General features: G+C 42.9%; 1 protein-coding gene across 1 annotated transcript; it reads left to right on the forward strand.

The window, feature by feature from the left end:
- Nucleotides 1–131: 131 nt before the first annotated feature.
- Nucleotides 132–51,133, forward strand: tenm3 (teneurin transmembrane protein 3; the record flags this gene model as incomplete). The annotated part of the gene is made up of 28 exons (XM_034224475.1): nt 132–309; nt 949–969; nt 8,137–8,261; nt 8,386–8,493; nt 10,323–10,477; nt 11,528–11,629; nt 12,279–12,452; nt 12,628–12,687; nt 12,834–12,996; nt 15,710–15,848; nt 16,095–16,200; nt 16,540–16,682; nt 17,240–17,418; nt 22,636–22,740; nt 25,438–25,568; nt 29,019–29,188; nt 31,061–31,187; nt 36,949–37,146; nt 37,310–37,369; nt 37,779–38,123; nt 39,029–39,273; nt 39,355–39,536; nt 45,478–45,680; nt 45,979–46,089; nt 46,216–46,358; nt 46,459–46,583; nt 47,314–47,444; nt 48,888–51,133. Coding segments are annotated over 28 exons (4,685 nt in total), but the record flags the coding sequence as incomplete, so codon positions are not given.
- Nucleotides 51,134–72,089: the final 20,956 nt, after the last annotated feature.

Raw genomic sequence — 72,089 nt, forward strand, 5'->3', positions numbered from 1 at the left:
GGACGTAATGGCTTTCAAAAAGTTCTAGCTAACTTCTCTACAGATTAATATGTAATTTGCTCCCAACTGGTAATTGTATTTTTAATGAGCAGAAACTGAAAGTCCCTGTGAGTAAAAATGATCCTTTCCAGGAAACGGCCGCCGCCGCAGCATCTCCTGCCCCAGCTGTAACGGGCAGGCGGAGGGCAACAAGCTGCTGGCCCCCCTGGCTCTGGCCTGCGGAGCCGATGGCAGCATCTTTGTGGGAGACTTCAACTACATCAGGAGGATCTTCCCCTCTGGGAATGTTACCAGTGTCATGGAGCTGAGGTAAGGGGGGGGTGGCTGCCTGCTCTTGCCAGATCAGGGATCTAAGCCATAACCAGGGAATACATTCTCGAGTGACCCAGAGATATAGGTCTCAACTCAGGATCCATTTAAAGTAAAGCTTTGACAAAATCATTTCTCAGGGTCATTCCAAATATGTGAATGTTGTTCAAAAAACATGAGCTAAATCATTTGTGAAAATGAATTGATGGACTTGAACGTTTTTAAGTATAACCGAGCATCTGACTTCATCTCCTGCCTCGTCTTCTCTGTGATCTTTCCTTTCTGTACTGACTGCTGAACATCTGTAATGTTGGACGCCTTTCAACAGTACTTGACAACATAAAGGAAGAGAGGAATAGATGCATGGCCTGACTCTTTGCCACTAATGAACATCTGAGTACTTTCTCTTTAGTGCTAAAAGCTAAAAGATCACAGTTTAGTGCTCTGAATTTTAAAACATGCCTATTACAAAACTAATTCAAATATATGTTCATATCGACCTCTGTGTTGCAAATTCTTGGTGTTGTTTTATTGTTTTCGAGTAGACTTTCTTCTTGTGATGTTTGTCATAATACCTGTCAGAGACCTTTCTACTAACTCTTGTTCCTTCTTTCCTCCTTTGCGTGCACTCTATTAAAGAAACAAAGATTTCAGACATAGGTAAGAGTGACTAATCCTTTTTTAACCCCTAACCATATTTACATTGCACTGTCCAATTATGCTGATTATACACCAGACTCTAGTGCACACTTCCTCCGTTTGTCTCTCCTCCTTTTAAATAAGAACAGCCATTGATGCTCATTCCTGTCAGCGTCATGCTAACGTCCTTAGCCCAAGGACTCAGAGTGTCAAGGACACATTGAGCTGGATCAAGCAGTGAGCAAGCTCATTTTGCATTTGTATATTCTTCCTGAAGTTCAGTAATGCTTTCAGGATGCAGTGATATCGTGTAGGGAAGAAGGACTGTCAAACAGGTCAGATCTACTGACAGTGGGCTAAAAACAGTCTACTACCTCAGACTGCCTTGGTCCATTTCATTGAAAGGGTAATTCAGCTTAAACACAACTTTGGTCTTATTTGTTGTAGTTTTGGCTTTAGTTTCTATTTGCCATGATCACATTTTACTCACCGATGTGAATGAAAGAAGTTGAAAAGATATAATAACTGAGCAGTAATGTTGCACTGTCACCTAACGTGGCAGAATGGGGCAAAGGCAAGGAATTACAAAACACAGCCCTGATGATGCTACCATCAGATAAGCCCTCACCTTTTTGCACATTTCTTCTCTAATTCTCTTTCCCTCTCTGTTCACACAAAACCCAGCCTATTCTCCTGGTGTCAGCTCAGATGAAGTCATCTCTTGAGCAGGCGCCCCCAGCAAGGAGAGATGTGCTGGAGCTGAAATGTTGGCCGTGGCTGCTGGCCGTTATTCCTCTCTGTTTTTATATCTTCCTAGTCGAAGAAGAACAAAAATCATCAAATCAACACATTTGAAAAGTGAGGCAGACAAAACACTCAGGACTTTTTTGGAAAGTTCCGGGTGTGAAATTACAACGTGCGAGAGGCCAAACAAAAGCATTTTGCTTTCGTCTCTCTCTCTTTCTCACACTCTAAATCATGTTGTGAAGTAGACTCTTGAAGTCAAATGTAACGGGGGCTGTGATTCCTGGCCCCTCCTCTTGCTGCTCAGTCTCATTATAAATGATCCAGCTGCACTGAGGGTCTGTTGACAGCTGACAGCACAAGGGATTCATTACAGTGTTGACGTGTGAAAAGGTCTATTCACACATGTAGATATGTACAAGTAAACTTGTGTGGGTTTTTGTTTTGTTTTTTGTTTTGTTGTTTGTTTTTGCCTGTCCTTGTTTGTCTACCCTCCCTCATAATGTAAAGCGTCTTTGGGTTCAAGAAAAGCGCTATAGAAATATAATGTATTATTATTATTATTATGATATGCTCTTTGGTCCCTGGCAGAAATGTTTTACAGTGCTCTGGGAATTATGGAGATAAGTGGTTATAAGGGTTGACCCAAAAAATAAACAACATTGGCCCGTTCTGCTTAAAATCTTGGTGGAGAGTTCTCTCCCATTACATTAGGGTTTGCTGCTCTGTATCATCCCCTGCTCTTCCTTTCTCCCTGCTGAATATTAAGCTTTACCCAGTTAGTGTTCCACTGTATCGCCACATAGCAACTACCTGGGGATTCTTCATTAATAGTTTATATATTTTAAAGGATATTGTTTGGGCCACAGAGTGCCTTTATTTTTGCCCCTTTCCCACCAAAGTAGTTCCAGGTCCAGTTTGAAGCTAGTCCCCGATTAAGCACCTGTTCTTCCTGTTTCCACCGCAGCTAGGCCAGCTCTTGAAAACCGGTTCTTATCTCGCCGCACTCGACTGCCCGTCCAGGAATCAAGAACCACATATGGCACGCTTACATCGTAGGGGGCAGGGGCGCTGAGCAAAGTGATTAGAACACGGCCACAAACCTTTGAAAAACACTTTTACAAAAGTTTACATACACTTGTAAAGAACATGTATTTCATGACAGTCTTGACTTTTCAATCATTTCTACAACTTGGAGCACATACTACTTTGTCACAAAACAAAAATCATGAAGTTTGGTTATTTTATGAATTTATAATGGTTTTTCTGAAAATGTGATCAAATCTGCTGGGTCAAAAATATACATACAGCAACGAAAACAATTGGTAACATGTCCCTTGGCCATTTTCACCTCAATTAGGCGCTTTTGGTAGCCATCCACAAGCTTCTGGCAAGCTTCTGGTTGAACATTTGACCAATCCTCTTGACAGAATTGGTGCATTTCAGCTAAATTAGTTGGCTTTCTGACATGGACTTGTTTCTTCAGCACTGTCCACATGTTCTCGGTCAGGTTTAAGTCGGGACTTTGGGAAGCCATTCTAAATCCTTAATTATAGCCTGATTTAGCCACTCCTTAACCAATGGCTAAATCCCATTCCTTTGTATGTGTGTCTGTGGTCATTGTCCTGTTGGAACATCCAACTGTGCCCAAGACCCAACCTGCTGGCTTCATTATTCCATTATTCCATTGGCAGCAAAACATGCTCAGCGCATGATAGTAGCACCACCATGCTTGACGGTAGGCATGGTGATGTTGAGGTTAAAGGCCTCACCTTCTCTCCTCCAAACATACAGTGCATCCGGAAAGTATTCATACCCCTTCACTTTTTTCACATTTTGTTACAGCCTTATTTCAAAATGGATTAATTCATTTTGTTTCTCAATATTCCACACACAATACCCCATACTGACAAAGTGAAAACGTTTTTAAAGAATTGTTTGCAAACGTGTTAAAAATAATCAAATGAAATATCACATGCACATAAGTATTCACACCCTTTGCTTTGACACTGAACATTGAGCTCAGGTGCATCCCGTTTCCACTGATCATCCTTGAGATGTTTCTATAACTTGACTGGAGTCCACATGTGGTCAATTAAATTGATTGGACATGACTTGGAAAGGAACACACCTTTCCGTATGAGGTCCCACAGTTGGCGGTGCATATCAGAGCACACACCAAACCATGAGGTCCAAGGAATTGTCTGAAGACCTCAGAGACGAGATTGTATCAAGGCACAGATCTGGGGAAGGGTACAGAAAAATGTCTGCAGCATTGAAGGTCCCAACGAGCACAGTGGTCTCCATCATTTGAATTTATAATGGTTTTTCTGAAAATGTGATCAAATCTGCTGGATCAAAAATATACATACAGCAACATGAATGATCAATTTTGGTGATGTAGAAAGTTGTTTCAATCAAATGAACTTTGTGACATTGCCTCTTAACTTCTTGTGAGTGATTATAATTGACTATAGCTGGTAACCCATTTAACCTGTTAAGCCCTGAGCCTGTTTTTCAGGTCTTGTGGAGGCTATTTTTATATAACATTAGAAAGACTGATTCTTATTATTACATTATAAGCTTATTGTGCTCATTTATGTTGCTGTGACTTTGGGATAAATAGACGTCTTTAGCCTGCAATACAGAGTAGCAAGGTCAGGTGCAGACACTGGAAGAATACAAAGAGTTATTCATAAACAGGTCATCACTCCGACCTTGAGCACATAGCTCGGAAGCAGCATTATGAAGATTCCACTTTTTCTGTAGAAACTTTGGCAAAAACAAATGACGTATGATGGCGACAGAGTAGGGAGGGACTTCCACAGGCCGGCCGAATGCTGATTGAAAGGTTGTGTTGCCAAGAGACTCTGTCTGAGTCTGCGCACCAACGAGAGAGAGCCAAATTCTAAACCAAGGTTACTCTCCATCTAGTCTCAACCAATCATAAATGTATGGGCAAAGCCCTGTGTAATACAAATGTATTGTTGGACGAGGGTCGGGGCTCTTTCCGGAAATAGTGGTTACAGATTACAGCTTTGCTGCCTGTGATTTCTATGACGTGGCGGAGTCCTTGGCCAATTGAATATATATCTTTTGCTCTTTTATAATAAATAGTTACACTATTTTTTGTATTTATCTTTTGTTTGAATGAATCGTCTAATTTAAGCTTTCTTAATTATGAGGCTGTGATCCTATGAAGGTAGATATGGTGCAAAATGCGAGAGCGTGTAAAACTTGATGTGAGCACTTGCAGAAAATAATAAATAATAAAATAATCTGAGCTTGTGTGCATACATTTACACTTGTATAAAATATCCACGTATCTCTGAACAAAATCTGAAGTCACAGAAGAAGAAAAAAAGGTTTTGTAGCTTGCAGAAAAAAAATGAACTCAAATATTTGTTTTAAATATATTTTGTAACTTGGTTATTACAACCTCTCAAATCAGTCATTACAACTTCACGAATCTGCTCTGTGGCAGTATAAATCCACGAATCTGCGGCCTTGACTGTTGCTACACTTCTTGCGATGAATGTGTCTCTAAAGTAATTTTCACCTGTAGATGTGGGGGGAGGGAGGGGGGTTGGAGCGAAGGGGCGGAGCTATCAGAAGCTCGGGTCAGTCACACAGCCATTTCAGGTCGAACCGGATGACTGCGGGGCCCTGCATGTTGCCCCTTTCACACCAACGCGTTTCCAGGGCCGGTTCGGAGCTTGTGCCTGATAAGCAGCGGTTTATCCTGTTCACGCCACAGCGGAGCCGGCTGTTTTCCCCGAAAACCGGTTCTTATCAAGCTCAAAAAAAGTGTCGGCCTAGGCAAGAACCGCATACGTCAGACTTACGTCGGAGGGGGGCGAGATTAACCTGAACTAACAGTTTATGGGAGAGTAGCCTACGGCAAATACAAATTGAAAAAAGCAGTAGGGCTGAGCAAAGGGACTAGAACGCAACCACACACTTGTAAAAAAAACACACTTTATAAAGTCAGGCAACATTAACCAGTAACCAGGCTTCGTGTGATTCTGTTTATTTTACCATCCGTTCACTGTTATTGATCATTGTGGAGGGGGCAGACGTTTTGTTTTGTATTATAGCAGCTATCGGATGGAATCAATACATGGGCTGCACAGGTTGTCATGTCCGACTATCAGTGGCGGCGCCAGAGTATTTTTGTTGGGTAATCTATGGTAGGGCTAACCCATTCAGTGGTGGGGCTCAAGTCAGTATTTGCAATGTAATTACATACACGCTATATCGCCCTCCGTGACAGTGAAACGCCACACTTGAGGTTTAGATTATTTCCCTGTCTCAATCAAAATTGAACTGTATGAAATAAAACGGCACATTTGTCTTGTAGTAAATAAAAAGGGATCCCTGTGAACGTGACGTATGATAGTCATAAGGCATGACGCAGACCCAACGTTTCGTTGCTCTGATTGGCTGTAGGTCTATTCAAATTGCATTCGGAGGCATTTTGATCTGACCGCGCTGATATTATAATGCCAGAGAATTCCACACCTTTAGTGTATAAAACTCCCCCACTACTTAGACTATTCCTTGTACCCCTCTTCTAGCATAAGCCTGAATGGTCTCAACCATATTGCATCAGTAACGTGCACTTGTGGTTACAGCAGGATCAGTTTATGTGTTGTGGACACGATCCGTATATTTTCGCAATCCGTGTTCTGAACATGCTTACTTTAACATCATTTTTCATGGTGGGGCTAAGCCATTTCTTGGTATGGCTGTAGCCTACCCCAGCCATACCCTGGCGCCGCTACTGCCGATTATCACAAGTAGAATCATAATGAAAAATACGCCGGTAAAATGTGCCTGTAGAAAAGGGCTTATGCCACAAGTTATAGCAACAAGCTACAAGCAACCTAGTCAATATAGTCAGTTTAGCTTCGGTTGCTATGCTAACATGTAACATCACCCATTGTATACCAGAGAAACTTTCATAACAGCGTTGTGATGCAAAGGGGCGTCAATTCATACTGAAACACATTCACTTAAGGGAATTGGGGATATTTATCAGCTGCTTGTGTGACAGTCGGACAGTGGATAGGCCTACTTTAAAGCGGCCGCTGCTGTGAGTTAACGGGAGAATAAACTCCGGTGGAAGAGCAGCACTGCAGAGGTCGGTAAATACCGCTGTAACACATTAATAAACAATTAACCACGGCACTCTGGAGAAAAGTACAAGGTTGGAGAAGTAGTTATTTAATTTAATCTGGCTTTGTATGATTAAAAGTAACACGATCATCGACCCGACGCAGTCCCCCGTTGTTGTTGTTGTTGTTGTTGTTGTTGTTGTTGTTGTGGTGAGTGCAGCACAGAGCTAGAACCAGCTGCGTTGGAGTGAAAGGGGAAACAGTAGTCACTGACCCGAGCTTGCGCCTCCTCATTCTGATAGCTCCGCCCCTTCGCTCCAACCCCCCTCCCTCCCCCCACATCTACAGGTGAAAATTACTTTAGCGACACATTCATTGCAAGAAGTGTAGCAAGAGTCAAGGCCGCAGATTCGTGGATTTATACTGCCACAGAGCAGATTTGTGAAGTTGTAATGACTGATTTGAGAGGTTGTAATAACCAAGTTGCAGTTGTAATGGAAAATATTTTAAAAAGATATATTTTTCTGCAAGTGAACATTTCATCACTAAGTTCATTTTTTTCTACAAGCTACAAAACTTGTTTTTTTCTTCTGTGACTTCAAATTTGGTTTACAGTTACGTGGATATTTTATAAAAGTGTAAATGTATGCACACAAGCTCAGATTTTTGAGTGCTCACATCAGGTTGTACACGCTCTCGCATTTTGTACCATATCTACCTTCATAGGATCCTCTGCACTGAGAATTATGGCTACAGGCAAGTATATCAATGTGTGTGTGTGTGTGTGTGTGTGTGTGTGTGTGTGTGTGTGTGTGTGTGTGTGTGTGTGTGTGTGTGTGTGTGTGTGTGTGTGTGTGTGTGTGTGTGTGTGTGTGTGTGTGTCGTGTGTGTGTGTGTGTGTGTGTGTGTGTGTGCTGTGTGTGTGTTGTGTGTGTGTGTGTCAGAGAGAGCTCTAGAACATGTCCTTTCCAACAATGGAAGCAGGGTGTAAATCATATGCTTTAAACTAATTTGTTATATTGTTAAAACCAAAACTACCTTTAGGTTTAAATGCTTCTTTGTGCATTCATATCATGCAGTGAATTGTCAGCATGGTGTGATCTGAGCAAGTAAATCATGAAGGATGTTATTATCTTAATGTTTTAAATGTTTGAAATACTGGTGTCATAGATAGTGACTTATAAAGTCGCTGGCTGTGGCGCAGTGTGTAGTGAACCGGTTCAATCCCACCTTGACCCCCACTGCAGTGCACTACTCCCAGGGTGTTGTCCACAGTATTGAATGTGTTACATGTCTAATAAGTAACATGGTCTGTCCCTCTCCACAGCAACAACCCTGCTCACCGGTACTACCTGGCCACGGACCCGGTCACAGGACAGCTGTACGTGTCGGACACTAACTCCCGCCGCATCTACAGACCCAAGATGCTCAGCGGCGCCCGTGACCTCATCAGTAAGTGTGCACTGAATTTCCCCAGTTGCATTTATTTTTGTATTGTGGATTCATCTTCCTGTTATGGTAATGGAAAAGTTCAAGCATAGGGAATGTTGTAATTATGGATGCTATGTGTTTTCAGGTAATGGAGAAGTAGTGGCTGGTACAGGTGAACAATGTCCTCCATTTGATGAAGCACGATGTGGAGATGGAAGAAAAGCTACAGAGGCACAACTGCTGGGACCTAAAGGTACACACACACACACACACACACACACACACACACACACACACACACACACACACACACACACACACACCCACACACCCACACAGACAACACTGACTTCACAACTTCATCTGTTTGCATATCACATATGTATCCTACATTTAGAAACAGAAGCATATCTTTCTCATCTTTAGAATTGCATCCCATATCAGAACCCAGTAGAGCTTCAGAGCTGTACTGACTTGTTAGAAGTCCCCACACTGGGCCATGAATGATACATGTGCACTGCATGGGTTTATGGGATGTACAGTAGGAGCTATTCAAAGACATTTATTGCATTAAACTTATTATGACCAATTGTATCTGTGGTGTAATTGCTCCATCCACCAACTCCACTCACACCATTTATTTCATTTCCTGTTTAATTGGCATCCTGGGAATGCTTCCAGAGATGACTGGCTTCCTCACAACTGGGACTGTGTTTATTGTGCCTCAAAGCTCAACACAGATTACCAATGTCCTGGTGGAATAAAGATGTTATGCAAATTAAAATCATTAATGCTTGGCATAACACATTTCCACTTGTCTGGATATTTAAAGTGCATCAAAAACACTGAATACATGGTTATACAAGCAGAGTACATTTGATGATGATGTCATGGTGTTGTTGTACATGTTGTATAGTTTAGGATGTAGCAGTGAGTTTGGTTCACATATCATCCTTAGGCCTCCTAGCTTGAATACATTATAACATGCAGCACATGTTACTCCACTTCTGAAAAGCATATATGGAATTTAAAAGCCTGTATGCATTTGTTGTATTGTATTTGTTGTAGAGTCACAATCGTTGCTATTTTGCGCCATCGTATTATCAGTATGTCAATGTCCTGAATGTGTTGGGTCTGATGTAACTAACAAAGGACATATGCTTACATTTACATTATTTAATCATTCTATTATAGTGTTTGTTTCACAAAACAACCGTATCAATGACATGTCTTGCTTTTTTCATGGACAGTTTGAGTGAATCTCATTACGGTCTCTGAGGTGTCTGTTAAAACACTCTTTTGTGATTCTCACAAATTGTGTATTTAGCCGTACCGTGGTGTAAACTCAGGTTATTAGTTTAGTGGCAATGATAAGATTGTGTATTTTATTGCCATATCAACACGCTTAATTGTAATTAGCCTTAGTTAGTTTATTTAAATAAAGAGAGGGGAATAGAGCAGCATCAAACGCCCTTCAGGTGCATGCAAAACGTCTGCCCTGTCGTCGCCATTCAGAACAACTGTTCCCTATAACATGCAACACAACATGTGCACGGGGTGCGGAACCTCCGTATACCAGAATATAGCAACATAGCATCCTGAATAAAATAACCTCGGGAGTCCCTGTGGGATGGCTGCTGTCCTCTGAAGGTAACAGGGAGGACAGACTTCTGCAGCCACATGTGTCCTTACATTAGAATGATGAATGTGTTTGAGGTGATCTTTGAACCAACAGGAACAGCGTATGGTGGACACTGAAAACATTTGATGGCCAACGTATCAATTGTATATAGTATATTTAAACATTTACAGATTTGTTTTTGTTATTTCTTTATACTATATTCTGTTTTGCTCATCTACTGTATAGATATCTTTTATCACTGCTGACAGTTTTCATCTTGGCTGGCTTTGCTTGAATACACTCTCTTTATATTATCTGCATTATGCTGCAGCTGCATCCTGCCTCCCCACAGGAGAATACCTCACCTTCCTTTCCTCCTTTGGATCCTGGAGCTGATGTATTGATAATCACCTGGACAGCCATGCGTTGAGTTGTGTGTGTTCCTTGTTTCTGTTCCCCAGGGATTGCAGTAGACAGGAACGGATTGATCTACTTTGTGGACGGGACTATGATCAGGAAAGTTGATCGTAATGGAATCATTTCCACGATGCTGGGCAGCAACGACCTGACCTCTGCACGACCCCTGACCTGCGACACCAGCATGCACATAAGACAGGTAATAGTCTAACAGTCTACCTAATTATACTTCATGCACACTGACTGCTTTCCTGTCACTACTCCACTTTAGATTAACAATGTCACATTTGCATTGGAACAACTTGTTTCCATGATGTAAACTGCTCTGCAAATAAGTTGCATTTGTATGTGATTAATGGGAGACAGGGTTTGTAAAATAGAAGGCTAGTTTAAAGGAGGTTGTGATTCAACCCAGTTCATACAGTATGTGGCTCTGATGTGCCCTCAGAACATTTTTGTTTTTAAATCTTAACGATTGGATTTGGTGACCTTTACAGACTTTTTCTAAATGTATATAAAATAAACGTCAGACAGAGGAGAAACTGAGAGGGAGTCAAATGGAGGAATGCAGGGTACTTTAGATTTGTTTCAGAGAGAGAATGTATAATCTTACAGACACAAGATGGACTTCAGGATGGACACCACCTACACACGTGCACAAACACACACACACACTCATTGTTGTTGGGTCTTGTTTCATCTAATCGTTGACACTCTGTGGGGTCTGTTTGAGCATTTCTTGCAGAGTTGTGTGAACTGTGATTGTGTCCTCCTCAGAGCTTAGCTCAGTTTGACTTGCTGTTGTCTGGTTGACCTCCTGAGTTCACTTAGTCAACAAATAAACGGCGGCCCACACACTTTTTAGGTTTTCAGCTCTGACTGCAGATTCATGTTTGCCAATTTAAGTCTGTAGGTAGGTGTATAAATGCATATGTGTGGAGATTTAGTAAAAACTGCATGACATATGCCCCTCAGTCCTCTTTATTTTCAGTCAAGAAGATCTGGCCTTAAGAACCTGTTCTCTCTCTTTCTGAAGCAGCAGTAATCTGTTTTTATATATCATTTGTAATCCATCTGTCATTCTCAAGCAGTACCATAAGGCCATGTGTTGTGATTCATTTAACTCAGATAAACTGGCAGAATTCCACCAGGAAACACCCTGTATATCATCAGTAGTACCAGATGGCAAGTCAATGTATAATTAAAGAGTAGCATGTGAAGTGAACGTCTCTCTCTTCTTTGTATCCAGGTTCGTTTGGAATGGCCCACAGATCTAGCCATCAATCCAATGGATAACTCCATCTACGTCCTGGACAACAACGTTGTGCTGCAGATCACTGAAAACAGACAGGTAATGTCCGTACGCACTGCATGAAGTATACGCAATACATCTTAAAATGTTAGTTCAATAAATGAAGTTGATAGAGTAACATAAGAAAACTGTATCTATATATATGAAATACCCTCATGCAATCATGCCAATAAAACCAGCATCCATATATTTGTATTTTATATTTGTTTGTAATGATTAAAGAAGGGACAACATGAGCACTTGAGTCCACCATGTGAACGTGCCAGATTTAGTCATAGAGGCTTATTTTGATCTGCAGGTTGAAAGGAAACATACGAGAGCACATGAGCACAATGCAGCACATACGCACAGGCTGAAGCACCTGAGCACAATTGAACACATAAGGACAATACTCAAGATTGCTGCAATAAAAGCATAAGATACAATTAGGTCTACTTATTTGATTCTGGAAATGTTTTTGTTACAGCAACATTTGAACACCCTAATAAAAAAAAACATGAACACACAACTGACAAAAAAGCACATACATAAGCAAGGATAAAGGCTTAAAAGCACAGGCAGTACGTTTGATTGTCCAGTAACCGCTGGTTTACAGATAAAAAGGTTTGGTCCTTAGTTGTGTGGGTCCAGTGTTCTGGGTATGTGCTGCCCAATAGGAAAAGGCTAACGAGTGGATGTGTGTGTACAGGTTCGTATAGTGGCGGGGCGTCCCATGCACTGCCAGGTCCCTGGGATAGAATACACCATGGGGAAGAGGGCAGTGCAGACCATGCTGGAGGGGGCCACAGCCGTCGCCCTGTCCTACAGCGGGGTCCTCTACATCGCAGAGACGGACGAGAAGAAAATCCACCGCATCAGACAGGTAACCTTGACGACATGTACTCCTGAAGTCAGAGTAACAATTGTGTTCACTTTAAATGTCATTGTAAGTTAACAGAGATCTCAGGATGAGCCGCACGTGTCAGATGAAGATGAGGAAGATTAGCTGGATGCTCTCAGTGGCTCCTGAATGTATCATTCTGTCTTTCCCCTGCTAGGTGTCGACTGATGGGGAAATAACCCAGCTAGCTGGAGAGCCTTCTGACTGTGACTGCAAGGTACTGTACAACAGCAACCTCATTTACGACAGCCCTCCATTGTCTTCTTTTTGATATCCTATTGTTAACCTGTTTATTATAGAAGAGCTGATTTCCTCCCTCCCTCCCTCCCTGCCTCCCCCCCCCCCTCCCTCTTCATCCTGCAGAACGATGCCAACTGTGACTGCTATCAAACAGGAGACGGCTACGCTAAAGACGCGAGGCTGAACTGTCCTGCGTCTTTAGTGGTGTCTCCGGATGGGACGCTGTATGTGGCTGATCTGGGAAACATCCGGATTCGAGCCATACGCTGCAACCAACCCCCCACTGGTGTGTATATAGCACACACACGCACAGTGGACATACTGCTGTTGCTACATATCTGTATGTGTGGAAAGAAGGGCCTCACTTTTGAAAATAATTGTTTTTATATATATCAAGTCAAGACCACTTTCCCAGCTTCTGTCTCACAAACATTGGCCATGATGGATTCAAATGGTTACATGCATGTGGAACACGTGGACACATGTCTTCAGAAGGGACTGCACACCACCCACTAATGCTGGGCCTTAGCTACAGTGTGATGTGGGTTTGAACAGTGGCTCTGCAGGCCTGGCATGGTGGACTCATGAAGAGTCTGAGCTTTGAAGAGATCAGCAGCTTCAGCAGTGTGCTCCGTCACAGGCTAAACCACACGGTGTACAACAACATGCTTTAGACTCTGATGGCTGGTCAGCACAACTGTCCAACACATTCCCCTTACCCATAGACAGTGATTATAACATTACATTTAATTTAGCTGAAGCTTTTATCCAAAGCAATTTACAATACATTTTAAAGTGCAATCAACCATGAGGATACAAACTCAGGACAGTAAGAATCCCTTAGGGACATTAGCTAGCTATAAGTGAAACTCTTGTTAATGTGACATACAGAGGTGAGATGTATTTATATATATATATATATATATTGCCTAAGTCTAGCAGAAGTAAGAGTGTTTTCAGTCTGTGACGGCAGACATGTAGACATTGTGGAGCCAGGACAGCAAACAGGCGTGTTTCTGTTTAGTGGTAGCTGGGTCTCATTCACAGTGAGGGAGTCATGTGATCAAACTAAATCCTGAATAGAATTGTTCTGTATAAACTTTCCTCTATCGCAGGGGTGGGGAACCTTTTTTCTATCAAGGCCAGGGCCATTTCAATTTGTACAACATCCTCCGAGGGCTGTATACAAATTACTGAACTCAACCTCTGCTAAAAAAAATAAAAATATCACAGCAACTTCTTAATCCAGATATTTTATTTTCAATGTTTTTATGTTATGCTTTGGAGAGAGTGTGTATGCATGCACAATATGTGTGCAAATGTATTTAGTATCCTATCCATGTGAACATGATTTAAGTGGGGGGGTAGACCTAACATCCTCTAGGGCAGTGGTTCCCAACCTGGGGGGCACGCCCCCCTAGGGGGGGCGCCAAAGATCGCAGGGGCGGCGCCAGGCCTCAGATGATTTGAGGCCAAATATCATCTTTAGACTTTACATTTTTTTTTTACATTTTTTTTTTTACATATAATTGTAAGGCAATACATGATTGTCACTAAAAGCTTTGTCTCTACATTACAATAACATATACACAATAATTGATTAATTAATTTGAATAACAATTCAAGTTAGTATTAAAGGCATAAAAAGACAGAAATGTATAATTCTTTCTATAGAAATGTTTCTTCTGCCCGTAAAGTGTCCAAACCAGGCTTTTCTGGATAAGCGTATTTTTAAAACATAGTCATTGTCCATGCCGGTTTCAGTTGGATTATTTGTCACAGTTGCTCCGATCAGATCGGTCTCCATTTTGTAGATTATTTACGAATTTTGAATCCACATAAACACATCGGCAAAATCCGGCTTACTTTGAGCATATGTGTTTTAAACAGTCTAACCCTAACCCTAGTGACAGTAGTTGTAGCATTTTTGAGACTTTTAAACTTTAATTACCGCTGTTGTTGTTGTGTACCCACACACACACACACACACGGTGTGGGGGGGGGCTCAACTTCCAACAGGACTCATTTGGAGGGGCTCTTGGGAAAAAAGGTTGGGAACCACTGCTCTAGGGGGGTGCGGGGGCATGCTCCCCTGGGAAGAAATATTTTTTAATATTGAAGTTAAAAGCATCAATCTGGTGCACTTTGAGAGCAATATTAAGAGGCTTTTTCTTTATGGATATTTTACAAATCACTCCCCCTTTAAACTGTATTTGTGTTTATTAATAACAACTTTGTTTTACTGTCATATAGTATTTTATACCTGTTTTTCATTTATTCTCTTGTTTTTTTACAACTATAATGATCATATAAAGGTGTGCCTTTACCTCAGTGAGCTAAGGTTATCAGCCTCTCAGTCTGAAAGGAGAGCTCTCTTCCACCGTTAGCATAGCTAGCTAACCAGATGCTAATAACAACAATCTCCAGTACCGCTGTCTCTCGCTCGCTCACACAAAATGCGCTCTTGCCACACACACAGAGCCGAGCTTGAGTGACACACAAAGACCCAGAAGTAGTTGTACTGTAATGTAGCATATTATTTTCGATGGAGTTATTGACTGTATGATCAGTGTGTCAGATGAACAGATCGCCACTGGGCTTTCAACTAAAGAGTAAAGACACGCAAAAACTGCTGCATGTGTACAGCTCCTTATGGGTACTGCAGTGCCGGAGCGGCGTTCCGGGCCTGGCAGCACTACACCATGTGATCACACGTTACGCTCGTGTTGTGTTCAAGGAACACACATTTTTCCTTGCCCAGGAAAAACAGGCAGTCGCTCGTTTAATTCTATTGCGGTCTAGATTCATTTTTCTCGTGTGTTTATAAATTACCTCGAGGGCCTTATCAAATGATCTCGTGGACCGTATACGGCCCGGAGGCCTGAGGTTCCCCACCCTTGCTCTATGGCATTGTTGCTAATCGGTGGGAAGATCTTGTACGAGTGTATTAAAGACATGAAAGTGATAATATGAAATGTATAAAGCGGTTGTGTGTGCAGGCTCCCTGGCTTCAGGACCCAGCTCCTATGAAGTGGCCTCCCCCGCCTCCCAGGAGCTCTACGTGTTTGATGGGAACGGGACTCACCAGTTCACCATGTCTCTGGTCACTGGAGACTATAAATACAACTTCAGCTACAGGTTGGTTTGTGTGGACATTAACTTGTAAACTTGTAAAACATTCATAGAGAGTTTTGTTTACGGAGTGGATACGGCACATGCCATATAACCACGACGTAACAGGTTTGATTCCATCTTTTGGTCCTGTTGTATGTCATAACTTCTCTCTGATTGCATTTCTACACTGCCAAAAAAGGGAATCTCAAAAACAAATACATAAATGTGTAATTTTCTTACTTTTATTTAAAAAAATGTGTACCCTGTCAGCAATGAGGAGGATGTGACGGCAGTGACGGACAGCAGTGGGAACACCCTGCGTATCCGCAGAGACACCAACCGGCTGCCTGTACGCGTGGTCTCCCCTGACAACCAGGTGAGATTAACCGACGTTTAACGATTGTGCACAACTTTTACTTTTCTTATCAAAATATATATTACCAAAAAACATAATTCAAGAAGATTCCCTGCAGTTTCATGAAAGAGCTTAAAAATCAGTTTTGATAACAACAAAATATTTATCACAGTAAAGAAAACTCATCGTGGCGTTTACTGACTGCTGCAACAGGCCTAATCTGTGTGTGTGTGTGTGTGTGTGTGTGTGTGTGTGTGTGTGTGTGTGTGTGTGTGTGTGTGTGTGTGTGTGTGTGTGTGTGTGTGTGTGTGTGTGTGTGTGTGTGTGTGTGTGTGTGTGTGTGTGTGTGTGTGTTTGCAGGTCATCTGGCTGACCATCGGGACTAACGGGGGTCTGAAGACTCTCACGGCTCAGGGTCAGGAGCTGGTGTTGTTTAGTTACCATGGAAACAGCGGCTTGCTGGCTACCAAGAGCATCCAGATAGGCTGGACCACCTTCTATGAGTGAGAGCTCCACTGTCTTTGTAATGGGGGACATGTTTGCACCGCTGAGGGGTGTATGGATAGTTGGATCTTCACATTTCAAAAGTTTAAAAACCAACTGAGAAGGAGAGAAGCCTTTGAGGGTTTTATAGAGAAAAACTCTTCTGACAGATTAGCATTCCATTATGTGATCTACACCTGCTCAAACTAGCTCAAAGTGGTTTATATTTGTCAGGATCACAGATTTGTAACATCCAGTCCTTAATTTGCCTACAAGTTAATGTCTGGACATAATTCTGTGTTGGAAATAAAATAACAGAAAACCTATTTAATGGGTAGAAACTCACTGAATATAATATCCAACTCCTAAAAGTATATTATTTATCTACCTTCCGCTGAGTAGAAATAACAAAATAAATGTATAAAATGGCTGTAAGAAACTGGCAAAGGCTGTGTGTGTGTGCCCGAGTGCAGGTTTGTGTGTTTTTTTAATGTCCATTCACAAGGTTCCGTAAAGCACATTACAGTAATGGCAACTAATCCCTGTATCCCCCCCCCCCTCCTCACCGTCCTTGTAGCTATGACAGCGAGGGCCGTCTGACTAATGTGACATTCCCCACCGGCGTTGTGACCAATCTCCACGGCGACATGTCGTCGGGGGCTGTTGCTGTGGACATTGAGACGTCAGGGAGGGATGAGGACGTTTCCATCACAACCAATCTGTCGTCAATAGACTCCTTCTACACTCTGGTGCAGGGTAAGCTACTGTGTGTGTGTGTGTGTGTGTGTGTGTGTGTGTGTGTGTGTGTGTGTGTGTGTGTGTGTGTGTGTGTGTGTGTGTGTGTGTGTGTGTGTGTGTGTGTTTGGGTGTGGGTGTGGGTGTGTGTGTGTGTGGGTGTGTGTGTGTATCAAGGGTTAGGCGGTGGTGGCCAATCTGTTAAAGAAAGCCCTCCGGGGTCTTCCCTCTACACCGTCATAAATATAGCTCCACCTTAGCTTTATTATGATCTCCAGCCACCACCACCTTCCTGGCACTAACCTGAGGCAAACACCTCAAACTATTAAATCTATATTTCTCCGACAAATCATGAAATGTGTTATTCAGATTGCTTTCCACATATGAGTGCAATTACAATTTGTAATTGCGATAAGAACGTGTTAACTTACCCAACACAAATATATATACAGTCTATAAAGACACTTGGTTAGGGTCTAAGTGATTTATATCCACAACATTATCTTTTTTTATAATCCATAATCATAAACTCAGTTGTTTTAAATGTACTGATCGATCATCAACCAAACTATCTTTTTAAAATGTGTAATGTTTTCTTGACATTTGTCCATCACAGCAGTACCTTAGATTTCAGATGATGAAACACTGTTAAGAACATGAAACATTATACATCTCGATGTAAACCTTTGAAGAATACACCTGAGTGAGGAAGTGAGGTACAGCACAATGCCTCCCCAGTGAGAATTCTAGATTTGAGTGGAACTGCCAGAGGAAAAATAAAGTTAGCTCCACCATCGTCATCATCCTTCATATCAGACAGTCAGGCTAAACGGCAGGGGGAAACAATAATTTAGCACTGATGCCCTTGTTAAATCTGAACTAATGAGCCAGTTGAAGTGGCCGGCAGCGATTTGTTCCAGAGCGAAACAAGTGTCCTGAGGGTGAGGGAAACAGACGCTCCCCTCACAGCAGTATTGATCAGAATGTAATGAGTTATTCAAAGCCATCGACAAGTGTAGCATTCCTCTCCATCAATACGTGTACATTATTCATGATCTGGCCTCCCCGCTATCATCTCTGCCGCACAGTGAGCCGGTGCTCCAGGTGATGTGGATCACAGGTGGTGAGGTGCAGCACAGGAAGAGAAAACAAGCTGCTGTCTGGTCAGCTGGAGGCTGCTCACTGCTGTGTGAAAGCAGGGGAACATGTTGGTAATGCAGAGGTTCTATTGTATCCGTCCTCAAACATAGGCGAAGTCATAAAAATTGTGCTCAAATTATTTATTTACTAAAAAATGCAGAATTAAAAATATGTTCCTATTGAAAAATAATGAATTAAATAAATAAAAGATGAGTGCTCCAATTACTCAAATTAGGTTTTCCTTTGGTCCAACAAAAATATTAGCATAGAAATACCACGACTGTTGCCTGCTCTGCATCAAGACTGGCAGTATGGTGCCAAAACAGTCCCTTAAATACACAGAGCCCCTCCCAGAAGGCTTATCATTATATTAGCATGTTCTGCTTCTTAACCTTCTTCAAAATATATACACTATTTGATAAACAATTTAATGAATAAACAGGTTATTCATCATCAAACTTCATCATCATCTATAATAATAAACAGAACACATAATAAATATGCTCTCACGTGACCTAGAGACTGCATCAGTGAAGCCCATTTCAATCAAGGAAAACTGCGTATTCTGGCCCCTGGGCACGTAGCAATGATGTACACATCGCCAGATAGTTCAACATTTTATTGTAGTAATCTTGTGAAACTGAAAGTACAAAGCATTGCAATCAATACAATGACATGTTACAAAATATAAACATAAATGAAATCTATAAACATAGATAAATCATTAAACTTACAAACAATGCCTCTCCAAGGTCTACATGAGCAGATGGAGCCGGATGTAAGAGGAGGAACAACATGTGGCTCTCTAGCTTGTCTGTCAGAAAAACATGGCTGCTGACCTTTCAACTCAGTCATGTGACTATAGCCACTTTCACACCAAGTACTTTACCGTACTTAGTGCCCAGCACTTAGTGCTGGTGTAGGTACCATATCTTCACGGCCTACCAGATTAGCACGCGGTCCGTTACGCTTACTAATGACATCACGCATTGGCTGTACGGCAACCCAAGAGGACCTTTTACACGGCCAAATTCCGCAAAGAATATTAAAAAATAACAATCGACAGTGAATGTATGTTAGTGGAACTGTGTCAGGAAAGTGAAGTGTTAATTAAGTAATGTTATTGAAGAACTGAAATGCATAACATTGAAAGTTAATATGTAGCATATCCCTCCGAAATGGTATCTGGTGTTTCCATAGCAACAACAACTTCCTGTCAACAGCGTAAACTCCCACAGACAGTACACACGTTCATCCTCTGAACGTGTGTACTGTCTGTTCAAAAAACTGCAGGAACCCAGAACACAGACAAAAACATAACCCCCTTCACATCTCAACCATTGTAAACGCTACGGGTCCCCGATGTGACCACAGTAGCACTGATGATAACTGTATTAAGCAGGTGAAACAGGAGCTGTTGACAGGAAGTTGTTGTTGCTATGGAAACAACATGACGGTATCTGATATCATAAAGACGGATAAAGTAAAGAATAAAGTTTATGTTTAAATGTTAGCACCCCCCGAAGACGCACAAGCTCTTACGTTGAGTCTGGAGTTTCAATCAATTCTAAATCATCAGTAAAGTCTACGACCATATTTCGGAGGGATATGCTACATATTAACTTTCAATTTTATGCATTTCAGTTCTTCAATAACATTAATTAACACTTCACTTTCCTGACACAGTTCCACTAACATACATTCACTGTCGATTGTTATTTTTTAATATTCTTTGCGGAATTTGCGTACAGCCAATGCGTGATGTCATTAGTAAGCGTAACGGACCCCATGCTAATCTGGTAGGCCGTGCAGATATGGTACCTACACCAGCACTAAGTTCCCCCATGGCACTAAGTACAGATCGCGTTCACACCGGAATAAGTTCCCTGAGGGAAGATTACGCAAATGGAGCCGCTGACGTCACTTCTTCTGCTTTGGGTTTACTGGCAGGCCGCAAACCACTTCACGGCGTATACTGCCGCTCAAAGGCCCCGGCCGGAACTCCCCGGAGTTGGGGAAGGCTTCAGTAGAAGGGCTGGGACTCCCAGCAGCTTCTACTGAAGCCTTCCTACTAAATCGCCAGAACACCGACACCTCCTCATCTCCACCGCTCCCATGTTTTTTTTTGTGTTGCCATAAGTTAGTCTATCTCCGTTGGTGCGCGGGGCTAATGCTAATGCTAATAATGCTAATGCCAGCAAATACAATGACGGCTTCACAAAACTTTTTACGGGCCGTGGTTTGCAATTTGCCCAGCCAATCAGAAATTGGTACTTTTTTCTCCCCAGCATAGTACCACCTCTCTAGCAGGCACAAAAAATGTGGGTAAAAGTTCTCGGATCTAAGTACTCTTTTTGGTGTGAACGCAAAATTCCAGGCACTAACGGAACTAAACGGGAGAAGTACGGGAAAAGTACTCCGGTGTGAACGCGCCTTATGTAATGTGACCTCTACTGGCCAATGAAAACACAAACAGAAAAAAATAGCATGAATATGCTGCAATCAAGCCAATTGCCTCTAGGAGGTACTATAACAGCAAAACCGAAACTTACATGTAACGTGACAATGCGCTTCGCCGGGGCGATACTGCCGCTCACCGCCAGACACGTAAGCACGACATAGCAAATTGAATGTATGTTTAAATAAATGTAGGACCAAAGAGTGTGCGTAAGGGTTAGGCATGTGTTGGTTATGGTTAAGGTTAGGATAAGTTAAGTCTCCAGGACATGCATCAATGTAATGTCCCCTGAAGTGGTGTGTGTGTGTGTGTGTGTGTGTGTGTGTGTGTGTGTGTGTGTGTGTGTGTGTGTGTGTGTGTGTGTGTGTGTGTGTGTGTGTGTGTGTGTGTGTGTGTGTGTGTGTGTGTGTGTGTGTGTGTGTGTGTGTGTGTGTGTGTGTGTGTGCATACGCTGTCAGTGGAGTGGTCGGTGAGTCGGCGATCCGCTCCGTCACACAGGGCCTGACAGATGCTCTACATGGTGATGAATGTGATAGCTGGCAGTAATGAGCGGTGTGCTGTCTTTCCACATGCATGACACACTGTACAAAGTCTGTACAAGTGACACATCACATCCACTCCATAATATTGAACCACAACAAACAATCACCATCAAAAAAATAACACAGCGGCCGCTGTTAGCAGGAACCACATTTTAGTTGAACATTTTAAATATGTTTGTCATTCAAACATCGCCCTCAGAAAAATAATTGTATGTCTATCTGCATCCCCTGTCCCCCTCGCTAACTTCAGCTCAGCATTGATACAGTGTTTTGAATCCATGCCTTGAAAACAACCCCAGGCATGGATCCAATGTGGAATAGAGAGGCGAAGTCACGCCCATCTACTTCCGTCCCATGGGACCTTATTTCTGAAAAATTATGTATTGAAGTCAATGGAGAGAGAAAACGTATCTTTCGATCCCGTTTGAATTGTGCCATGAATTACACATATGATGTTTGTCAATCTTAAAAAATCATTTCCATGTCAAAAAAGTCACAGTTTGTTTTAAAACTGTTGAAATATAAGACTATGGAAAATACGCAGCTAGAAAGACTACAAATCCCAGAGTCGCGTACATTAACGTTACACATTACACTTGTGTTACTCACTGAAACCTTGTATAGCCGGTCCCGCATGCTGGCTCTTACGGAACCGACTAACTCCCCTTGTGTGTATGTACAGTTCTCAACATGCCCAGACTTGTAGTGATTTTCTCTTTTAATACTTTTCGCTTCATTCTGAAAGAAAGAGGTGAAATGTGCTAACGTGACGGCCATCTTGGTCTTGGTGACGTATGCAAGACCAGAGTTGTAGTTCATTGAGCGCTTCACACAAACAAATGTGTTACTTCACAGTTTTACGACACATTTTTATTTTTTTGACTTGCAAAATTATCTTTTAAATTGACAAACATCATATGTGTAATTTGTGGCACAATTCAAACGGGATCAAAAGATAATCTTTCTCTCTCCATTGACTTCAATACATGATTTTTCCGAAATAAGGTCCCATGGAGGTCCCCCGGAAGGGGAGGGACTTCGCCTCTCTATAGTGTTATGGATCTTCTTCATGCTCTCTCTTCTCTTCTTGTCTTTTAGACCAGCTTCGTAACAGCTACCATGTGGGGAGCGACCACTCACTGAGGGTGATCTATGCCAATGGGATGGACACACACTACCAGACAGAGCCCCACATACTGGCAGGTATGCAGCTTCAGCACAAAACCCTCAATGTGTACTGTAGACTAAAACATAATCAACTGAAATGTATTTATATAGGGCAAACCCCTTGAGATGGGGGTCCTAACATACAGTACAATCAGCAAAACAGTCTTTTTTATGACAAAACCAAATCAAGTCACAATTCAACCACAGACATTATTACTACAATCACAAGACAAACAGACATGCAGAGATGAACATGTGAACCAGGCAGGGCATCAGAACCATGTTTCATTTCTTCCACTCCCACACTCATAGGTCACAGTTTGACTCTTTAGGATTTGTTTTCACTGCAAATATCAGAACACATCAGATAAACAACACAATGCTATTGTGCAGACATTTCCATTAACAGCTGACCAATACTCAGTGGTGGAATGTAATTGAGCACATTTAATCACGTACTGTACTTGAGTAAAACATTGAGGTACTTTACTTGAGTATTTTCTCATAATAGTATTTATACTTTTACTCCCCTACATTTTGTAGACCAATGTTTTACTTTTTAATCCACTACATTGTTTTACAGATATAGTCACTATTTACTTTGCAGATTTTGATTATAAATACAAAATCTAAATCAACTAATATATTATCATCTATAATTATAGATTAAGCTACCCAGTAGTATATAAAGTCATTCAAATAAACTCCACTTTTACCAAGAGCAACATTGAAGTGATGAACACGTTAATGCATCAATATTTATAATACAATAATCTAAAACATAAGGTGCCTAAAAGGGCCATTCTGCATAACGAGTCATTTTACTTTTGGTACTTCAATTATATTGTAATGCTCAGACTTTTTTACTTTTACTTAAAGAGCAACTTGCAGGTTTTTTTTTTACTACATTTATGCTTAACCTTGCCTGAAAATTACAATTAAAAAAAGTTAATGCTGGATTTGATATGTTTTACAAGACATAAGGGCAGGAATTCAGAGGGGAAGGAGCCGTTTTGAGCTCTGCTACTAAAAACAGATTTTTTTTAACGTCATACGTCAAACGCGTCATATTACGTCACATGGGGGAGCAACTTTCTCGGACTCCTTCTCTGCCCAATCCGCGGTAGTAGTTTGTAGTTGGTTTGAGCGGTTGTGATTTAGTGAGCTGGTATTTTTTCGGTAATTCTACATTGCATTTCACCATCTGTAATCATGGTGAGCTGGAGTTTGTGCAGGTTGCACAAACTCCAGCCTGTCAGGACATCGAGTCCACAGTTTCCCTAACAGGAAAAGGACCGGAACTAGCTTTCGTTCCTGGGTGCGTTGTTGCGAGGTGCATCCACCTCCCTGCAGCACATACTCTCTCAGAGGCCATGGGCTGGCATTTCCCACACAAGCACCTATCAAACAAAACGTTTATCAGGAAACCGTATTACATCTCTCTCCCTCTCTTCGCTGCTCTCTCTCTCTCCCCCCTTTGTTCCTCTCTCTCTCCCCCCCTGCTCTCTCTCTCTCCCCTCCGGTACACAGCACCGTCAGACGTAGTGTGGAGTTGCATTAGGTAACGAGAGATACGGCTGATACTTGCGCATTAGTTTCTGTTATGGATCAGTATCAACAGTCCTGTCAGTAACGTTACTATATTATCAATACTACTTTAGTTATAGCCTGATATATGATAGCTAACTTTACAATGTTGTGATGTGACTGACGTTAGCTAACATTAACTGTAGCTAACGCCGGTCACTCACCAAGACAGCTGCCCTGTTCTCCACTGGTTCTCCTCACACCACAGCTCCATTTCTCTCCGATGGCCGTTATTTCTTCTAATCCTTGGCTGCTCCTGGTCTCTTGGACGCCTAGCAGGCTCATAATTATAAGGTTGTGGTCCGTCATATGCATTCGAATATTCATGTTCAACCTCTTCTGTGTGAAAACTAGCATTGTGATCCATGTTTATTCATACCGGTTAGACCGGCTGCTCTCCCTGATGTGACGTCACACGCGGGTGGTCTTTTTTTATGCAGAAGTAAAAATGTCTTACAAAAACGACGCCAGATGTCACTGTAGTGTATATTATATATATATATATATATATATATCTAGTGTAGCCTATACATAATTGTCCTGCATATTTATTCACTTGGGTCTCTAACCTGCAAGTTGCTCTTTAAGTACCATTTTAAATGAGTATTTTTACACTGTAGTATTGCTACTTTTATTCTTCCAGCTCTGCTGCAGTGATAATGACCAGTTCAAGTGTCATGTCTCTGCAGGCTGATGTTTTACATCATGTTCTACAGCTAAAGCATTACAGCATGCTTTGGAACATAGTCAGTAGCAATTAAAATGGATTAATACCATATGTGATTTGTGTTACTCATGGAAGAGCGGTCGATTCCAAGCCTATGCAGTCAACATTTGTATAAATGTGTGTGTGTTGATAAAAAAAGGAGCTCAGTATTATAACTGTACCACTAGGATTAAGATGATCTCTGCAGAACCACAAGAATGGCACAAGGTGACCAGGACATTGCAATCAAGTGAAAAATCAACAGTTTCATTTGTTAAAACTATCAACTTGTCAATAATAATAATTCCCCAGGCCATTCCCAAACATACACACAGCTCTCATGGACATATTGATGCACTGCTTTTTTCTTGCTTTGCATATTTTTACTTTTCATCTTAAGATATTGATGGTATTTATGTCTTTCTCATATCCATTTGAAGGTGCTGCTAACCCAACTGTAGCCCGACGCAACATGACGCTGCCAGGAGAGAACGGCCAGAACCTGGTGGAGTGGAGGTTCAGGAAGGAGCAGACCCGGGGGAAAGTCATCGTGTTCGGGAGGAAGCTCAGGGTGAGTGCTCTCCAGAAACAGAAGAACAGAACAACTCATGTCAAACTCTGCCGTCATCTCTAGTGGCCCATTTTCATTACCAATCACAAGTAGTGTTACTATTAGACGTGCCTTGTAGAATTCCCTATGTATGATTGGCTTAGCACCATTTTTTATTTGTGGACCTGTGCACTGCTTTACGGCATGAAACCAGGTCGTATACAATAATCAACATAAACCTTACGCATTCCAGAAACATATACAACTATTAGTGCTGGGGGGAAACGATTATTTTGAAAACGATTAATCGGGCGATTATTTGATCGATTAGTCGACTAATCTAACGATTATTTTTCTGTTGTTCAATTCATAAAAAACGTAATGTAAAAAAAACGTAATGTAAAAAAAAACGTTTTCACGATACTGTGTCTCAGGGGATCTTAATATTTAAGAACCTATTAATGTGTTATACCAGATTAACGGAAATAATCTCAGCTAACTGACGATACAAACCATTTTTACCAAAACAAAACACAAGTCTCATAAGAAGCATCTAAATGACCCCTGAGCGAAAAATGCTAACGGACATTGGCACAGAACTCAAGATAAAAGTACCCTTATTACTTATCGTAGCTGCACATACAATATATCCGATTAAAGCTGAGACTCCACAGATTATGTAGGTATATAGTATCATCACTGAGTGATCCGGACTCGCGACAGGGGAAGCAAATACAGTCATCACAACACGTACCTTCACAGAGCTTCTAGGGAGATCGTCTCACCACCGTAGCTGTCAATCTGATCAAAAGACGTGTTCAATGGCATTAAAATGAGAAAAAACGCGGCTGAATCGGTTAATCCATAGGTTTTTAACGTCTATGTATAAAAAAATGATTGAATTTATAATCCATAATTCCGTTTTATGTAAAAATCGGAGAGCAAATGCTAGCTGCTAATGGTAGTCACCACAGCTAGCTGCTGCTTCTGCTAGGCTATGCAGCAGTCTCAGTGAGATATAAATATATAATATCTTTGCGTTTTGGACTAACTTTAAAATATTCCCATGCTTTTGAAGACCTAGGGCGAGATGTTTTCATTTGGGGGCTTCGTGCGCAATCCTGTGAGGAGGAGGTGGTAGCCGTTTTCAGTCTCCATTGTGTTTGAAGTGCGATTGCGAACTGCTTGTTGCTTTGGGTGACCCACGTGTGTGTAGCGACGCGTCGACGCGGAAATATGTCGTTGACGATATTTCGAAGTCGACGCGTCGACGCGTCGCTACAGCACTAACAACTATACAAAAACAGTATTTAAAAAAAAATGTAATTCAAAGAATGTACAACTTTCTTGCCAACATAAACATTTACCATAAATAATAATACGCCTATATGGCTGCTACAGTACATGTCTTTACTGAGAGTAGGGTTAGACTGCATGTTGTTCAATTCATCAATAGTATTCGACTCAATTCATGTGGTCCAACGGATAGGGACTAGTTTAATTTAATCATATATATTTACAATAAATATATGATCAGCACATATTGACACACATTCACTCTTAAAAAAATGCTATATATGTTGTTGTTATGAGCTGTTAGGAGAAGGCAGGGACAGTGATGTGCCTGCAGTGTTGAATATTACCGCTTCAGAGTTTGATCTACACAGTGGAGCCATTCATGTATGACAGCATGTGTGCTGCCCTGATGGTAATGGGGCGGTCATTGTTAAGCTAGCAATAAGGACTTGCAGGTAGATGTGTTTTTGTAAATGGGTGTGCAGTATGTACACAGTATAATTCAGCTAGACACTTGTGACAGTGAAGATCTGTGTTAAAGTGACAGTGGAGCTGTCCTGCTGCAGCACCATGATGCCAGAGTGAGGCGTTAATGACGGTGGGGGGGCTGTGAGGCTGGATGAACACACTGAAACGTTGACTTTAATTAAATGAATTATGTCAACAAATGTCAACTGTTTTGGGTTAGTTGAAAGCAATAACTCTAAGTTGAACCTAATATTTTTTATTTAAACACAACATTATTGCTTTCAACTAACCTATGTGAAATTTGCTGACATAATATTTTAATTAAAGTCAACGTTTCAGTTTTTTCAGTGCAGCAGTGAACTTCATTCCAGCCTTTCTGCTAAATGCTATCATGCTGCTTTGTGTGCTAATCCCAGTAAGGAATGTGCATTGAACACAAGATGTGAGTGAATGGAAAACTGAATGTTTTAGCATCTCGGTAGAGGAAATAATGAAAACACCTAGTGTCTGTCAGACACAGCACCATGTCTGTGAGATGACCTGAATGTATGTAGGTCACTTGGTAATAGGATGTTTTGTATCTGTATTGCATGTTTTCCTAGGTTTATCAACACACTAAAGAACTGTACTAATGCTCAGGGTCTGTCAGCTATCCCAAACCCCCCACACAAGTACTTTAGTTATTAAATCCCATTCAGTTTGGGTTATTCTGCACAAAGGATGACAGCCATTAGAGATTCCTGTTTGGCATTGCAGTAAAAGCCTCAGTTTGCCTCCAATTATTATGAACATGACAGGCCATGCCAATCTGCAAAATGATGTATTCCTCTTGATATGATGTGGCTCTCCTCTCTGGTCTCCCATCCAGCTGGCTACTAGCCACCGTCCAAATACCCTCTTCTCTCCCCTTTACTCACCTGCTGCATTCAACTGCTCCTAATTTACAAACGAATGCGTGGCTATATAAAAAAAGAGAAAATGAGTCTTGAGCGTTTTCCAGCAAGCCTCTCCCCTTAATGAAGCCGGTCTGTAAAACTGTTGATTGGCTAATTCTAAGTACTTCCCTGGCTTCAAGGATCCAGAAGGTTGTTAGCTCCGACCCGAGCTATCTGTCTTGGTAAATGGTAGTTTGAACAAACAGCACGTCATTTAGAAAGCGATAAAGAGCGGCAGGCTGCCTCAGTGTTTTATGGGTGTTGGATCACAAGTTTGTTTGAATTCACTGCCTGAGGCACCTTATGTGGATTCAAACAGCCTGTTATTAACACTAATGTAACAGCTTTTTGATTCTTTATCTGTTTGAGTAGCCAGGTGGCTCATCCTAAATTATTATTGATGCTATATTTATTATGTCTTAGAATTTTAAAAAAACAGACGGATTAAGATTTGGGACAATATATAAATGATGTATGTGTTTCTGTGCAGATGGTCGTGACATCTGATGGTTCATTCCTTTAGTTTGAAGTTCTTAGTCTTCAACAAAAACATTCAACAAAATACATTTTAATCTTATGGGTATTCTTTCATGAACCGAGCATTTCCATGCTATCCAAAGGATCAACTTTATCAATGATGAGCTTTTCCTCTGGCGCCACATGTAGTATAATCAGCTACAGATACTAAGCATTCATGTTTCCACTCATCATAGATGTATACAGTATGGAGAGTGTCTTTATGCAGTGGTTGTTTGTTTGTGTCCCCCTGCAGGTGAATGGTAGGAACCTGCTGTCAGTGGATTACGACCGTTCGCTGCGAACAGAGAAAATATATGATGACCACAGGAAGTTCCTGCTGAAGATCATCTATGACACACAAGGCCATCCCACACTGTGGGTTCCCAGCAGCAAGCTGCTGTCAGTCAACCTCACATACTCCAGGTGAGTGCTTCTATATACCAGTATGTGTTATGTTAGGGTTGTAATTGGAAAGGGTAGGCCAGTGGCATTGGGCTCTAAAGGCAAGTCCAACCATTTCTCAGTTTAAAGGGATAGTCTCAGTATTTCTGCTGTACACACAACATTTCACATTTTTGCTCAAAGAAAAGAGAAAAATAAGAAAATCCTCTTAGATGGAGTAGATTATGTCGGAGCATGTAGGTTAATATGAAACAAACAAACTAGTTAATGTCTTTCTCAATGGCAGCTGAATCTGGACACTGGCGTTTCTTATGGAATCTGCCCTGAACTTCTACTTTCACAAAGCTCTGACGTAGTTTTCGTTGACACTTTCAGAATGGTCCTATTGGATGGTGGTGATTTACTGGAATGCCTTATATTGAAACTGGTTTCTATGTTGTCTACCCTGAGAAGGCAAAGTAACATAGAAACACTATGATCCAGCTCTTATGTATGGAAAACAGTGCAAATGATGTGATAGCGACACCTCATGTTCACAATATGAACTGCATTTTAATGTAGCTACATAGAGCTCATGGGTCATACTGTATAAACGATAGCCGTTGGATAAAGGTTTGAAATCCCCTGTGCAGCTGATCATGATGCATTCAAGACAAGGTTCTACATACAAAGCTTAAATATATCTCATCCTGTATGGACCAGAGGCCCGTACTATGTAGCCGGATCTTCGCTTAGCCGGCTAACTTCAAGGAAAACTCTGGGTTTCCGGTCCTACGACGCTGGTTCTCTTTTTAGCGGGCTAGATCTCCATGGTAACTTATGCTGAATGGCTAGCCTGGTACGGAGCAGGTTAGGTTCCAGGATGAGAGCTCAACTCAGTGAAAGCACTGCCTGCTGACCAATCAGAGCTCAGTGTGCAGAGTTTAAAGCGATCAAGTCATATTACAGGAGAAAGGAAATACAGAAAAACTGCCGTTGCAGGAAAGACGGCCGGCAAAAATCACTGACTGTGTGAACGTGAACATTAATAGAATATCACCTCCATCTTCAGAGCAATCTGACTATTATAACATTAGCATTAAGAAAGCTTACTTAAATATCTGCCACAACATAAGTAACCGGATCAAAGTAACATTATGTACAGCACTGTGAGTGCAGACTTCGATGTGTCCCATTATCATTCATATCACTTCATATCACATCATAATGCATCACATATCTCCTTATCTGAGTCAGCTGAGCCGTATCTGGCCGTGCAACACTCACAGTGTCACATACTGTATGCAGAAGTATTATTTTAAGCAACACATTAAGTTGACGAAACACTCGAGACAAATGTAATTAAAGTCAGATGGTGTCTTAGACGGGGCAGTGATATCATAAACCTGTTAATGTACGCATTCAAACACTTGTTCTGTTACCAGCTGTATTCACCTTGCAGGTGCAGCTCTGTGGCTTTGATCCTGGATAAAGTGTTTAAGTCATGGATGTTTAAAGTTTAACTTCTTCATATTTGACTAATATTATAGTTCACTTTTCATTCAGGAAGTATGACGCTGCACTGTCAGTACCCATGTTTGTGATTGGTCGAATGCTCCAGATACCACCCCTTTCATGTGAACGCGCACCTAACTAGATAGGACACGGCTGGCTTGAGTTAACGAGTTGATAGCCAGCGTCGTAGGACAGTTTAGCGAGAGCGCGTTTGTTTTGGATTAGGCCAACCGGCTAACTCAAACATATCCAGGTTAGGTTGATCCAGCTTCGTAGTACAGGCCTCTGATATTAACCTGTGTGTGTGTGTGTGTGTGTGTGTGTGTGTGTGTGTGTGTGTGTGTGTGTGTGTGTGTGTGTGTGTGTGTGTGTGTGTGTGGTGTGTGTGTGTGTGTGCAGTACGGGGCAGGTGACTGGCCTCCAGAGGGGTCCCACCACAGAGAAGTGGGAGTATGACAGCCAGGGACGAATCATTTCCCGAGTGTTCGCTGACGGGAAGATTTGGAGCTACACCTACTTGGATAAGGTAAAAACCATATACACACATAACTGCACTGTAATACAGAAGTATAAGTCACATGCACATACAAATCACTAACTAAAGTACAAACAATATACAACTCAAATCATTTAGTTCGACAGACTTTTACCCCACTGGATGTGTTCATGTGTTATTGTTGCATCACCATGGTGTGACCATGGTGGAGATCGAGACAAAAAGTATTTTGAGCTACTTGCTGATTCCAACACACATTTCTGTTGCTTATAATGCAGGATTATTAGGGAGAAAATCGGTGCTCCTGTATAATCACCTGAATCTAAGAAGCATTTCTCTGAGCTTATTTGAACATGGAGCAGGTCCTCTTAACAGAGTCATCATGTTTCTACTATAACTCACAACAGACAAACCAAACTCTGCCTCTACAGAGAGCCTTTCACAGTTTGATGTCACCTAAAGGCCACCATAGTTTCCAATACACACCTAACGCCCCGACCTGAGTCCTGTTGCTTCTACAGTATGTCATGGTAAGGGTGTCCTCTGAGAGAGTAAAACACTTGATTTGAAGTCTTGGTTCTTTTTCTTTCACAGTGACAGTTCTAAAAACATTGCAGGGCCATATTCAATAATACATAAAACAGGAGCAAGTGACAAAGGGAAGAGGACTGGAATAAAGAGAAATGAAAAAGAGAGAAGCAGACAAAACACAGGAAGAAGAAACAGATAAAGGAGAGGGATCGTTCCCTCCTGGAGAATAACTGAGCCATATTCTATGACTCCATGTGTCACTCTGCACACTCTCGCCTTCTCTTGTACTTGTTTTTCATTTGCTTCCTTCCTCCATCAGTCACTTTCTTTCCTTGCTGGAAATACTCACTGTAAGTCACTTTGGAGAACAGCGCCAAAAAGCAGAATTCATCATGACCAACATCATAACTGCAATGCATCTATATGGAGGCAAACATACTATAATGTATGATGAACACATGAGCACAGTGAGGGGGAACGTATGCGCATGTGTTTCCCCGATACTACTGTAGTCGTGCAGTCACATACTACTCAATGTCTTTGTTGTCTCAAGAAACAACGGGTATAACAAACAACACAATACAGAGGTAAAGACATACAGTATGTAAGGCCAACTCAACAAGTGTGTCCTCTTTGTGTTGGAAGAAGTACTCAGATCCTTGAAATATTAGGGTCTTAAAATACTCCTTTATCATTAAAAGTCCTGATTTCAAAATTGTTCTCAAGTAAAAGTACAAAAGTACACTCGTCATGCAGAATGGATCTTCTCACAGTTCTATTATTATTATGGTTATTATTTCATCCGATTTTTATACATGTAAGAGCATGAAGTAAAAGTAGTCGTTGTGCAGATTGGTCCATTTCAGAATAATATGAGTCCAACTCCGGGGACTTCGGGCCGGGGACTTCGGGCCGGGGACTTCGGGCCGGGGACTTCGGGCCGGGGACTTCGGGTGGCAGTATATGCTGTGAAGTGGTTTGCGGCCTGCCAGTAAACCCAAAGCAGAAGAAGAAGAAGTGACGTCAGCGGCTTCATTTGCCTAATCCTTCCCCAGGGACTTATTCCGGTGTGAACGCGATCTGTACTTAGTGCCCTGGGGTACTAAGTGCTGGCACTAAGTACGGCAAAGTACTTGGTGTGAAAGCGGCTATAGATCATGAAAGTGTTCTCAAAGCTGGTAAAGGTGCAGCTAGTTTGAATGACTTTGTATACTGCAGGGTAGCTGGTGGATTTACTCCAGGTGGAACTAAAGTCTGATTCAACACTTGATTAGATTTCACATCATTCATCCACATCTGTGAAGTAACTAAAGGTATTAAATACATGTAGTGGAGTAAAAGTACACCATGTACCTCTGAACTGTAGTGGAGTAGAAGTACGAAGTAGCAACAATATTTAAATAATCAAGTAAGTACAGTACAAATCTAAATCTACTTACTGTAATTACTTTACACCACTGAACCTATGTTTGTACTTATTTATACCATGTTTTATATCTGTAATTGTATCATAGTAGTATCAACGTATCCCTTCTTAGTTATGACAATTGTAATTAGAATAAATCATTCAACCTAAACTAAATTAAATATTTAGATTTATTTATTTTCCATCTAATGTTGTTGGACAGTCAGTCAGATAACTAGAGTAGAAATATAAATATATATTTTGCATCATCGCTGTGTTGAGTGTAGAGTTTGAAACAAGTTTGCAAAAATGCTCAGTATTACTTCCCCCAGAGGAGGGGAAGGAGATTTTAGAGTCAATTTAAGTTGTTTATTTTAATTTGACTACTTTCTACCTGTGTCTACGTCATCTGGTAAGACCGATTCATTCATGGAGTATAAATGTAATCAAAGGAGTTTGAAGGAGAAAAGGGAAATATAAGAGAAGAAACAAACAAACGTAGAGACCTCTGTGAGCGCACCGGCCCGACGCACACCAACGGACAGAAAGGAGCAAATTGGAGATTAGATCTGCATCCTTCTCGCGCTTCAGAATTATTGTCGACCACTGACAGTGCAGGAGGGTCCTGCTGGGATGGCTTTGCATTTTGTTTTGAACACACTGGAGAAAATTGATGTTACTTAATACTAGAAAATAGTCCAGTCTGTTCATCCTGCAGAGTTCTGCATGCTAAGCCTCAGGCCCCGATGCCAGAGCAGCTCAGAAATCAGCCAAGGGACAAATGAAGGAGCAGGGCAGTGGGTCGTTATAGAGGTCCAGCAAACATTCTGTGTCATGTTGAGTGTGTGCTGCCAAGTCTGCTTATCATAGGGAATGTTTGCCTTTTTTCCTGGAGGTTGGCTGAAAATGTACAGCCTCTTTTCAAAATCATTTCATAACTGTCCTTGCTGTCTTGTGCTTTTGATTGTGCTGTGCAATAACATCTCCACCTGTGGTCCAGTTCTACAAACTGCACAAACGCACAATCACCCGGACCACACTCTGGCAGACAGAGCAACACATGAATACAATACAGTTCATAATTATGATTGAATAACATCTATGCTCTTAACATCCCGATAGCAATGAATATATGAAGTGCTTTGACAGAAAATAAATTAAATGTCATCTGTGGAAGCCGTGGTACAGTAAAAAGCACGACCAATCATCTGAGCCGACCCGGCTAAAGTAACTGGATGGCCTACCTGCCTGTCAGCCTGCCATCTGTGCACAAACTTATCTCGTGCCCTCATTGGTCATGTGCGCGTTCCTGTGTGTTGGAGGAGGGGCTCTGTGAGGAAGTCTGAAGGAAGGGGCAGATGTTTTTCGGCTGCGTACTTTCAAATTCTAGCGCACTCGAGATGGTTTCTCCATTCTTACCTACCCTACCTAACACTAGCTGGGTAAATATGACGCTCTTTGTATCAAAACAAAACTTACCTTCTTATATATCGACTTTGTCCACTTCGATCAACTTTGGCCCAATCCCAAACAGCCCCCTACACCCTACACCCTACCCCCTACCCCTCCGTTATGGCGGAGGGTCCGCCATATTAAGTGCTGTTCCAAAGCAACGAGTGTGGAGCGGTGTGGAGGGGGAGTGGGCTATCAAGCCCTCAAACAGCGAGTCTGCATCGGTGCTGACTTGAGACCGGTCTCTACCTGACCGGAGTCACGCTGTGTGTGTCCGTCAGGAAACACGCTGTTTACAAGTAGTTCCAGCAAACATCCACTGATAAACTGCATGTTAACAACCTCATGATAACCTCATATGTTTTTAACTTAGGATCATACCTGTGTTTAGTCTAGAAAAAGGTAAATGTGTGCATTTTATTATAAAGTTGTCTATATTTACTGACTGTTGCAAAAACTAAGAAGATTATAAACATCAGGTTTAAAACTAAAAGAGCTTTACAAAAAAGTGACACAATGAAAGATGTTTGGAGTTTTATTTGAGTTATTCATTTACATTTTTTGTCAAAGAGAAGCTGATTTGAAACCGTTGTTACATACAGTTACGGCATTTCCTGTTTCTGCCGGAGAGAGGAGAGGCCGTCCCAAAGCTTGCTGCTGTATTTATACCCTTAACCCTTAATGGAGGGAACTTCATTCAGCTGCGAGTGTGGCTACAGACGAGTTCACTCCGTCACGGAGGGGTAGGGTCGAGGGGGTGATTTGGGATTGGGCCTTAGTTTCCTCCGGCTTCAATTTCCATCCCTCTCGTTCGTTCTCTCGACAGTGGCCGTTCCTCAATCTCGAGGATGCTGGCTTGGTAGTCGCGTACTTCCAAGTCACTTCCTTCAGAAACGAAGCAAGTATGCTTCAAAGCCACGGCTTCGGAAAACGAAGAAAAATGTAACAGACTAACAAGTGTGCCACTCTCTCTAACGGTTTCAACATAAACTGTACCGAAAATAAATACCTCACGATGTCTATCTAATTATGAACTTGCTTTACTTTCATGGAACACATTTTTGGTGATAACAAATGTAACAAAGTAACATATTTACCAACACATGTTCTACGCCACTACATACTTACATTTCAATGTGTGCTGCGTCGGTTCAGCCATTCTCCGCAAGGGTTTGTGAAATTGGTCCGTGCGCAAAGCATTGAGGGGATTTTAAGGACGCGAAGTCTACCCATGTGCAGCCTCGAAATTTCCCCCAAACCAAGAACGCGGCCTAGGTGGAATTCCAAGTATGCTGGACATTGGAACGGTCCTGCTGCGCCACTTGATAACGTAGCATCCTTGAAATATTGGCTTGGAAGCCAGTTTCCTCGAGATTGAGAAACGGCCAGTATGTCTGGTCAGACATCAATCTGTTCCACGTAACGCGCCCCCTAGAGGCCTGGAGCATTGTGTGTTTTGGGCTTTGCATATCGTTTTTGTATTTGCAGCGTTTTTCTGTTGTGTTTGTTTTCGGGGTTTGTGTGTTGTATTTAGTTTGCATCATTTCTGTAAATGCAGCGTTTAATTTGTTTTCAGAGTTTGTTTGTTTTTCATTTCATTATTTGCAGCTGTTTCCTGCTTATGTATGCGTTGTTGCCCATTGTTCCGCGTTTGCACCTGCCGGCCACCGTATGTTTCATATAGAAAATGTAGTTAGAGTTTACAAATGCTGTTTTTAAACTTAATGTTCACATGATGAAAGCATAATATAAACCATAAAGAAAATGTATTCAGGACATCCCATAATATATCTATCTTTATTTCTAAATGTATTCTAACACTGTAATACTGCTGGTAATCTCTACTTTTTGGAATGTAACAGCAATCTGATTACTTGTTTTTTAAATGTAATAGTAATCTAATTCAGATACCATTTTTTGTATCCTGATTAAGTAATATCGTTACATGTAATACTTTACTCCCCAAGCCTGGCTATGGATGGATCTGGATGTTCTAGAACACACACATGCACAGACTCCTCATAAGCCTCAGCTAGCTGCTGTTAGCTAGCTGCTCATTTCCCCTCAGAGCTGCAATCAAAACACTACTTGAAATGCAAAGCAGCTGTCTCACTCTCATGCAGGTGGGATTTTGCAAAAGGTCCAGTGGGGCACACAACCCCGGCAGATGGCACAGAAATATCAAGATATTCCTCTAATAGAAGCTGTAAAAATATGTACTACCAAATAGTGTATTTATGATGTGGACTGGTGTGGACGTCCCAGTGTCTGTGCAGGTGACACCCTTTCAAAACTTTCTGTGGATATGTGTCACAGGTGTAAGTTGTCTCATTGTGCTCTTCTCTCTCTGTTGGGCTGCTCTGACATTGTGTTCCCCCCCCCCCCTCTCTCTCTCTCTGACAGTCCATGGTGTTGCTGCTGCACAGCCAGCACCAGTACATCTTTGACTTTGACTCCGGGGACCGTCTGTCCGCGGTAACCATGCCTAGCGTGGCTCGACACACCATGCAGACCCTCCGATCCATAGGGTACTACAGGAACATCTACAACCCCCCAGAGAGCAACGCCTCTGTGACTGTGGACTACTCTGAAGATGGACAGGTGTGTGTAATAAAATCTGCAATATTTTAAAATCCTATCATTTTTTGTCTTCATCTTTTATATTTCATTACTTCTGCTGATGGCTGGTGGTTATGAGGTTTTTCTGTGATGAGTATTATATGTTATGGAACTAAAACTGAAGTGCTGTTCCCTCTCTCTCCAGCTCCTCCGAATTGCCCATCTAGGCACGGGCCGCCGTATACTGTACAAATATCGCAGACAGGTACGTGCTTTCCGTGCTTTTTCAATTTACTAACGTATTTGTATGTTGACCCATGCATACAGTAGGTCATCAAAATAAAAAATTCTCAACAACGTAAACGAAAACTATTTATTATTTGATTTGATTTAATTTGTGTTTTTTTTTCAGCTAATGTTCTTGAACAGGACAGTCCAATAAATAAAGAGGAAATGGAAAGCATGATCTATTTTTGCATCATCACTGTGTTTAGTGTGAAAGTGGTGTCAGGGTGAGGGTGGTGCTGAGGCACTGGGCCTGAGCAGCTGCACAGCTTCAGTACACCACTCAGGTTGAAGTTGATGGCACTCATTGAAGTGAACTGAGAGTGGAGCAGATATCCTCCAATGTCCATTATTGTAAACACATCCTGCTGTGTTTCCTGTGTCATCAGAACAAGCTGGCAGAGATCCTCTATGACTCCACTCGGGTCAGTTTCACGTATGATGAGACAGCTGGTGTTCTTAAGACCGTCAACCTGCAGAGCGAAGGCTTCATCTGCTCCATCAGGTACCGGCAGATCGGCCCTCTGGTCGACCGGCAAATCTTCCGCTTCAGCGAGGACGGCATGGTGAACGCTCGCTTCGACTACACGTACGACAACAGCTTCAGAGTGACCAGCATGCAGGCTGTGATCAACGAGACGCCGCTGCCCATCGACCTGTACCAGTTTGATGATATATCTGGGAAGGTGGAGCAGTTTGGGAAGTTTGGAGTCATCTATTATGATATCAATCAGGTAAGACTGGAGTGCCTGCAATGAATTAAATGGCCTTACATTTCTTCTTTATGAATAAAATGTTGTCTATAAATCCTGATAAGGTGGGTCAGTTGTTAAGAGGTGATGCTTTGATGATTCAATAATTGATTAGACATGTGGGATGGACATTGGCCTGCAGGTGAAACTCATCATGTGACTGTTTCAGCTTCCTCTGGTATTGAGAGCAACTCATTGGTGGAGATCATCAGAACATCACATCCTTTTTTATATTACAAATGTTATGACATAATGATGTATTTGACAGCATTATGTTATGCAAATTACACGTTAAATGCATCCCTCAGGAACAGTGACCAATAAATGTACATATCAATTGTATTCATATTGTTTACGATGCAAACGAGATCTGTTAGAGAACTCAATAAATCACAATAAGCACAAGTTAATGTTTGTTTTGGAATGCAAACACTGAACCATGAGAAGACAACTAGACAGAGAGTAATGTGGACTTTCATTCAATTAGATACAATCAAATATATTCAGTTGAAATGTTTATTTTATTGCACCTACTTGTAATTAGGAGCAGGATGTCTCCCAGGTAGTGGAGGTGTTTAGATATCAGGTTTACTCTCTATACTTACTACCACAGATAACAAATACCTCTCAAAATACATCTCCTACTCACTGAGAGTTATCAAATAAATGTTAAATAACCTTTTAATGAAATGACAGGAGTGAGTCTGCCTGATGAACAGCTTGAATTCAATAAATACATCTGGTTGTCAGAGTCTTCTACAAAGCAGGAGAGGAACATCTCCCTGAACGGAGCTTGTTTGGCTGTACATGTCCGTGTCCTGTCTGCTCCGTCAGCTTCCTGTCAGCGTAGGAACTGAAAGCTTGTTTTCTGTCTTCCTGCTCCTCAGATCATCTCCACAGCAGTGATGACATACACCAAACACTTCGACCAGCACGGCCGCATCAAGGAGATCCAGTATGAGATCTTCAGGTCTCTGATGTACTGGATCACCATTCAGTACGACAACATGGGCCGAGTCACCAAGCGGGAGATCAAGATTGGACCATTTGCCAACACAACCAAATATGGATACGAGTATGACGTTGATGGACAGCTACAGACGGTCTCCCTCAACGAGAAGATGATGTGGAGGTAGGATCAGACGATTAAACTGAAATAGAAGATATCATTTGAAGATGCCAAATGTAATAATATAATTGTCTGACCTTCCAGATATAATTATGACCTGAATGGGAACCTGCATTTGCTGAACCCGGGCAACAGTGGTCGTCTGACCCCGCTACGCTACGACCTGAGGGACAGAATCACCCGTCTGGGAGATGTTCAGTACCGGATGGATGAAGACGGCTTCCTGAGGCAGAGAGGAGCTGAGATATTTGAATACAACTCCAAAGGTCAGATTCATTGTTTGGTGGTCCAACATAGCAGCATAAAGGCCCAGTCAAACCAGAACCTGACAGCCAAGTTCAACCAAAAATAGCTGAGGGGAGGAGAAACAGACAGAAATAAGCAGCCAATGACAGGCTTACCAAAGGCATAGTCTAAAGATGTGTGTCGGACTGCTAGCATGCTAAGTGAGTCAGTGGAAAGGCTTGGGAGCTAGGTCGGTAATAAGACCACAATTTCTCAGTTTATTCTTCTCTTAAAACATTCGCTCTCTGTGGAGCAGTTTATTCTCGGATGGATTGTAGTCTATCATTTTGTGCTTTCTAAAGTCTAAAAACTTGACACAAAGTCCCACTTGACTTTACTTGGCATGTGATTTGGTAATTCCAATTAAATTACTACACTTATCTGCATAATTTCTTGTTGAATGATATCATCAAAGAGCCTTAACCCTAGTTCTTTTAGTTGTTTTTTGGGGGGGGGGGGGGTATTCAACATTTAAAGGTCCCATGTCATGGCCATTTCCACTGATAATAATTCCATTGTTGAGGTCTACTAAAATAGATTTATACCGTGCAATTTTCCAAACTCACATTGGTTTCTCATACAGCATCTCTGTAAAGTATGTGTATTCACCGGTATTCACTCTGTCCTAAACGGCTTGTTCGAGCTCCTGCCCCCCCTCCCTGTGAGCCCAGTGTGCTCCGATTGGTCAGCTCGGCCACTCTGTTCTGATTAGTCAACCACCAGAGTGGCTCCGCCCATGTCTAACACAGTGTTTTTTTGGCTCTGAGCGGTTCAAACGGGATCGAAAGATACGTTTTCTCTCTCTATTGACTTCAATACATAATTTTTCCGAAATAAGGTCCCATGGACCAGAAGTAGATGGGTGTGACTTCGCCACTCTATCGAAGTCAATGGAGAGACAAAACGTATCTTTCGATCCCGTTTGAATTGTGCCATGAATTACACATGATGTTTGTCAATCTTAACAAATCATTTCCATGTAAAAAAAGTCACAGTTTGTCGTAAAACTGTTGAAATGAAAAATACGCAACTAGAAAGACTACAAATCCCAGAGTCGCGTAAGAGATGTCATAACTGATGTTACAATTGTTTTCCTCCGCTAAATATAAGAGATAGCTAAGATCAGCTAAGATAAGATAACTTTAACAAGATGCCTGTGTGCTTAGTACCAGGTTGTTATCATACCAGCAATGGGTCTTGCTCGTTCTTTTGCTTCCCGCCTGATGAAAGGACCAGGAGTGGCTGGATTAAGTTAGCTACCTAGCTAGTAGCTAGCACGTTAGTTAGCATTACCGTCTTAGCCTTGTCATTTTTATTAGCCTTAATATGAAGTAACATTAAGTAACCCAAAATGTTAAACAGTAAGAGTAGTAGGCTAGTCGTATTTCGTGAACCCTTTGAAGAGTACTGTCACACCGGTGTGATCATTCTATAATACACCATTTAAGCCCGGGGGAGAAATGCTAACGCTACATTAGCATCGGCGATCGCCGATCTTTTCTACTTCATGCTATCTGCACAAATGGTTGACATTCAATATTAAAAAGATCAGGCAGTTCAGAGAGAATCAAAGGAAGGCAGCAGGCAGCTTTGCATGACATTCTTCTGGACGTGTTTCATTGTGGTTGTTACGTTCCCTTCTAAATCTAGGGGGTACAAAGGGAAGTAACAACACACAAGGATGACCAAGCACGACAAAAAAGGAGAGAAAACCGATCTCTGAGTAACGAACAAGTCGTTTAATGAACACGACAGGAACACGGGCTCACCAGCCCACTTGCACAGAATAATACAGCATAAATATATCACGGAGCTCCCCTCCTATCAATCGGCAAGACACAGGTCTGCACACATGCAGCCATGGGAGGAAAAAAGGAGACCCCACTGCAGTCTTCCTCCGGTCCTATATGGAGGCCCTGATTTGGAATTAGGAGCACCTGGGGAGAGGCTGCACCTGGGGACAATCAGGCTGCACCTGGGGAGCCAGAGGGAGAGAGAGAAAAACACACACGACCACACAAACACTGCGGCACGTAACACTTCCCCCCCATAAAACCAAACAAGTGTTTGGTCACAGTTACCAACAACACTCATTACCTAGTTCACAAGCATACTATTGAATGCTTGGAAGCTGCCACCTGCTGCTTCCAAGCCACACACTCCGCCACTAAATGACCAGGGTCAAGACAAGAGAAACACAATCTCTTAGTGTCGGGACCTGGGAGAGAAACAGAATGAGCACGTGTAACACGTCTGTTACGAGCCCTACAGTGAGGATAATTGCCCTGAGGATAGACTTTATCCCCGGCTATATCATTACCCATTATGACATCCACACCGTCGACAGGAAATTTGGGGAGCACAGCAACTGGAAAGAAACCAGTAGCCAGTTCAGACTGGACATGGACATTGTGAAGATGTGCGGGCACAGAACCCATTTCAATACCTCTCACCACCATATCCGCATCACAGGCAGACTCAGCACTCAGGGGCAGGGCACCGGCAAGGATGAATGACTGTGAGCCACCACTGTCTCGCAACACCGTGACCTGCCGCTGGTCCTCCACCTTTCCTGACAGAGAGACAAAGGCAGTAGAGATGAACGGTTTCAAACACTCATCAGGCCCTTTGTTAACAGTCCACTAGGACACACTGTTGTAACCAAACCCACCCCTTCTGGGCGCTTGCCATCCGCTGTCTGCTTTCTCTTCCAAGCTGCACAGTCTGCTATCATATGACCTGGGTCAAGACAAAAATAACAAGCTCTGTTTATCCTGGGACCTAACAATGGAACACTGGCACCGGGAACGTAATTGTCAGGATCTCTACGATAAGTGTCCCGCTGAAAAAAAACGCTCTTGTGTATCAGCGCAAACTCGTCTGCCAGAGTGGCAGCCTGCTGAAGGGTAGTCACTTTCTGCTCATTCAAATAGACTACCGTACGCTCCGGTACACAGTTTTTAAACTCCTCTAACATCATCAGCTCACACACACTGAAGCAATGTCATCCGCTTTACACGCTCTACACCACCTGTCAAAGAGGACTTTCTTCTCCCTCGCGAAGTCCACGTACGTTTGGCCAGAAGTTTTCTTCAGGCCGCGAAAACGCTGCCTGTAGGCCTCAGGCACAAGCTCATATGCCCTGAGAACAGCACCTTTCACATTGTCATACTCCAAACTATCCTCGACAGAAAGAGAAGAGCAAGCCTCTTGAGCCTTGCCGACTAGCTTGCACTGTAAAAGAATAGCCCACACATCTTCTGGCCAGTGCAGGGCAGCAGCAATGTGCTCAAATGCACCAAAATAGACTTCCACCTCTGATTCACGAAACACAGGGACCAAAGAAATATGCCTGCTCACGTCAAAGGAGGCAGCAGGAGCAGAAGGTGTAACTGAAGAATCACCCACCACAGCTGCTTGGAGCTCTAGCTAATGCATCCGGACAGCAGTGTCTGCCTCCAACTTCCTGATTTCCAGCTCCTGCTTCCTGATCTCCAGCTCCCTCCTGAGCTGAAAATCCCTATCACACTCCTCCCTCTCACACTGGAGACGAGCCATACGCACTTTTACCCTGGCATCTAATTTAGACCCCGTAGGTGAAGATCCTGCCGAGAACGAGCCAAACTGAGGTGTGGTGAAAAGTTTTGCCTGTTCCGTAGCACTCTGAATACCAGGAGTAACACCAATGCGGCCTCCACCATGAGATACTGCTGCTACAGCCCCGGCCACCGTGCCAGGAGATTCCACTAAAGTAGGCCGACTCAAAAACCCCCTGTTCAACTAGTCCAGTTAGCAAAGTAGCCTTGAGTTCACTTTTAACAAGAGCAGAGGAGACAGAAACGTGATAATGGTCAGCAACTAACCGCAAATCAACCTTCCTACAGCAGTCTAGCTGACCCACAGTAGGACTGGCCACAAACTGCTCCAAAACAAAAGCCATCCTTAGCAACGGCTACTTACAAATATATATATTTATTTTTTATTATTATTATTATTATTTTATTTTTTTACAAACTTCCCCAGATCCTGCCTACCAAACTTACCTAACTATCTTCTGGGGCGTGCCGGGCTCGAGGCGACTTTAAAGGCAAACATCAGCGGCCGAAACCCTAAATCGCCTGCCCCCAACAGGGAATAAATCCCCACCCAGGATTACCCCGAAAATAAAAAAGGCAAAATAAAAAATGAGTGCCTGAAGGAAGGACTGATTCAGCCCAGCTAGACACTCCCCTGTCTAAACTGAGGAAGTCAATGCTACCAAACACAATATCAACACTAAACCACAAACAAATACTCACTATTTTTCTGAAAGATTGGACGAGCCGCCATGTCACGTTCCCTTCTAAATCTAGGGGGTACAAAGGGAAGTAACAACACACAAGGATGACCAAGCACGACAAAAAGGAGAGAAAACCGATCTCTGAGTAACGAACAAGTCGTTTAATGAACACGACAGGAACACGGGCTCACCAGCCAACTTGCACAGAATAATACAGCATCGATATATCACGGAGCTCCCCTCCTATTAATCGGCAAGACACAGGTCTGCACACATGCAGCCATGGGAGGAAAAAAGGAGACCCCACTGCAGTCTTCCTCCGGTCCTATATGGAGGCCCTGATTTGGAATTAGGAGCGCACCTGGGGACAATCAGGCTGCACCTGGGGAGTCAGAGGGAGAGAGAGAAACACACACACACGACCACACAAACACTGCGGCACGTAACAGTGGTGATAGTGAGGGTAGTCAATCCTTTTGTTGACAAGACAGTAGTGACGGCCATCTTGGTGACGTGTGATAGTGAGGGTAGTCAATCCTTTTGTTGACAAGACAGTAGTGACGGCCATCTTGGTGACGTGTGTTAGTGAGGGTAGTCAATCCTTTTGTTGACAAGACAGTAGTGACGGCCATCTTGGTGACGTGTGATAGTGAGGGTAGTCAATCCTTTTGTTGACAAGACAGTAGTGACGGCCATCTTGGTGACGTGTGTTAGTGAGGGTAGTCAATCCTTTTGTTGACAAGACAGTAGTGACGGCCATCTTGGTGACGTGTGTTAGTGGTGATAGTGAGGGTAGTCAATCCTTTTGTTGACAAGACAGTAGTGACGGCCATCTTGGTGACGTGTGATAGTGAGGGTAGTCAATCCTTTTATTGACAAGACAGTAGTGACGGCCATCTTGGTGACGTGTGTTAGTGGTGATAGTGAGGGTAGTCAATCCTTTTGTTGACAAGACAGTAGTGACGGCCATCTTGGTGACGTGTGTTGTTGGTGACATATGCAAGACCAGAGATGTAGTTCATTGAGCGTTTCACACAAACAAATGTGTTACTTCACAGTTTTACGACACATTTTAATTCTTTTGACTTGCAAAATTATCTTTTAAATTAACAAACATCATATGTGTAATTCATGGCACAATTTAAACAGGATCAAAAGATAATCTTTCTCTCTTCATTGACTTCAATACATAATTTTTCCGAAATAAGGTCCCATGGAGCTCCCCCGGAAGGTGAGGGACTTCGCCACTTTATATGCTTGGCTGGCAGAGGGTATATAGCTCTGGGCGTGGCTACTGGGTATCCAGACGTCACGATGCCCAGGAAGAACATGAGAAATCTCCAACGAGGCGTTCTGCGGCAGCATAGACAGGTCTTTTCTGTGTTAGAGTTTTGCTCCCTACAGGGTGTACTTTGAGAGTTTTTGACTCTGCAGACCGTTTACATGCAGAAAAACCTTCATAACACACAAGGGGACGGGTAATAACTGGAAAAGCATGACATGGGACCTTTAAGTCAAATGTAACAATGTATAAATCAAATTAATACCACCAATTGGGGTTTCAGTATTCAATGTATAAATCCTACATATAGTATGTTTCAACAGAAACATCTAAGCATCTTTTTGTATCATCTGTCATTCAGGGCTCCTAGTTCGTGTGTACAGTAAAGCGGCCAGCTGGACCATCCAGTACCGGTACGATGGTCTTGGTCGGCGAGTGGCGTCCAGAAACAGTCTGGGCCAACACCTTCAGTTCTTCTACGCTGACCTGAACTACCCCACCAGGATCACCCACGTCTACAACCACTCCAGCTCCGAGATCACATCCTTTTACTACGATCTGCAGGTAGCTTCTCAAAAAACATTCGGAAAATGCGGATATGATACGAAACACACTGAGTTGGCACAAATTAGACAAGTATAGTGACATTTTGTGATGTCAGTCAGTATATAAAAAGAGTCTAACTTTACTCATTAAGACTAGAGTAATGTACTAATCTCATAGGTAAATAAATTGAGGATAGTGTAAAAGAGTTGTCTAACAATGAGGAAAGTGTTTGCACACAAGAGCATACAATTATAATTTGTTTGCAAAATATTAATAAAAGGTGTATATGTATAATACGTTATGTATTGCTGTACAGGGCCATGTGTTTGCCATGGAGATCAGCAGTGGAGAGGAGTTCTACATTGCCTGTGATAACACTGGGACCCCGCTGGCTGTCTTCAGCAGCAATGGACTATTGCTTAAACAGGTATGTGTGTACCTTTTTTCCTTGCAAATAATGAAATGTCCTGAGCTTACATTGTGTGTCTGTTCAAATTCAATGTTTGCAATGGTTGGTCTCCATATCACGTGCTGAATGTGTGTTTGTGTGTAGGTGCAGTACACGGCGTATGGGGAGGTGTACTTTGATTCCAACCCAGACTTTGTGCTGGTGATTGGTTTCCACGGAGGTCTGTATGATCCTCTCACACGGCTGCTGCACTTCGGAGACAGAGACTACGACATCCCTGCTGGAAGGTGCGCACTCACTTCCTCTCCACACATGCACAGTTCTCCTCCAGCAGGATGCTCTGCAGCTTTGTTATCTTCACCTCTGACCAGAGTGTTTTTTCTGAAGGTGGACCACTCCTGACATCAGCACATGGACACGTGTTGGTAAAGACCCCCAGCCCTTCAACCTCTACATGTTCAGAGGCAACAACCCCATCAGCAAGATTCACCAGGTCAAAGAGTATGTCACAGGTAACCAGAAAACATTGATTTTACAGTACAAAAATACCAAAGAGGTAGATAGAACTGTTTTCTATCAGAAGAAGTAGAGCTATCCTGCCCCTTACATTCAAGGTGGCTAGTACTATACTTAACATAAATACAACAACTTAACTAACATATTTGTATTGAGCTAGCTGATTTTAAATCATAAAGAAATCCCAACAATAATCTGGTTTTGCTTGGAGTGGATGTCGCTAGAACACATTTAATAGAACTATATTTGTATGTTGTATTTTATCAGCCTCAAGTGGGGGTTTTATGAATGATTTCAAATCAATTATATCAAACAGAATAGTGATGCAAACTAATAATCAATCAGGTCTCCCTGTTTCTTTCCACCATAGTTTGGTAGTAATAGGTGAAGATTGGTAGTAGTGCTTTATTTATTCACTCTAAGAAAGAAAAATGTTCTTAAAGTGAACAGTATGGTGCCAAAAAGGAAAAGTAACCTTACTCTGGAGATCTGAATTGATCAAGTACTTCAGTTGGGTCAGATCTTTTTTGAATTGTATTAATTTGAAGCTGCGAAATGACAGATTATGGTAACATGCTGCAACAAGGATTTAAAAAAAGGAACACCAGTCAAAATTGCAAGGAGGTATAATAAAAATAATAAGCAGGCATCTTTATTATTACGGTTTGTTAACATGCCTTGTAATTTTTCTTCTTTGATTGTTCACATCACTTTCTTCTCTTGTAGATGTCAATATCTGGTTGGTTACGTTTGGATTCCATCTCCACAACGCAATCCCAGGGTACCCCATTCCTAAATTTGACCTGACGCAGCCGTCACTGGAGATGAAGAAGAGCCAGCTGTGGGACGACCTGCCTGTGAGTATGAGTCCTGTGACAGAAAGATGGAAGGAGTCTCAGTCCCTTCTGTGTGACGAGTGACGGCAGAACATATAAATGGTCAGGATAGGGAGAGACAAAGGAGGCTGAAAAAGAACAGGAAAACACAAACTGACTGACAGCATTATTTAATGAACTCGACTAATTAGTTCAGTGTGGGCCTTTGGGGAAATCAGAAGCTACACATACAGTACACACACAGACAAAAAGACACTTTACACACTGTGTGTTTGCAGGAAACAAATCCTTTTGAGATCAAACAGTTATTTTATCCTCATATATATAGTCTCCCCTTATTTTGTGAGTCTGTTCATTTATCACCTTGTCAACTGGTACTCTGTACCTATATCTGTCTTATTTCCGTGAGCAAATGCACTAGTCATACAGCAACTGATCACTATCAATAGATTCAGCCAGACATCACATTTACCCCCCCTGACTCGGGGAGGGAGAACTAAACAGTAATACAAATACTGTATATCACATTATGTAACATACACCTGCAGAGAATCTGATTCAAACTCTTAGTTGTCTTTAGTTATATAGCTAGAGAATACACAGCGCCTCGGTTCTCTCCTCAGTGTATCGCTGCTCCTGACTGCCCACAGGATATCAGTCTGTTATCAGGGCACAAGAAAACCAAATGATATGGACTACTTTAACCAAAATAACGTACGCCTATCGTCATGTTGTCAGAGCTGCTGACCTCCCCTAAATGAATGACATGAAGACAAGCTGCACATTCAGTCTCGATGCAAGAAAGCTTGCTTTAGGACAGTGTTTCTCAAACTTTGTCATACCAAGGACCACTTAACCAATTAAAAAACACTCGCGGACCACCTAACTCCACAAATATCCAAAAACACATCGTTTTTCTAGAACAGATTACAAATCACCTGAAAATGGTACAAACAGGTGGCAACATGTGTGACGAAGGTGTTGCGCTGGGCTATATCATGCAATTGAAAGGGAAACTTAAGCTCGCTCCATTGCGGAGATATTCCCGCGAGAGTGCGGAAAACTTAAATAGATTAATTTATTTCAAATGTGAAATTTTACCAATATACTCACGGACCACTAGGGGGCGCTCACGGACCACCAGTGGTCCGCGGACCACACTTTGAGAAGCACTGCTTTAGGATGTACTTGGTAAAAAGTAAATGAACTGCATTTGTGTAATGCTTTTCCAGTCTTTATGGCCAGTCAAAGTCAGCAGTTATCCAGCACCTGCTCAGGGAGGCTAAGCCCACACACTCACACACCGTTGGCCATGCCATTTGGAGCAACTTGGGATTAGGTATCTTGCCCAACATCGACATGTTGACTGCAGAGGCTAGGATCGAACCCCCAACCTTGTCCATGATGTCGTAAATAGCAAGCAGTAAATAAAGTATGAAGAATATCTCTTTTTCTCGTCTGCAGTCCATCTCGGGGGTCCAGCAGGAGGTGACCCGTCAGTCTCAGGCCTTCCTGTCCTTTGAGCGGATGCCAGAAATCCAGCTGAGTCGGCGGCACTCAGACCACACCAAACCCTGGCTGTGGTTCGCCACCGTCAGGTCTCTGATCGGCAGGGGAGTGATGCTCGCTGTGATCCAAGGCCGCGTGGTGACCAACGCCCTCAACATTGCCAATGAGGACTGCATCAAGGTGGCTGCAGTCTTAAACAACGCCTTCTACCTTGAAGACCTGCACTACACCGTGGAGGGCCGGGACACACACTACTTCATCAAGACCAGCCTGCCGGAGAACGACCTCAGCGCGCTGCGGCTCACCTCAGGCAGGAAGTCGCTGGAGAACGGTGTGAATGTCACGGTGTCGCAGTCCACCACGGTGATGAACGGGAGGACGCGGCGCTTTGCTGACGTGGAGCTGCAGTACGGCTCTCTGGCGCTCCACGTGCGCTACGGCACCACGCTGGACGAGGAGAAGGCTCGGATCCTGGAGCAGGCCCGGCAGAGGGCGCTGTCGAGCGCCTGGGCCCGCGAGCAGCAGCGGGTCAGAGACGGAGAGGAGGGAGTCCGGCTGTGGACGGAGGGAGAGAAACGGCAGCTGCTGAGCAGCGGGAAGGTTTTAGGGTTCGACGGATACTACGTGTTGTCCATAGAGCAGTACCCTGAGCTAGCTGACAGTGCTAACAACATGCAGTTCCTACGGCAGAGTGAGATAGGGAGGAGGTAACACGGCTCACAATGTCTCATTTCTACCCCACTATGACTGTCAGACTAACAAAAAGTGAAAAGAAAGGATTTATAGTGAAGATCATTACGGAACATAATGAAACTACAGATGTGATGGTTTAAAACTGTCGTCATGAGGCTGCAGGAAAGTTCAGTCTTTTGCCTTTTCTCTCTTTCTTTTTCTTTCTAAATTTTCTTTCTATCTACCCTGTTGTCTGCCTTTAAACAGCCTGCACGCATGCCCCTCCCCCTCTCTCTGGTAGGCGGGACTAACCTGATTCATATAATCGTGTGCGTCTAGCTGTGAACCTGTGGGATGTAGAGACTTGTTTAATTAGCCAACGGAGCATTTCCACAGCCGTCACAGCTAGGTGATCTCTAAGCATTTAGACAGTTGTAACTGTCAGCAGTCCGCAGAACAATGTGCTCGCTCACAGATGTTGCAGGCTTCTCATCTGTGAGCCGTGTCTACAGGATCTCTTGTCCCATGGCTGAAGGAGCTGGAACTGCTGTTGAACTGATGTGGACTCTCTAAGACAGACAGGCACACAAAAAAAGACTACAATTTGTACGAAGGAGAAAAAAAAGACTTATTTTCTGTTTGGATTTTTGTTTTGTTTTTATATATTAACTTGCATTTGCTTCAGACAAAAAGGGGATTCAAAAATGAACAAAAAATGTTTACATACTATTACCTATACCACTATTACTACTCTTATTACACCACCATCACCGCCACCACTGGAATGGACCATGATCTGAACTGAACAAAACTTTAAGTTGTGTTTTTGTTTCCTCCTTATCTCTTATCTGTTGGTCAGTTTGAACCACTCCTTCTCATCCCCTGTCCTCTTACAAAGTCTATAAAAATGTACAGTTTCAGACTACAATCAGCAGCGGTCTATGAGGAAACAGGCCAGCTCGGCTGTTTCTGATTGGTTGTGGACCCTCAGTCGGGGGTCCTTCACTTCTGCAGAATGGGACTCAGCCTCATAATGCATCGACCTTGTGCTTTTATCGGTCAAAGGTAGTAGTAATGCTTGCAATAGAAACATGTTGTCATGGCTTTGGGGGAGGGTTGTTGTGGGTAGGAACTAAGTGTTGCTTCTCTCCTCGTTGTTGCTGGTTTCTCCTTAAAGGGACAGTGCATTGCCATCAGTGACTTTAATGAGTAACAGTGATAGATCAAAAATCGATGTGGATGTTTTCTCATTGATCGTGGGTCTCTCTACTCTTATCTGGAGTTTTCTTTGTGTGTATGTGTGTTTACCAGGTTGGGATGGCATCTTTAATCATTTTAAAGGAAAGAACAGGAACTTCACACAGCGTTAACGTCATATGCCACCAATCTTTTTTCAAAGACAAGTTGACAATGTTTTTTATTTTCAAGCTTGAGAAATTCCACTTATCCGTGCATCAATATTAGTCTCAGAGAAAGTAATTTATGTACAGTGTTGCTACGGTAAAGAATAAAATTCCTTGAAACTACAATATGTTTTTTAATGCGTTCTCTTTCCATTCACTTATCATTTTAAAGGTTCCATGCCGCTGTGTGCTATAGTAATATATACTTATGAAAACACCAATGCAATTCCTTATTTTCATAAAGTCTTGTAACACTTGTCATGAGCATTGCTGTGTATCATCGTGTGAATTGAGTTCATCTCACTGGAGAAATTGTTAACGTTTTCTTTTCACATGTTTGATGTTTACACGGGGTCAGCAGGCCCACCAAAGAGATGCTTCCACTCAGGACTATTCTCCCCCCCCAGGTAAAGTACGTAAAAAACATATTCATGTATCAGAACTATTTTAATTTCTCCTAAAACATGAATCATCACAGCCCTAAAATATATTTTGTTACCCTTCAGATGGGGCTCGACCTCAGGTTGGACACCACTGACCTGAACTTCCTAACTGTGTTGTATAAAGTCAACAGTGTTAGTAATCTACAATGTTATAATAAGTGAAATATTAGTGCTTAATATTTTAACATTTGATATGTTAGGCACACTCATTCAAGATGTTGAATTCTGACCTTTATTTTTATATTTCTACAAAGTGCTATTGGTGTTTTTATTCTAGTGAAGATCTGAATACTTATTCTTTCTCTATGACTACGTGTAATGTAATTGGCTTGTTTTCAGGCTTTCTCCTTTGAAACCTGAGTCCTGTTGTGAAATGAATACTCACACTTTGACAAGTTCCAAGAGGGAGACATTGCTCATTTAGTCGTTTTTAGATTCTTGTTCTTCCTCTTTCATCTCAATCAGCTGACTGAGAGCGTTCCCCTCATTCACTCTTCAATAATATACTAAAATATATTAGTATGACCTACACGCAAATCATCTTTCAAAACATAAAACCAAAAGGGATGTGCAAATAGTTTATAAAAATGTTTCTTAATACATTTGCTGTATGGGAAATAATACTCGAGGGCCCAACACATTTCTGCTCATGAACAGTCACATTTCATTGTATAAACTCACTCTTCCCCTGATCCAAATGTCTTTGGACTGTGGGGGCTGGATCCACCAAAGGACAAAGACACACAAGCCAAAACTGTGGAATCAAAAAGTGTGATTGACTCTCTTTATAAGGCAATTAGATTAGACACCATCGTGATGCATCAATTTCAAGTCAATATTAAATGTAGTACCTGACTTGAACTGATTCCTTTATTGTCATTGTACAGGCACAACAACATTTAAAAAGCTATCCTATCAGTGCACATCTATATATGCAATAACAAGCAAAACATTTTTAATAATATATCTATACACTTATATACGCACAAACAAACACACGATAAATGAATGCAGTTAAAATCACAGTGCTTGAAAACAGACAGGTATTGAAATGTCAGAGTTGATCACTTCGTAAATAATGAAATAAATAAATGCAGGAATAAATATGTGATGATGAAAACGTGCAGGGCAGTTGCAATGTGTCTGTAGAGCTAGTTTACATTACGTTCTCTTATGCTCTCGGGTAAAAACTGTTCTTGTGCCTGAACAGTTTTTACCCGAGAGCAAGAGACTTGTGATGATGCTATAAAAGCACATTGGGCGCCTGATGACAGGATGACATAAAAGCTCACATGTATTAGTGAAGACTTCTGATAGAGCGGTGCAGTGAGGACATATTTTCCGAGGCCAACCCTGGACCTCTCCCTGGTTCCCTCTGCGAAATGGGATGTTTCCGTTGTATTTTGGATTATTGCAGAAAATAAGATCTGTGGCAAACATGCATTTTACATACTTACCTATTGTTCCACATACTGTAGTAACACCACTTTTATAAAAGTGAAAGCGTAAAAGCAATCTCCAGAAGTAAAAAGCTAACGTTAAGCTACAAAGGAACATCACGGACACGTCACGGCAACAGCGCTAAGCGAAAGACGGCTACGTGTTGACCTTTAGTTGTCTCATTCAGACACTTGTTAGCAGAGCTGGCCCGACCCATTAAGCGACATAAGCGGCAACACTAAGGGCCCCCTAGCAAATAAAAAAAAAATGATCTCAGTACACCGTCGCCGTGATAAGTATGTTTAATTAAATTAGTTAATATGCCTAGATTGCCTACTCTCAAAGTCATGTATTATTTTATTGAGTCAATCATATAATACATTCACCGTGCTTTACCTGAACCTCATCATGACACTAGAGAGGACGGCAGGATTGTAATTTCCCGCGTTCAATGAATGCAACAGAGGCAAGACACCAGACCAACCAGAGCGTTGAATGGAAATAAACATCTGTCTTATTGGCTGACAGGTACCTATCCGGTGAGCTGTGACAATGTGTAAAATAAACTGTCAGTCGGACTCAGAGTTTTTGAAGATGGACATAAGAGCATTTTTTCTTAAAAAATACAATTCTCAAATGGTGGCTCACACAACAACCCCAGAACCACCACCTGAGCCAAGTGAACAAGGTATGTAAATGTCAGTAAACTTCCAAGCTATGCGAAAATGTAAGCAAAGCATAAATTACAGCTACGTTGAAGTTATTTTGAATCGCGGGGGCAAGCTAAACCGTTAGCAAGTAGCTATAGCTAGCCAGATATATTAATAAACACTTTGTCATACAATCTAAATGTTGTGTTTTTTAGCGTTACCTGGTGATTTCAAAGAAAGCTCTCTGGGAAATGTTGACTTACTGTTCGACATGAAGCTAGAAGCTACCTTACAGTACACAGTTGATCCTGAGTCCTGTCAGTTAAAGTGTTTCATAGTTAGCTAAGCATCAACCTAGCATTGAAATATATGGATGTTATGTGACAGTATTTCTGAGAAAGAGTCAGCTGAAATGGTGGCATAGTTGCCACTGCTTTACGTGTCAACATCATGTTTGAACGCATTTGCAGCAGTAAATGTGGCTGTTGGCCACTGACGTTGCCATAACAACACCTGAATTGAAATGTGCAACCTCTTTTTGTGACAGATTTTTACATGAAATGATAATTCTTCTGAATGATATTACTATTGACAGCTAGTTTCTATGTGAACATTATGAGATGGACAGCCAGAGAGAATACATGAAAAACAGTTGTGAAATACTATATGACAAAACAAGAATACAGTTTAAAAGGGGAGGGATTTGTAAAATATAAGAAAAATAAAATGTGTTTACAGTTCTGTTTCATATGGGTGTTGAGAGATGTATCCATAGATCTCTTAATGTTGCTCTCAAAGTGCACCAGATTGATTGATTGAACCACTTGGCATATTACTCTCAATGAATATAAGAAAGCACTGCGTAAAGCGAGAGCAGCCTACTACTCTTCATTAATAGATGAGAATAAGAATAATGCAAGATTTCTTTTCAGCACTGTAGCCAGGCTGACAGAGAGCCACAGCTCGATTGAGCCTTCTATTCCCATAGCACTCAGTAGTAATGATTTTATGTGCTTTTTTAACGATAAAATTGTTAGTCTTAGAAACAAAATTAATGACCTCTTGCCTTTGACCAGTATAGTGTTATCAACAGCTCCCGGAAACGTAAGTTCTAATATTACACTAGATAGTAAACTAGAATGCTTTTCAGCCATAAACCTTGAACAATTAAATTCAATGATTCTCTCTTCTAAACCATCAACGTGTATGTTAGACCCAATTCCAACTAAGCTGTTGAAGGAAGTTTTTCAATTAATTAGCACTTCTTTATTAAATATTATGAATATGTCTTTATTATCAGGCTATGTTCCACAATCATTCAAAGTAGCAGTGATAAAACCGCTTCTTAAAAAGCACAACCTCGATCCAGAGGTTTTAGCCAATTATAGACCTATTTCTAATCTTCCGTTCCTCTCAAAAATTATTGAGAAAGCGGTCGCAAAACAGTTGTTTGATTACTTAAAAAACAATGATTTATTTGAAGATTTTCAGTCTGGCTTTAGAACACATCATAGCACAGAGACAGCTCTGGTTAAAGTCACAAATGACATTCTAATAGCCTCTGACAAGGGACGTGTCTCTATTCTTGTTTTGCTCGATCTCAGTGCTGCATTTGATACTATCGACCATGATATCGTATTGCAAAGACTAGAGCACTTAGTTGGCATACAGGGAACTGCTTTAGGCTGGTTTAGGTCCTATCTATCTGAACGCTCTGTTTGTACGTGTCAATCTTCCACGCAAACCAAAGTTAGCCATGGAGTGCCACAGGGCTCAGTGCTCGGACCTATTTTGTTCACGTTATATATGCTTCCGTTAGGCAATATTATAAGGAATCATTCTGTAAATTGTCATTGTTATGCGGATGATACTCAACTATATTTATCAATCAAGCCTGATGAAATTAACCATCTAAATACAATTCAAGACTGCCTCAAGGACGTAAAAACGTGGATGACCTTAAACTTTTTGATGTTAAACACGACCAAAACTGAAGTTATTGTACTTGGCCCGAAGAATCTACGAAACAAATTATCTAAGGATATACTAACTATGGATGGCATTAATTTGGCCTCCAGTGAGACTGTCAGGAATCTTGGTGTTATATTTGATCAGGATTTATCCTTTAACGCCCACATAAAATCAATCTCAAGGACCGCCTACTTCCATCTACGTAACATTGCAAAAATCAGGCATATCTTGCCTCAAAACGATGCAGAGAAACTAGTCCATGCATTTGTTACTTCAAGGCTGGATTATTGTAACTCCTTATTATCAGGGTGTACCAAGAAGTCGGTCAAGTCGCTTCAGCTGATTCAAAATGCTGCAGCTCGTGTACTAACCAGAGTTAGGAAAAGGGACCACATTACTCCTGTTCTGGCTGCCTTACACTGGCTCCCTATAGAACACAGGATAGAATTAAAAATTCTTCTTCTCGCCTACAAAGCCCTTAATGGGCAGGCGCCATCTTACCTTAAAGAACTCATTATACCCTACTGTCCTACTAGGGCATTGCGTTCCAAGAATGCAGGGTTGTTGGTTGTTCCTAGTGTCTCTAAAAGTACAATGGGAGCCAGAGCCTTTTCTTATCAAGCTCCACATTTGTGGAATCAGCTTCCAGTTTGTGTTCGGGCGGCAGACACCCTATCCGTTTTTAAGAGTGCGCTTAAGACCTTCCTTTTTGATAAAGCTTATTGTTAGGGCTGATTAGATTCAGCCCCTAGTTTTGCTGATATAGGCTTAGTTTGTCGGGGACATCTTACTTCTTCCTTCTCTCTGTCTATACCTGTGTACTCCCACCCTTGTTAATTAACTACAGGGGTCCCTCAGGGCTCTGTTCTTGGTCCCCTCCTCTTCTCCCTGTACACAAACTCACTCGGATCAGTCATTAGCCCGCATGGTTTTTCATACCACTGCTACGCTGACGACACCCAATTAATTATGTCCTTTCCCTGCTCAGAGACCCAGGTCGTCGCACGCATCTCTGCTTGTCTAGCTGACATCTCTCAGTGGATGTCTGCTCATCACCTCAAGCTCAACCTTGACAAGACTGAGCTGCTCTTCCTTCCGGGAAAAGATTGTCCCACTCTTGACCTAACAATCAACATCGGCACCTCAGTTGTTTCCCCGACTCAGACTGCAAGGAATCTGGGTGTGACCCTAGATAACAACCTGTCCTTCACTGCAAACATAGCTGCCACAAACCGTTGCTGCAGATACACGCTTTACAACATCAGGAAGATACGTCCCCAGCTGACACAGAAAGCGACGCAGGTTCTGGTCCAGGCTCTCGTCATCTCACGCCTAGACTACTGCAACTCCCTCCTGGCTGGTCTACCTGCATGTGCCATCCGACCTCTGCAGCTCATCCAGAATGCAGCGGCTCGTTTGGTCTTCAACCTTCCTAAATTTTCCCACACCACTCCGCTCCTCCGCTCCCTTCACTGGCTTCCGGTAACTGCTAGAATCCACTTCAAGACACTGGTACTTGCTTACCATGCTGCGAATGGATCTGGCCCTTCGTACATCCAGGACATGGTTAAACCGTACACCCCAGCGCGTGCACTACGCTCTGCATCAGCCAAACGACTCGCTGCGCCCTCGCCGCGAGGGGGACCCAAGTTCCCATCGGCAAAAACACGTGGGTTTGCTATCCTGGCTCCAAGATGGTGGAATGAGCTCCCCATTGACATCAGGACAGCAGATAGCTTGCACATCTTCCGGCGCAGACTGAAAACTCATCTCTTTCGACTCCACTTCGAGCGATAGAACTATTAACAAAGCACTTATATACTAATAAAGAACTGGCTTATCTAAAGCCAGTTGAGTAGCACTTGAAATGTTTTGGCTCTATGAAACCTGATGTACTTATATGATTCTGTTTTCTTCAAGGTTGTGTCTTCCTGGTCGAATGTACTTATTGTAAGTCGCTTTGGATAAAAGCGTCAGCTAAATGCAATGTAATGTAATGTACTCTCATGTTCCGATTAACCCAGCTTCCCCAAATTTCTTTTTGGTGTCTATATACGCTGGGATCCGGAGTCATGGATGATCCTGCGCTCCTGTGTCCTGGATCGCGAGCCCTGGATCTTGAATCGTGGCTGTGGTCCTGGATCATAGGTCCTGGATGGATATCCTCGTGGATTCATCTTCCTATTATACACACATGCATTTCCAAACATTTGGACTACCTATGTTGCAAATGTATTATCTTTTCAATTTACACACGGCATCTATTGCACGTCTGTCCGTCCTGGGAGAGGGATCCCTCCTCTGTTGCTCTCCCTGAGGTTTCTCCCTTTAAACTGTGGGTTTTCTTCGGAAGTTTTTCCTTGTACGATGTGAGGGTCTAAGGACAGGGAGTGTCGTATTGTCATACTGATATTTTGTACAAACTGTAAAGTCCACTGAGACAAATGTAACATTTGTGATATTGGGCTATATAAATAAACATTGATTGATTGATTGATTGATGCTTTTAACTTCAATATTTATAAAAAAATCTTCCCAGGGGAGCATGCCCTAGGGGAGCTAGGGAACCCCCCTAGCGGAGATGAGGACCCCCCCTAGAGGGTATTAGGTCCACGATGTTTACTTGCTTATTTATACAATATGTGTGCTTATGCTAACATCATAAGACAAAAGTTGGTTCCGTGTTGTGTGTAGTGAGAATGCGCTAGAGTGAGGGGGCCCCCAAGCCAAAGCTCGCTTAGGGCCCCCAACAGTCTAGGGCCGGCCCTGCGTGTTAGCGGTGTATTTTAATGGTGTAGATCAAAATGCTAAAACCTCAGAATGTTGTGCTAACTACAGACCTGCAGGCATCTTACTAAAAACACGATGACAAAACAATGACTTTGAGAGGGGAGAGCCCAGAAGAGGTCAAATGAGAACTCATTTGTGGGTTTAAGACTCATTCCTGCACCACTCAGATCAGCTGATCATCGACTGATTCTTCCAGGGATATCCAGCAGCCAGCAGCTAACCACTAGTGTCTGTGGTTATATGTCAGGCATAGAGGAGACTGCTGCTCTTAAGCCACAGTCCTCTTCATTTGCATTTGAAATGTTTCTGACTGAACTTTTATAATATCTGGAGGCAGAAGTCATTTAAGAAGTTGAGCTCTCATGCAGCAAAAATGGCAAGGAGACTTTTCAACTCTGCTCTTTCTTTTCTTTTGTCCTTTGAAACTCTGCTCTCTGGTGCCTGCTGGAGCTTTTTTACAGCACTGTTTCAGGATGAGAGAGCAGGGCAGAGCTGTCTCTCCCAGCAGTGGCCTGGTCTCAGCTCCATCACACTGACTGCTCATTTAGGTTGTGTCAACAAGGATTTGCTTCCATTCAGCCTCTGACTCACATTGGATCAGTAATGCAGAGCTCTGCTCCCTCCATCCCTCTCCTTCATGGTTTTTTAGACTGCATTGAGTTCAGCAGTAGCCTGGGGGGGGGGGGGGGGGGGGGGGGGGGGGGGGGGGGGGGCTGGAGGTCAAAGGAAGCTTACTGGTAAGCCCCCGAATCATAGGCTACAACTCAAATACATGTAACTTCCCAAGGAAACTGGTAATATTAACCATACAACAGAATGCCAAAAAAAACAACCTGAGTCCAAAGAGAATGACACACCATGTGATGAACACTTTTCTCAAACAAATGTTAAACTCCCTCATGTTTCTGAATGGCACTCAGACACTATGCGTCCTTCCGGGTGAGGCATGAAGAGGGTTTGTATATGGTTTATGCGAGCTCAGGGAACGTAAAGTGTTTTGAGTGCGGGGAGTCGGGTCACAAATGTGTTGCATGTCCACAGAGACGGCACGCCGCTCCGCCGGGTGCGGCTGAGCCCGGGGCAGCCGATCCCGGGGTAGCCGGGGCCGCTGGGACAGCCGGGGCCGCTGGGGTAGCCGAGCCCGGGGCAGCCGGGGGCTGCGGATGAAGTAGGGATGAATATCGTGAGAGATGAAACAGGGACTATAGAGAGTGTGGTGAGTGTGAGAGGAAAAAATGTGGAAACAGGTAAACGGGTGGGAGATAGCAGGACAGGTGAGGACCGGGGCTGTGGGACAGGTGGAGGCTGTTGGCACACAGCAGGAGCTACCGTCTGGCTCTGGGCAGCAAAAAGAGCTTCAACAGGCTGCAGACAGTAATGAGGTGACAGAGATGGACACAGACGGTGAGGGGGATTCTGACTGTGTTTCAGTTGCAGATAGTCTCTCTCAGAACGCAGAGATATATTCTTTTCAAGAGATTAATGTCTTTTTAGATGAGTCTTTTTGGCAAGTCAGTAGAAGTGAGAGAGTTTTCCCTGACACTAACACCTTTCTTCATACAGTGAGCACTCTTCAGAATGTTTTAGGGTTAGACCTGCTGGATGATAAGAGACGCTATCGTCTCAGGAAGCATGTAACTGCTATGAAAAAGGTACGAAAGGGAGGAAACTGAAAAGGTCTAAATCATTTCAACACGATCATGCAACACTGGGTGTCTCCTCTCTGCTGTGTGTACTGTACCTGTCTGTTCTTTTTCTCTATCTCCTTCCTCTAATTCAGGCTTTAAGACAGGGGTGGGGAACCTCCGGCCCCCGGGCCGTATACAGCCTGCGAGACCATTTGGTACGGCCCTCGAGGTCATTTATAAACACACGCAAAAAAGAAAATTAAAGAAATCTAGACCGCAAACAAATTAAACAAGCGAGTGCCTGTTTTTCCTGGACAAGGTCAGGGTCCTTGAACACAACACGAGCCTAACGTGTCATCATGTGGTATAGGCTATGTTTCGTCTGACAGGGGTGCAGTTCTGACGGGGAGCACCAGAACGTCGCTCCGGCACTTCCAAGCAGTATAAGGTGCCGTACACATGCCGCAGTTTCTGCGTGGCTGTGTCTTTAGTTGAAAGCCCAGTGGCGATCTGTCACACTGATCATAACTTTGTTGTTATTAGCATCTGGTTAGCTAGCTATGCTAACGAATATAAGAAGCTTTTTCTACAACCAGTGAGGTAAAGTCACATCTTTATATGATCTTTATAGTTATAAAAAAATAAGAGAATAAAGTAAACAGGTATAAAATACTATATGACAGTAACAAAAAGTTGTTATTAATAAACAAGAATACAGTTTGAAAAGTGAGTGATTTGTAAAATATCCATAAAGAAAAAAAAATCTACTTACAGTTCTGTTTCATATGATGTTGAGAGATGTATCCATAGATCTCCTCATGTTGCTCTCAAATTGCACCAGATTGATGCTTTTAACTTCAATATTTAAAAATAAATCTTCCCGGTCGAGCATGCCCCCGGACCCCCTAGAGGAGGTTAGGTCCCCCCCCCCCCCCACTTAAATCATGTTCACATGGATAGGAAACTAAATACATTTGCACACATCTTGTGTCCATATCTTTCTGTTTTGGTGGTCATGCCACACCGTGCACGTGCATGCATACTGTGGAGATTGATTTAAAGTATTATGGCAAAAAGTTTGATACAGCGTAATTCTGGTATATTCATTTTTATGTCACCTGATATAGGCTATGGGATGTTAAGTGTTGGTTTGTGAGAGAAATGTATGTGCGTTCATTTCAGGACTCCTAAAGGAGCAGGAGAATTGAGTCACACACAATTAGAGAGACAATGGTCCTTCTGATTGTGGGTGAGCTGACTTAGTGTGAATGGAAGTTCAGAGATGGCCTGGAGGTATGAAGACAGTTAGGCGTTGTTGGTGAGCTGGTCCTGAGGAGGTCATGAAGTGATGACTGTTACATTTCCAACAAGTATGGCTTTCATAAAGAAACACATGACTTGTGTGATAAGATACATGATAAGAGGTGTTTTGTTGCAAAGTGAGCCTGTTTTGTTTTCTGCTGGCCAGCGCTGAGTCACGGTGACACAGCATATTTTGCGTCTCCCAATGAGATGACCTGAAAAGATGACCAGCTGACCTAACCCCTCCTTCTTATTCTGGTATATCTCCTGTTGAGTCCTGGCGTTCGCCCTCTCTTCTCATGCTGCCAGGACCGAAGGATCTCCGCAGCACGCGAACCAGGGCAGGAGTGGGCCAGCATACTCCTTACACATTACAATATAATTGTATTGTATTATATTGTATTGTAATGTATTATATTGCATTGCATTATTACCTTTTATAATTAAAACAGATTATTGTTTAAACTGGTATCCGGGTGTTCTCTGATTTCCTTCCTGTTATGATTTTAAGCAGGACTCGTCAAAACGACACGCGGAGCCGAGGGGGGTTGTAAAAACCTCAAAACTCCTACAATACGCGAGTCATGGTGAGATATCTGGATTAAGAGGTTGCTTTTTCTTTGCACAGCATGAAAGAAAGGCCAAATGAATGGGCTGTGATTTTAGTTTTTTTAAGCAGAGGTCAATCATTTGTACGGCCCTCGGAGGATGTTGAAAAGATAGAAATGGCCCTCGAGAGGAAAAAGGTTCCCCACCCCTGCTTTAAGGGTTGCTTCTTTAAACATTAACGGGGGTAGAAGTGCACAGAAAAGAGCTTTAGTGTTAGAGGTCTTTAATCAGAAAAAAATTGATTTCTGCAGGAAACGCACAGTGATAGCCTGAATGAGATGGACTGGGGAATGTGGTGGGGGGGCCAGTATACTCAGTCATGGCTCAAACCTTAGTGCTGGAGTAGCTGTTTTGTTCTCCCCCTTTAAATGTTAAGATGTGATCCAGCACAGAGATAGTGGCAGGTAGAGCCTTGATGGTGAAAGTGGAACTGTTAGTTCTTTTTCACTTTTATTAATGTTTATGCACCCAATCAGGGCCCTGCACGTGTATCTGTGTTTCAGTTATTAAAAGACAAGCTAGACACTAGTGTACAGGGGGAGTGTGTTATACTGGGGGGGCACTGGAACGTTTGCACTAATGTCACTTTAGACAGAATAGGACGGGAGCCTCATCCTCAGTCGTCCCTTTTACTGTCACAGGTGATAAGAGAGGCTGTGTGGATGTGTGGAGGATGAAGCATCCCTCTGTTAAACAGTGCAGCCAGGCTAGACAGATTTTACATGTCTGCTTATTTTAATACTGGTGCAGTGAACTGTCACATCCAACCTGTTGGTTTTACACACCATCAGCTAGTTTCTTTAGATTTGGTTTTATCCAACACAGAGAAACCTAGATCGTTCTGGCAGTTTAATGTTAACATTTTACAAGATTTGATTTTCTGTGAGAATTTTCAATTATTTTGGATCAACTGGAAATCAAAGAAAGAGTCTTTTCCCTCCCTGAGTCAGTGGTGGGAGGTAGGAAAGGCTCAGATTAGAGTGTTCTGCCAACAGTATACAGCCTACTCCACTGCAAACATTAGGAGAGCTATAGAGCAGTTAGAGAGGGAGATCAGAGAGTTAGAGTGTGTCTGCTCGAAATATAGAACAGTCCCTCCTAAAACAACAACAGCTTAACTGTTTTCTTCAGGAGAAAGCCAAGGGAGCTCTGATCAGAGCCCGTTTTACTTCCATGAGAGACATTGATGCACCAACCACCTTTTTCTTCAACCTGGAGAGGTCTGTGGGCCAAAGGAAGCAAATGGTATGTCTGCGTCTCCCCGATGGACAGGTAACCTCTGAACCTGCTGAGATGAGGATGCATGCAGTGTCCTTCTACACGGACCTGTTCAAAGCCGAAGGTTGTGACGTGGAAGCTGCTGATGAACTTCTTCAGGGTCTTCCACAGCTGAGTCCAGCCAAAAGTGACACCCTGGCAGGGGCGGACTGGCCATCTGTAGAATCTGGAGAACCACAGAACGGCCGGTCGTCAAGGCCGGCCCTTTAAAAAAATGTTGTTTAACGTCATCATTTTAAGTTGCGCTGACGGCCGACAGCGGCCACTAATGCAGTTGTGTGGTTCTTATCTGTCAAATAATCACACACAAAGAAGAAAAAAGACCGGCCACACGAAGAGAAGGGATTAGACGCCACGGCAGACAGGGAGAATGAAAAAACATGGATAAAAATCAAAGAGAACGAAAAGAAAAAGGTGGGACGAGTAGGCAAGAGAAAAAAAGGTGAAGTCACTCGCAGGTGAAGCATATAAATGTCGCAAATTGACAGATCTTTTTGGCAGCAGCGCTGCTACGAGCACTATCAGCAGCAGCTTAGAACAAGCGCAAGATGATGAAGAGAATGATGAGGGCGCGAGTTCAGATATACAGCCAGCCTCCTGCGTTCATGATGAGGGACAGAGTTGAGCTGCTGGAAGAACCAGCTCAACTGGCACATACAAGTGCAGGGCAAGAGCAAGAGGTGGGTGAGATGTATCCCTTGAACTCAGTGGCGTTTTCTCCTGGAGAACAAGGGAAGCCAGGCTTCCCATGTTTTTTTGGATTGTAGTTATAATTTTAATAAATAAATACACTTCGTTTAGTTTCGGTAATTATTCTGCCGGCCCGTCTCTCCCCCATTCTCATTGAGTATTTTACAAATAGTGAAACAGCGCCCCTCTAGATGTTATGGTGAAACAGTAGATTGCACTCTCTGTTGCGAGAGGAGGCTAGCCGAAATTGGCTTCCAAACTCTAATAAGCATTAATTCACAAACTAAATCAGGAGACCTTTAACGTCCGATTCGCTCCTTTTTTCCTCGCTGTACACAGCTCCAGTTTGGGCATCAGCCTATCATCAGATTGTACAAAACATTCAGGGCTTAGCCCACAGTGGCGGCGGCCGCGGCGCTACAGTGGAATTTTCTACTGCAACACTCCCCACACGCACACACAATACACCCGCGACTGTTACAATGAAGGCTCGATAATCAGCTTACGGGCCGTCCACACTACAGCTTCGATAGCTTCAAAAACGGTTTCCAACGCGTCTGCCCATTCACTTTGAATGGGGTGACGTCACGTTGCCTCGCTTTTCGCCGAACTGAATTGTGGGTAGCATAGCGGTCCGTCTCCGGCGTCAGAATGTTCAACTTCTGACGCCGGAGACACCGGAGTAGCCAGCGCCAGCCAATCAAATCCTATTTCTGAAAATCTGACAGCTCAAGCCCTAGCCAATCAAACCGCGTCTAAGCTGGGAGAGATATCCCGCCGTTCATTTCTATATTTCAAAAAAAGATGGAGGAGAAACTAATTATCGCCGTAGCAAATCACCCGGTTTTGTATGACCAGACCCTCTTCACCTACCGGGATACAAACCGGAAGAACCAGTCATGGAGGGAGGTGGCAGAGACAGTGGGTGAAACTGGTAGGTTTTCGCCTGTTTGGGGAGTTTATATATATATATATTGCTCGCATAAAATCCCAGGGGTTTTTTGCTTTGTATGTCGGGGGCGGGAGATTCATGTGATTGGTTGTTGGTCGCGTTGCTCGAATAAAATCCCCAAGCTTCAGACACGCCCAGCTCCAAGCTTTTTTTGAAGCTGTAGTGTGGACGGCAGTGCTGGAATTGGGCCGGTACTCACCGGTACGCAGTACCGGCACTTCTGGTTCTGACCCATGGAGTACCGGCACTTCTTGCTCAGTACCGGCATGCTGGCGGTACTCCGGTACTCATGCACCGTGCCAGTACTCAACACTCTCCCGCCGTTCTTATTATACATCCATATATATACAGCCGCCCGGTACTCAGTAGATGCGTCATGAGGTGCCGAACGGACATTCTCATCGCTCTAACCGCTGGAGTTTCACAGCGGCTGTCAGCTGTTTACTCCTGTCATTCAAACAGAACGTGCTGGAGAGGGGGCGGGGCTTATCTTCTCCATGTAAATACTGTGGTGGAAACGACTATGTCAAAATTAACCTATTTGACCGTGATTTAATAGTAATACACGTTTCAAAATAATAATAATAATAATGCCGAAGTAACAACATACTGAAAACTGTTAGTAAAACCATGTTTTAATGCTTTACAATTTACATACCTAGATGCACGTGTGTTGTGTTTATGCAGTGCAACTCCCACCCAGTGGGTGGCTATGTAGAGTGATAGAACAGAGCAGGCACGCCCCCGAGAGAAGGAAAGCAAGTCACGTCACAAATTAGCATTTCTAAAATGTTAGCGTGGATTAATAAAAGTGCAAAAAGACAGCGGTTGTCGCCGGAAGAAACTTCAAATACAGAGAATGCTGTGCCTGTGTTGGAAATTATGTCTGATGGGGAGCTTTCTTTGGTTGATCCTCCTGCTCCAAGTTCTAGTGCATTAGCATTAGCACTAGCTCCGCCGCCTCCTCCAGAGCCTCTAACGTTAGCTGCTGCTGGCGCAACTGCCACCACCAACACCGGGCAAAGCGATGCACCTGACTGCTGGACAACGGACCAGGTGCAATATTTTGCAAGACCAATGCATGGCTCCTTCTTAAAGATAAGAAGCTAGGATGTCGGATATGCAGAGATGTCAAATCTTTGGGAATACACACTGGACAAGGACTGAAACTGTCAACTGAATGGGGTGAGTGTGCAGTGTCTCATTTCGGTGTTGACAAGGGCACCAAGCTAGCCTGAGAAAAAAAATCAAAGAACATAAAGAATCACAAGCCCATGTAAAAGCTGCTGACATCCTTACATCTGCTTCACGTGAAACTATTCAACATCAAGTGCAGTCTATGCATAAATCTGAATTAGACACCACTATCAGAGTTTTTCGAACGGCATATAAAATTGGCAAACATAGCCGGCCATTCACAGACATGCCAATTAATTTGAATGTACAGAAACTGAATGGGCTGAACGTGGGCAGGGTTTTGCACTCCAATAAAACCTGTGGCGAAATCATCGACCACATAGCTCATGAGCTGAAGAAAAAAATGGCAAAAGACATTACAGAAAACCAAAGAAAACTCTGTGTTTTGGTCGATGAATCTACCACTATTAGTGGTAAAACGGTGCTTGTTGTGTGTCTACGCTCAGCATTAGCTGATGCTGAGCCCGAAACGTTTTTTTGGGAGCTGATCGAGTTGGATGGAACAACGGCTGATGACATCACAAAGGCGTTAATGGAGTGTCTTGGAAGAGATTTTAACGAGGACTTTTTAGGTCAGTGTTTCGTTTCTTTTGCATGTGATGGGGCTTCAGTCATGCTAGGGAAGAGAACAGGCGTTGCTACCCAGTTGTGTAGTAAATTCCCAAGCCTGTTTGTGTGGCACTGCTCCAATCATCGTCTAGAGCTGGCAGTTGGGGATGTGGTCAAGGAGGTCTCAGGGCTCAATCATTTCCAGATCTTTTTTGACAAACTCTATTCCTTGTTCCATGCCTCCCCCAAAAATCAGAGGCAGTTAGCGCAGTGTGCGCAAGCAGTCGGACAGCGTCTCCTGGTGATAGGGCGTGTTTTGTCCATCCGCTGGGTGGCTTCAAGTGAAAGGAGCGTCAGAGCAGTCTGGGAAAACTACCATGATTCATGATCACTTCACAAATGCTGCAAACGACACGAGCAGGGATTCCAGAGACAGAGCAAAGTACAAGGGCCTGGATGATGTGCTCACATCTGCAACGTTTGTCAGCAATCTGGGACTGATGTACGATGCGCTCACAGAGCTCAGCGACCTCTCTCGGCAACTCCAAAAAAGAGAGATGACACTGCCTACAGCAGATAGGCTCTTAACTCGAGAAATACGAGTTTTTTGAATCCATGGTCACCATGCCTGGCCCACACATGACTACAGTTCATACAGCTCTAGCTGAGAAGTCCTTCAAGGGTGTTGCCCTGCGTGAGAATGGCAGGCTTGTACAGATTCATGCAGGTCAGTTTTTCCGCAGTATGGTAGAGAATCTGAGACACAGAATGACTTCCACAACCTCCTCTCATGTCAGCACAAGAGAAATCCCATTACATGGCCGGGAGGCCCGGGACAATCAGCTAATCCAGGACATGAAAGTTATCCATCCTGGAAGTTGGCCTGAAGAGGAGTTAGACGTACAGTATGGGGACGTAGAGGTGCTACGTTTGTGCGAAGTGCTGAAAGTGGACAGAAGAGAGACTGTTCAGGGCTTTCGCGAATACAAGGAAACCAGGGCATCCCGTACACCTGCTGCCATGGAGCCTCTACTGAAAGCAGTCCGAACCATCGCTGTCTCCACTAGTGAGTGTGAGCGGGCATTCAGCTGCATGAACGATATCCTTACTGCAAAAAGGAATGCTCTCTCTGTCAGCCGACTGTCCAGCCTGGTTTTCATTAATGTAATGGACCATCACTAGGACAGTTCAATCCGGAACAGTATGTGAGGTCCTGGCTGGCAAAGGGAAGGAGAAGTGCTGATGAAAGAGCCTGTCCAGCTCCAGCCCCTGATACTGATGTCCCCAAGGCCTTCTGGAGCCTTTTCTAACAATGTGAAGTATATTGCAAAGCAGCTCACCCAGTGAGAAGACTTTTGGCATAATGTGCCGATTTGTACAGATCCTGGAGATAGAAGGACTTCAGACCAACCAGGGAGTTATCTGATCAGCTTGGTGTTCAATGTAACTCTTTACCATGGCTCAGACTTTGTTACTTGCAGTTACAGTTTCTCATTTTAGATTGTGCAAATTTTGCATTTGTTTTTACATGTTCTTTGTTCATGCTCTTTATCATTTTTCTGAGTTGGAAAGTTAGATTGCATCATAGTTTACTTTATACATATTTGTATTCTTCAGTGGTGAAGTATATTGCAAAGCAGCTCAGCCATGTGAGAAGACTTTTGGCACTTTTTCGTTTTCTGAGTTGGAAAGTTAGATTGCATTCAAAATGTACAGAAATACTTAATTTTGTTAAAGCTTTTTATAAAAAATGCTTCTGACCAGAGCTTTGTTTCCTTGTCATTAATGTTGAACACCACCAGAGGGGCTCTCACCTGAAAGGTCTCTGCTTCATGTGTCTTCAGCAGAAGATCTAGACTTTGATTGCTATATTTTCAGTTAATATTGACCTTACTGAGCTTTAGCCATATCCGCTGCCTATCATAAAAAATGTTAAGTACAGTGAACCTTTCTAAAATATACAGTAGTAAAGAGACAAACCCACCAGCATTATAGTAGCCAAATTCTTGTTTGTGGGCTGTATATATAAAATTGACTTGAAAAAGTTGCTGATTTTAGAGTACTGGCACCTTTTTCATTCCAATTCAAGCACTGGTGGACGGGCGGTCATGGCATACAGACAGGAGTAAAGTGCTATTTTTTATGAGTGGGGGGCGGACCTCACCTCCTCTAGGGGGGTCCGGGGGGATGCTCCAACGGGAAGATTTTTTTTAAATATTTAAGTTAAAAGCATCAATCTGGTGCACTTTGAGAGCAACATTAAGAGATCTATGGATACATCTCTCAACACCACAGTAAACAGATTTTCTTTTTCTTTATGGATATTTTACAAATCACTCCCCTTTTAAACTGTATTCTTGTTTTACTGCCATATAGACTATAATGATCATATGAAGGTGTGCCGTGGAAATAACCTTTTGAATAATTTGTGACCAAACCGTTTGAGACCCACTGAGATAACGGCGCATTCACACCAGCCTTTTATAGTCCGGTTGAATCTAACCATGGAGCGTTTAGCCGCTTGGTGCGGTTCATTTGGGTCGGTGTGAACGCAATCCGAGACCTCTGAAGTGAACTAAACAACCGGACTCTGGCCCGCTAAAATAGGTGGTCTCGGAACACTTGCTTGCGAACTCTGGAGCGGTTCATTGCTGGTGTGAACGCAGTCCGTACCAAAACATAGGAAGCTTTTCATTTCATTTCATTTCAAACATTTATTTAATCAGATTGGTCCCTTGAGATCATAGATCTCTTTTTCAAGGGAGACCTGCAGACAAGCTAGTATTTACATGTCACAAGAACGCGGATGTCTTCAAAAATCTTTAGCGAAAGAGTCTTTCAAGACATCCGCGGTTGTTAATTTAAAGAGTGAAGCAGAATGAAGTGTTGAACAGTGTCGTGTAAAGTAAAAATGCTCCGTCAACTACATAAAAGTAAGAACACCTGTCGTCGGTGAAACGCCCCTCCTTACTGCAGAACGTCTCTCATTATGTTATAATGTTTTTTAATGGACGTTGTCTGATTATATAATCATATGCGTGGGCCGCTAGTGTCTGTTGATCTCCAGATTAACAGCAGCATGAGAATAACCTGCCGAAAGTGCCGATGCTTCATGGCGGAGGCTCCGGTAGAAATTGCCGGGATTTGCGTTTTTACCCCCTTAATGTCTCATCAATTGTTGAACAGCATTTCCGTGCACATGACTTGTGTTTTAAGTTTATAGTCCGTTTTGGCCCAGGCCAGGCGACGCCACTGGGCAACAGTCACAACATCCTAAGCTACTCTAAACACTAACTAAACTACTCTAGACACTACTCGCACACAATATCACACGGAGATGGGCACACAAGTTTAACCACAGTTCTAAGGACCAAGTAGTGAGAGGCGTCTGTCCCACATCACAGAGCCTCCAGAGTGATGATTGTCCCCAGGCTTTGAAGTCATCTCCAGCAGGTGCGCGCCGGCTGTGCGCTGCGATTGGAGTGCGTCGGGACCAGCGTGCTCCAATCACAATCCTTCGGGGGCGGACCAGGAGATGGCAGCCAATGACGTCAGGGCAATCGCACTGCTCATTTACATACAACATAGATTAACACAATAAAGACGACCCGGAAGGCAGCAGCCGTAACACTCCCCCCCTTAAGATACAAACCCACAGGTTTTGTGAACCTAAGCACACTAACGAAACTCCTACTAACACACATTCTAACATCACTAAACAACCCTACCTAATAACACACACTAACATCACAACCTCAACCTGGACAAAGCATCGGCCAACAGATTCTCTGAGCCCTGTTTAAGACGGATGTCTTATGTGGTAGTCCCGCCCGATCAGAGCCCATCGCATGAGACACTGATCGTGCTTGTGCACGCTAGGGCAGACTACGTAGGGATCGTAACAAAGGAACACGACTATGATTGGCCAGAGGCTGAGTCCTACACAGATCTCAACATGCTGTAGAGCTAATCCCGAAACTAGGATGAGTATCTGATAAATTAGCAGACACTCTCGGGTTACTGAGAGAGTCGGAAAGTCGAGAGGCTTGTCTGAGCTGGCATGTTGCGCTGGTCTCGCGACATCCTCATTAGGAGGGGAAGCCACCATTTCTGGCTTTCCCTCAGGCACAGCTTTATCTGGGAGCACCGGCACGATCAAAGAATCAGACAATGGGACATCATAATCACTTTTACTCGCCGGTGCACGTGTATGTGTAATCAGGCCAATACCTCTTGGCGGTGACATGTTCTGCCGTTGTTCTTTACGCTTCAGAGCCACACAGTTGGCGATGACATGTCCAGGTTGATGACAATAGAAACACTCTCTCTCTTCTCTGTTCACGTTAGTCACATCTAGCTGCTGAGTAAACGGGGCGGCTGGCACATGGCGAGACCTCTCAGTGGAAACAGCGGAAAACACAGATTTATGACATATTCGTCAGCTAACACAGCGGCAGCAGAGAGAGAGTTTACCTTTTGTTCATTCAAGTATAACACAATATGATCAGGCAAACATCTCTTGAACTCCTCCAACATGATAAGTTCCCTCAGAGCAGCATAATCCACCGCTTTACATGAAGCAACCCACTTAGTGAATGTGCAGGTCTCACTAGCACTGAGCTAGCTATCCATCCAGTTAAACCGTTTGAAAGAAAACTCCAGCGCAGTTGTCAGTATTACTGAAGTCTCTTTACTTGGTGAACTGTAAAGACAATAAAGACATAACAGTGTATTATTGACGAGCTAAACTAAACAGAATACTTCACACAATGAGCTACGACGCACAAACTGAGAAGCTAATCAGCCTAGCCGCTAGTAGCTTAGCCGCAAGGAATACTCACTGCATTCCTACAAACATAAACATTTTACATACAACATATTCTCATTAAGCCACAGCCTGTCGGATAATAACACTCACAGACAATGCGTGAACCAACGGGAAATACGAAGCACAGCCCATGGAGAGCAGACATCCGTTCATGAAAACAACCCAAGCTACACATGGAGCACACTCGGAAACAAACAAGTTTGTTTTCCTAGTAACAGGAATCGAATAAACCACTGGCAAGCAGCAGTGTCAACCAATCACCACGAGGTGGTGCCAAAACACAGCCAAGAAACACATACATGACAGATATACACCAAAAACACATATCAAGGACAGAACACTCCCCGCCTGGGGTTTTTAAACCCCAGATCAATCAACAAGAATCAGTCTTTGGAGACAGAAGCAGGACCACTTCTGTAACAGGACGAGAAAAGATCCTTTTGGTCTTGTCCTTGGAGATCTCTACCTCAATCTTACGAACCAGTCCATCCCTTCCTGGGAATGTCTTTGAGATGGTGGCCATAGGCCATTCGTTTCTCTGAGCCTGATTGTCTTTCAGGAGAACAATGTCCCCCTCTTGAAGGTTTGGCCTCTTGGACTGCCACTTGTGACGAAACTGCAGAGTCTTGAGATATTCTTTTCTCCACCTACTCCAAAAGGTGTCCGCCAGGCTCTGAACTTGCTTCCACTGCTCTTTAAAGAGGTCTGCCTCTTCAAAGTTACCTGGAGGAGGTGGTGTAGAGCCTGTTTTGAGG

Source organism: Gymnodraco acuticeps, unplaced genomic scaffold (genome assembly GCF_902827175.1).
Source record: "Gymnodraco acuticeps unplaced genomic scaffold, fGymAcu1.1, whole genome shotgun sequence".
In the NCBI taxonomy this organism is placed as follows: domain Eukaryota; kingdom Metazoa; phylum Chordata; class Actinopteri; order Perciformes; family Bathydraconidae; genus Gymnodraco; species Gymnodraco acuticeps.